This window comes from Medicago sativa, chromosome 6 (genome assembly GCF_051527215.1).
Source record: "Medicago sativa cultivar Bolivia chromosome 6, Bolivia_mono, whole genome shotgun sequence".
Classification (NCBI taxonomy): Eukaryota; Viridiplantae; Streptophyta; class Magnoliopsida; order Fabales; family Fabaceae; genus Medicago; species Medicago sativa.
The window spans coordinates 32,971,283-33,043,371 of NC_140754.1; the positions used below are offsets into that span (position 1 = coordinate 32,971,283).

Genomic DNA, 72,089 nt, shown 5'->3' on the forward strand with positions numbered 1-72,089 from the left:
TAGAAGCACCAAGTTTTCTTTATTCAAACAAGAAACTAGAAATATATATAAAGCACACAAAGACATAAACATTGATGCTCAAATTGGAATTCGATCCACCATCACATCTTTAATGTATGTTTTCATCAGTCCTTCAGCATGAGTATAGTTATCTTTATCTGTGTAAAACACATCGATAAAACGCGTAAAATTGAGAGCGCGAGTTAGAAAATCCATTGGAACTTCGGTTGGCCTAAGACAATCATTGTTTATATCTTTCCAAGCGATTGAAACTCTCTTTTGGCATTCTTGAATAGCAGCTTCTCTAGACATACCATATTGTTTTATATAGCAATCCAACAGTGAGCAAACATGTCCTCTTTTTTGTTCAAACTATACAACGAAAAATAATCCATGCAAGTATTTATACCATGTCAAATAAAAAAAGGAATATTAAGGAGGAAATAACTAATGTAAATACCTCGCTGGACACAATTTCATCCATTAGCCTACAGATATTTGCAGCAGCATTAACAATTTTTGGCTCATTTGTTACCCAATTGAAAATGTTCTCAGTGACTTTGTCTCCCATGCCAATGTAAGAAGTTAATATTAGCAAAGTGTAACCACATGATATTGTTGCTACACTCATGTACTCTTCTGTCGTTGGTATATAGTTTTCGTTCAACCATCTGGCCTCGGTCATGTAAGCTTGGACTACCTTTTTAAACTACAGTTAATAAGAGTGTTTTAGTAAATGACAGTAATTTTATCATTAAAATGAAATTAACTAATCATTTCCTTAAAAACAACACACAACTATAAAATGACTATTAAAATGAGACGGATGGAGTAATTATTAATGTGTTTAACAAAGAGCAAGTAAGGATGGTAATACATATGTAAGTAATTAACTTTCATGGTCATTAATTACTATAAACTGAGTTTAAACAAACTTAAATGTTTTTTTTTTGAAGAAAAACAAACTTAAATGGTAAATTTCTTAACTTCACAATGTTAAATTGGTACCTCTTTTGTGTTGATTTTTAGTTTTCTCTATTATCAATCCTATTTGCCTATAAAAAATACTTCAATTTAAGAATAGAAAAGGCACAAACTCATACTTCTTTTTTGTAGTAGTTGAGGATATACTCCCTTCCTTCTTCGATCATTTCTTGCTCTATTTCTTCGTAAACTTTCCAGAATGATTTATAAAGTAATTTCATATAATCTGGAAGATCATCCATGACAATAACATCCCACCTGTAAATCAAATTCGTTACATCCACTTTCATTTTTTCATAAAAAAGTAGACGGAAAATTAAATGTGATGGATATATATATATATATATATATGTCAATAAACCTTTCAATTGCCTCGGTAAAACGTTCAAGTTCATCAATGGTTCCATATGAATCATATGTATCATCAATGACTGATACTATGGCGATTACTTTCGGCAACATTTTCCTTGCTCGAGAATATTGCGGCTCAAAATATGCGGTCAAAGTCCAAAAGCAACATTCCACAATTCTGTCTCGTGTGTAAGGTAGTCTTTGAGAAAAGTCCAATTCCTTCCACCATCTTTAAAGAAAAAAAACAATTTTGTTATTACAAGGATTATTCTTTAAAATATTCTTTTTAATATGGTTTTGTTACAAAAAGATTGGAGTGTGTGATCAAAGTACTTACTACTTACTTGGAAATGTTTCCAAATTCTTTTTGATGTAAGCTTTGGAGCAAATTGAAATCTAATTTCGAGAAAGTGAGTAGAATTTCATTATGGGCAGGATCTTGCTCATAGATAGAAATGTATCGTCGTGCCTCTAGCCTAGGCAAATTCTTGTGGATAGGATGCTTTAAAGCATATTTGACCTGTTCTGCAAGAGAATGGCTCAATTGAGTAGCAATGGATTGAAGGTGTGTGGAAGTAAAACCTAATGCCTCTTCCAAAATGTCTTCTCCATGAACAATCATATGTGAGGCTTCATACAAGCTTAACATCCCTTCAACGTCCGTGATAAGTGTTTCTTTAAAGTTTCCTTGTTCATCCTTGAACTTGGTGAACGCATCTATAGGAGTTTATAAAAAACAACCATATTAGAGTCACATTAAAATTGACTACTCTCCCACTACAAGAAAATCATTGCATGTCCACAAAAAAAAAAAAAAAAATGACTATTATCTCTGGTGTCAAATACTCCATTTGTGTCAAAATGTAAGCAAAAATGGGTCAACGTAAGTTGATTTATTTGGTACAAATTTTGAACCACTACATCGTTGACCAATTTTTGCTTACATTTTGGGACGGAGAGAGTATAAGCATATATTTATTGAGTAATTCATTTATCTTAGGATTAAATAAGTAAACGACTCTTCTAAATATACCAACATTTGATTTTAGTCCCCCCAAAATATTTCTTAGGTTTTTGGTCCCTTCAAAATTTTCCATCAATGAAATCAGTCTCTACTTTTTAGTCAACCCATGTCCAACCTTCATATTCTTTACCTAATCACAAAATTTATTCTCTGACGCTATGTGTTTGAGACAAAAAAAAGATATTTGAGTCATGCATACTTTTTGTGGACCAAGTGTTTTTCACATTTCTCCTCATTAATTAGAGTTAAGAGGGTTCCCAACAATTGACTAAAGAGAAATCAACAAATGTAAATAAGTATGAGTTATATGCATTTATACTTGGTGAAACGTAAAATCCTTGTTGCCTCAAAACCCTAAATAGCACAGCAAGAGAGCAAAGGTTGTCTTCAAGAATTATTTCTCCATTTTCAACACAGCTCTTGTGGATATGTTGCAAAACTTCATCAATCTCTTTTTGAAAATGATAACTCACACCCAAACGGCATATTGAATCAATCAGTTTAACTTTCTCAAAAGGTTTCTCTGATTTTGCAACAAGCATATTTCTTACATCACTTTTAAGTGTATCAATCTGTGTTACAATATTCTGATCAAGTTCCTGCATGTGTTTGAAAATAAATTTTTCAATTAATTAGAGAATTTTGCAGATTATAAAATTATGAGTCTAATCGTTGTTCGAATGGATGACCTGTACAAATGAATAAAACATATATAGTATAAAAACTAAAAAGAAGTTAATGTCATTGTATATGTACCATAGATTCCGAAGCATAATGAATGAAATATTCCCCCCAAATGTTAGGGTGATAATCTGCCAGATTTCTTTGCTTGATTTCAGGATTGGAGTTAGTTAGAGTAGACATCCCTAATGAAATGAAATGAAAGGATAGTTTAACTTATTAATAGCTCTACTTCTTCAACTCTAAGGTTTTGGGATGGGAAATAAGGTGTCTTACTACATAGATATTTATAGTAAAAATCCTAGCCGTCACCCCTTTCTTCTTCTTGTCAGAGTTGTGATTTAGGGCCAATTTTGACCTAAAAATCACCTCTCCGAGTTGTTTTCCCTCCTATCCTAATTGAACAAGTTATTTCACATCTTTTCAGTTTTCTTTCGTTTGCTTTTTCGATTCGCCGTCACTGCACGACTCTGTTTGTTTTGATTTCCCGTCTTAGTGCAGTGTTTATTTGATTCAGGTTAAAAATTAGCTTTGAGCAAGTGCAGATTTGATCAATGACTTTGGCGTCGTCAACGTTATAGATTCGAAGGCAGGAGTATTCCGGAAACTTAAATATATTCATATTTGTAGGCATAGGTATTTTGCCGTTTTATACTATTAACATGGATGTTGTGAGTTTGTTCACAAATTTATTCTTTTTGTTTTTAGCGAATTTGAATTTGTATTGTATCAATGTATTCTATCAATTTGAATGAATGAATATCGTTTATTTTTGTAAAAAAAGAAAAGATATTTATAGTAAAATTTAATGAATGAAATTAACTTTTTTAAAATAAAATAAAATAAAATGGCAATATTATAAAATCTTTATAAATGGTCATTTTGTACACTTTGTGTAGAGAATGACCTTTTATGAAATCTTTTCGTATAGGAAAATAAAATAAAAATATTATAAGAGTAAACCATGTGGACTTAATTGCTTGTCTTTTTTTTTTAACATAAATTCTCTGCCTTATTTTTTTTTGTTTTTGGTCATGTAGTATGTGGTTAGAATTCATCTTATATCGTGAATAAGTGGGGTGTCCGGGGTTTGAACCACAACCTCTGTATATAATAATGCATTGTATTGTCCTACCAACTGAGCTAGGCTCATACCTTATTTTAACTCGACGGCTAAATCTAGATTTATTTTTACACTTATTTATTAATTTATTCAAGAAGGGTGTTTAAGAGATTTATAATTTAGGGCCTTAGAGAGAATAACAAAGGAGTCGGTCAGGTTAGAGGATAATATAATATATAGTAATACATAATAGACCATACTATCTTTGAAACAAAGATCCGATAGCATGAGCCGGTAACCTACTTAATATCTAAAACTCCATTCTGAAGGTGAGAAAAACATAAAAAGTGGGGTTGAATTGTGTTTTGAAAAATTCTTCGTTTCTCCTAAAAACTGAGCACACAGGTCAGAAGCTAAGTGAGACAGCTTCTGAAGTGGTAATCAGAATCTAAATGCAGCGGAATAAAACAGAGAGAGAGAAGAAGAACGACACAAAGCAACTATACTGGTTCCTTCCACAATCCGGAAGTAGTCCAGTCCCCCTTGCACTTCCAAGGAGATTTCACTAAGAGTAATATCTGATTACAATTGCTCAAGCACACAAGCAAGAGACTTCCTTTGCTCAAGCACACAAGCAAGAGATTTCCTTTGCTCAAGAACACAATCAAGAGACTTCCTGCTCAAGCACAACTGCAAGAGACTTCTAACTAAACAAAATTACACAGAAAATTGTTTAAGGTTGAACACTTGATATACAATCAGAGGTGCTCACAATACAAATCAGATACAGACTCAATGACTTAGGAATTTCTAAAAATGAAACTTTGAGACACAGAAATTCTAAGTGAATGCAGAACAATTTCAGCAGAGGTTTGGCACTTGTAATAATGTTGTGAGTCTTTTGTTCAGCATTACCAAAACTCTAAGTTTTCACTCCTTTATATAGAGGTCTGAAAGAGACGTTGTGAAATTGCCAGCACATCAAAGAGTCGTTGTTGAAGCTTGATCTTTCACCAATGATCTTTTGCCTGATTTGGTTGTTGTCCTATGAAGAACCAATTTGAAATCCATTCCTTATCCAAAGGAACATCTATGCAGGCGAAGCCGTATTCTGGAGCTGTTTTCTTGTCTTGTAGTGTGGACACAAAACAGAGTAGTGGAGAAGGTGGTTGTACAGTTCGTACAATAGTACAATGTCAACGCTTTCGTCCAAATTGCAAGCACATGCCTTCAAACACCTTTGAAATGACCGTTGCAATGTTCCACTAATTTTCTGCTATGTTTTCGAATCCAATAGACAGCTTTTGCAGTGTTGATTCTTCAATCTTTGAATCTTTTGCAAATCCAGTTGATCTTCAGCTTCTGGTGAAATGACTTCTGATGAGGCAGCTTCTGATGATGCAGCTTCTGATAACGCAGCTTCTGATAACGCAGCTTCTGATGATGTGGCTTCTGGCCCTCTTGTCTTCAGAACCAGTAATCTTCAGGAGCACCATTTCTTCAGCAGCGCTTTACTCTCTTCAGGAGCAGCTTAACTTCAGGAGCGCTTTACTCTCTTCAGGAGCAGCTTGACTTCAGGAGCGCTTTACTCTCTTCAGGAGCGCTTTCCGTCTTTAGGAGCGTATTGTCTTCAGAAGTGTCTAAGGTTCATTTTCTTTTGCTCTTTATTTGCTCATTCAGAACCAATTAATGATGTAACTTTTTAACTGTGGTCCTGTACACTTGAACAAATATTAGCTAGTCCAATTTACAATTTTTAATACCTTGTTATCATCAAAACTCTTTAAGGTTCATTGTTAAACACATTCTGTTCCAACAATCTCCCCCTTTTTGATGATGACAAACAATAGTATTTAAAATTGGTCAATTGTTGTTAATCTAATTAACGAGTTGACTCTGGGGTTTCTGAGGTTTGTAAGCTCAGAGTCTGAGGTTTGTAAGCTCTAACTCCCCCTGAGTCTGATAGTCTTTAAGGTGAGGTTTGTAAGCTCCCCCTAAGTTCTATCCAGGTTAATTAAATTCATTTTTCGCACAATAATATCAGAGCTTAAAAAAATTGAAAGAATTGACTTATAGATAAGAAGAATGGTTCAATTAATTTTATTTGAAATTTGATACTCCCCCTTTTTGATACACCGTTTTAAGGTAAAAACAAAAGGATAGAAATTTTCAAAATTTTCAAATAATATTAATGGGGCTCAGAGCCTTTAAATACTATCACATATACTCCCCCTTTTGTCATTAGCAAAAAGACATAAACAAAAAGAAGAGATGAGAAAAACGTAAGATTAAAGGTTCAGAGTATAATTCAAATTATTTTAAAGCATATTAACCATCTTCAAAAATTAAATAAACAGGGCATAGCAAGCATTATTATCAGAGCAAATAACAACACATATGATATAAACAGTTAATGATATTCAGAAGCAAGAAGAATTCAGAAGCATATAATATTAGAAGCGAAAAGAACTGAATCAGAAGCAGAGATGATCATATAATATTAAAAGCCTAAAGAGACAAAAAATAAGCTAAAAGTGTGCAACTATGGGTTTGGCTTATTTCTCTAAAATCTTCTTCAGAAGCTCTTGAACATCAGCATACTTCTTGTCCATCTCTTTTCTGTAGTTGTCTTCTCTGATCTTGGCTTCTTGCATATCAGCTTCCAATTTTGATATCTTCCGCTTCTGCTCTAGTAGCTCTGTTTCAAGCCTTTCATTTTCTTCTTTGAGCTCCTTGTTTTCCTGAGCTAGAGCCAGGTCAGGTGCATCATTCTTCTCCAAATCTCAGAAGGGATAATCAGATGCAAATCCTTAGGCAGGAATTCACCAGGTTCTATGCCTCTGATACTGAGTGGGTTCTTCACACAAGTACCAAGAATTTCTACATCTCCAGTATTCTCTTTCATTCCATTCAACCAATCTTCCAGCTTCTGCTTGGCTTGTTCTTGAGCCTCAATGCAGGAATCATGCAGTGCTGAAATCAGGTTGATGACCCTTTGCTTGATCGTTCTCCATTGCTTCTGATAGGTAACTTGATGACCCAAGTCATTTCTTCCTGCTATCAGTCTGAGAACTTCAGAAGCAATATCTTCCCACACATCTTGTAGCACTTGAGAATCCAGGAAAATGGTGGGAGGTGAAGGTTGTTTAGAGGGTTTTGGAGGGGCTAAGTGTACAATGGGTAGGTTTGATGATGATTGGTCATTTGTAGTTAAGGATTGGCTAGTTGATGGTTGGTCAGGAGTGGGGTCAACTACCATATCAGAGGCATGATCATCTTGATCATCCTCAGAGTCTGTGTCCATATCACATACACCAGTATGGTGGGTGATCTTGATCACTTGTACTGGTGAAGGAGTTATGGAAGCAGGAGTTGGCTCAGGAACAATGTGTTCAGGAGCAGCAGTTTTAGATGCAGGTTCAGGTATAGATTCAGGTTCAGGAATGAGTTTAGTAACTGGTTGTTCAGGAACAATATGTTCAGGATCAGAAGACTTATGGGTTTATCATCATCAGAATCAGAAGATGATGATGAGGATTTTGAAGAGGGTGAATAAGAGTCACTGGATATCTCATGTACTACTGGTTCTGAGTGTGTGAAGATATTACCTGTTGTAGAAGGTTCTGAACAATCAGCTGACTTCATTTGATCATCTTCAGCAGTGCCAGGAATTTTAAGAAGTTGTGATGCTTCTGTCATTACCCTCTCTTGAAGTTCAGAAGCAATCTCCATAGCTTTTCCAATAGCTTCTGACACATTAGTAGCAGCTTCAGCCTTCTTGGTAATAAGAGGAAAATCCTTGGTCCTCCTTATTGCTTGCTTCCTTTATTGATGCCCTCATTTATAGCCCAACAAAGATGATCCATGACGTATCTTGGGAAATTGATCTTATCAAAAGTAGCCATGAAGTAGATTGCCAGCTTCTGTTGATTATTGGGTTGATCAGACCCACCTCCTCTCTGAAAGAAGCAGTCTGTGCAGAACTTCAGCAACATTCTGTTGTGAATTTCCATTTCAGAAGTTTTGGCTTTTGGATTCCCACCCAGAAGCAAGTTACAGAAGCTTTTTAATAGGATATCCTTGGTCTTCACAATCTCTTGGAATCTTCCTGCAGCATCCACTCTGCATGCTTTTGCTATAACCTCCTCAGTGATGGTTACAGGAATACCCATCACTTCATACCTGATTTCCAAGCTACTGAAACACGTAGGATTCATCTCCAACTTTGACTTACCCTTCTTCGATGCAGCTTGCAAGTTTACCTTTGTACCTTCCCCTTCGTAGACTTCAGCCCTAACCCAGAAGTCTTTAACCATGTTCACATACGACGGCCTATTTAACATCTTGAAGTACTCAGACAGCTTCTGAGCATCAACCAAAGCCTTCATGTCCACATCATACTTCTTGAGTGAAGTAAAATCTACTGGCGATTCTATTTGAACGATTAGAGATTTTGAAGGGATGGACATAGTTCTTGGTTTGCTTATTAGACCAGATCCGGGTACTCTTTGTTGCAAACTTGAAGATGATTCTGGAATGCTTGAACTTGAGGTTGCCATTGATGAAGATTGAAGAAGATTTAGAGAATTTAGGGTTCTAAGGTTTTTGCGCTTACTTCGCAAAAAGGTTTGAGAGCAAATGTGTTTGTTGTGAGTGAGTAGTGTGTGAATTGACAAAGTGTTAAAAGTAAAACGATTGCAATTCAAAAGAGACAAACAAACATAACATTAATGACAAAATTGGGGGCGCGTGAAAAGTACTTTCAAAGCTATTAAATCATCATTGCCCTTTTTAGTTATACACCAATACATACAGGCCACGTCAGAAGTTCTCAGCGTAACTACCAAGTTAGTGGGCCAGAAGTTACCACAAAAAGTAACTCCCAACGTTTCCACTAACTCTACTATTCAGAAGCATAAAATCCAGCTTATGGACTTCAGATGCTGACGTCATCATCAGAAGCGAGTTTTCCTCAGAACCTCAATAAAGAGCTTCTGATGGACTACTGCTTCTAAACTAACTTCAGAACCTAAAATCCTATTCAGGAGCAAGCAAACAATTAATCAGACACAAAGTGCATGTTCAAATTTTTCTTTATAAAATCAAATCTTTCAACAGTTAAAGGCTTAGTAAATATATCAGCCCATTGATTCTCAGTATCAATGAATTGTATATCTAAAATTCCTTTTTGAACATAGTCTCTGATAAAATGGTGTTTGATTTCAATATGCTTAGCTCTTGAATGCAAAATTGGATTTTTAGACAAACAAATAGCAGCAGTATTATCACAATAAATGGGAATACTGTTAGCAGTTATCTGATAGTCTTCCAACTGATGTTTCATCCAAAGTAGTTGTGCACAACAACTTGCAGCTGTAATGTATTCTGCTTCTCACTACTAGAAAAATGTCATTTAGAGACCGATTTAGACACTAAAATAAATCAGTCACAGTAGTGACCGATATAACCACCAATTATTATAAACAATTAACCAAAACAAAAAGTGTCTCTAAATCGGTCACTGAATTTATTTAGTGACCAATTTAAAAACCGATTGTTTGACAACCAAAATATCACCCTATATCCTTTCCCTTATTTTTTCGAATTTTAAAATAAAAATTGATTATAATAATCAGCCACCGAATTATTAGTCACAAAAAAGTATAATTTTTATTTTATTAATATTATTCTCATTAAAGCTACTGAAGATTGAGGAACAACTTCATTTGAGCGGGATTGTCAAAAAATTTCCCCCTTTGATATTTTCATCAAAACTCTCCCTCCTATATGAATTTCCTTCTTCATCTTTTCATTAAAAATTAAACCTTAATATTACCCTCTTTCTTCTTTCTCTCTCTTTTCACTTAAACCCAAAAGAACAAACCCTAAACACAACAAGAAATTTTCCCTTTTCATAATTTTTCCTTGAAATCAAAATAATTATCATGAAATTGAAATTCAACATCAAAATCGAACCCCATTAGTGAAGTTCCAGATTTTCCATTACTTGTTCTCACCATACTCTTCATATTCTTGTTGTACTGTTCACGTCCTGTTCCCATCTTAATCGTATCTTGTTGTTGTTCAAATTCTTGTCATCGACATCTGAATCACCAGGTTTGTTCCTTTTCTCCGTTTGTTCATGTATTATATGAATATGGGTCATTCAATATTGGTCATTTATGTATTATGTGAATCTGAATCACCGTACTGTTTGTTTCATTGAATCACTATATTTTTTGTTCTAGTTTCTGTTCTCATACCTACTAGAACTCAAATGGGGTCCTTTGTGTATTATTTGAATATGGTTCATTTTTTTTTTTGTTCTTGTTCATGTTTTTAATCTTGTTCCTATTTTGTTTTTCAGTTTCCTTGAATCCAAAATCGAACCCAGCAGTGAAGGTAGGCAAACGACGAGACGAAGAATTGGCGGCGGCTTTGTTGTCTTATAATAACTTAAAGGTACTCATCTTGTAGATAGTAGTTTTTTGTGTAAAGAAACCTATATTAGACAATAGCTTATTAAAAAAGGTACTAATCTTACAATTGAAGTCTTTTAGACTAATTTGGAAGTTGGCAATTATTGATTTTGTAATCGTTGTTGAGCATATATGAAATATTTAAGATTTTTTCTTACTATTATTATGATGTTTTAGTTGGAGCTTCTCACATCATGTACTTTTTATGGAAATTACAATCAGATATGTTGGCAAACTTTACTTCCATATAAGAGGCAACTAGATATCGCAACAATAAAATAATTACAGGACCAGAACATTCAAAATGTTTGTGTCTATTTTCAAGAATATTTAAAATCCTCACATAGCTCCATGAAGTAGTGAAATTAGAATTTGCAACTACTTTTTTAATCGAACGATGGTTACAAATTTATTTTTTAACAAAAATGATGCCTATAGTTAAATGATAAGGCTTTCGTGGCATTGGTTCCTTGGTCGAGGAGTTTCGTTTCCATGTATGTATAACAAATGGGTGTTGTATCCTCAGAGGTGTATGGTCAACTAATTTATATCACTTATCGGTGTGGCGAGGGGTTGAGTTTTTTGGGATGATGCAATTTGTTTTGAGTTTGTTTATGTCATGGTCTAATTCCTTAATTGGTTCTCGGTGGTAGTTCTATGTGCTTTTAGCGTTGTTTCAGAATTATGAGGCGCGGAGGCTGCTGCTTGGTTGTTCCCGGGAGTGTCTTTTGAGGTAACGCTGCTGCTGTCCCCTGCTGTTTCAGCGTACTCCGGTTGTGGGGAGGTCTGACTTACGGTTTTGGTGCTGCTGTCATGACAGAACAGCAGCTGTTGGTGATGTTCTTTGTCTGTTGCACAGTTGTTTTGGCCTCGATAGGTGCTGTCCATTTGGGTTGGTAGAGGCATAGCAATGAGATTGAATTTTGGTGTTTATTATTAGATTTCAAAGCCATAGCTTATGTCATGCTATTTGGTTTTTTTAATCCTTATGAGCTTGTTCGCCATTTTTGCTTTGGTTACGGTGGATTAGTGTTTGAGGGGTGGATGTTACATCTATATGCGGCATCATTGTTTTGTTTCTGTCACCGCCTTTTTACGTCTTGCGAGAGTTTTTGTTATAATAAATTTCGCCGATTCAAAAAAAAAGTGGGGGGTGGTGTATCTGTCATATGGCTTTGGGACAATTACTTTTGTTCTGTTTTAATGGAATGATGGTTACAGATTTATTTTTTTTAACAAAAATGATACCTATAGATAAATGAGATATTCATGTGTAACATACTCCATTGCTTAATTATTTCAAAGAGAGATGCATGTTTCATAATTAGTTCAAAGAGAAATTCATATTTTTGTTGACACATACATTGTCCTGTGCATCATGCATGTAGAAGTACAAGTTAGATGACTTAGAAAATATAGATTGCATGGTCCATATCATCAATTATCTCATTGACAATTTTTTATTTATTTTTTGTTCAGGAACAACTAAGAAAAGGAAAAATCTATTTGTAAAAGGTGAGTTTCTTGTTCTTCAACTTTTATGTGGTTCTGATTCTAACTTATGAGATGCTAAGTTATTTTGCTTTATATTATGGGTTTAATTGCAACTTATTATGACTATTTTACTAGTTCATGCTCAACTTTGGCTTATGGACTTTTTTGTTATTAGATGTGATGTTTGCTTTATCTGTTTTGTCGTGGCTGTTTTTTAGTCGTGTGCATTTGATTTGGAATGTTAGTATGATAGTGGATTTTTTCCCTTTGAATTGATTGAAATAAATAAATTTGGGATTGATTGATTTAGTCCTGTTAGTTTGGCGAATACTAGTCATTGTTATGATTTTCTCCCTCTGAAATCTGGGGACCTCTGGCTTAAGTTGTCAATAGCGTCAATGTCTGCTTTTTAGTACACAATATGTTGTTAAATAGTATTTGTAATGACAATATAGCTCTATAGCATAGCGGAATATATAAAAATCACTATTTTTATGCTAGCCGCTGTTGTTAACACTGAAGTAAGCATAAGTCATATTCTCAGTTGCTTCCAGAAAAAAAGAAACACGATACAATCAGTAATATATAAAATAATACTATGACATGCATAATTTTCGAAGCCATTTATTGTGATTTGATAAACTTGTATGTGTTGTTCTTGATTGTTGATTGTAATCTATAAGGTTTGCTTCATTATATGGCAGAATATGGATATTCGTGTAAGTCGTAGTTGGATGTATAATAGATTAATGCTTGGACGGAAAGATTATACTCGTGAATTTGAGGTAGGGTTAGGTGAGTTTGTATCTTACGCAATCCAACAACCAGGAACTTCAAATGGAAAGATTAGGTGTCCTTGTTCTCAAAATCTCAATCAGTTATATCCAGATGAAGTTATAGTTCATCTTCACAAGAAGGGGTTTAAACCTGGTTATTGGTATTGGACTTGCCATGGAGAAATAGATCCAAACTTGTGTAAAATCTAACACTCATCATAGGACCACTGCTAGTACACAAGAGCTACAAGGCGAACATAGTAGATTTGAGAGTATTGTTTATGATGTTGTTTGTCCAGGGCGTAGAATGAACGATGACCAAGAAATGGTTCTCTCCTAATAGTGACGATCAAAAGTTTTATGATTTATTACAAGCAGCTCAAAAGCCATTGTGGCCGGGATGTACTAATCGCACTGAGTTATCTTTTGCTGTAAGATTGTTAAGACTACCAAGTGCAAAAGCTTTTGTGTATTTTGTTAATACACAAATCTATTTTGGTTAGTAATATGTATTTTGTTAAGACTACCATGTGCAAAGGCTTTTGTGAATACACAAATCTCCTCTGTTTGTTACTATTATGTATTTTGACTAGTTTATGTATGTAGCATTGAATGGTTAATGTTATTTCTTTAATCACGTGACATTGAATTATTTTCATCTTTTGTATGGAATTTGATAAAACATTGTATGTAGCAATTAATTAAAAAATCCATATAAGTCACTGACATTGTATGTAGCAAAATCCATATAAGTGCAAAACAATGATCAGGTACAGTATGTAGCAATTAATTAAAAAAAAATCCATATAGAGACCGAAATAGCGACCAAAACATAAAACATTGTAAAATAATATCCGTCTCGAATTCGGTCTCTAACTTTGGTGGCTAATTAAGTGGCAAACTTGGTCACAAGATAAGTCACTAAGTCAGCTGATTTCTGCCAAGAAGAAGGTGTCTAAATCGGCGACTAGATTCCAGCCCAAAATTCAGTGACAAAATCAGTTTCTACTTGTGGTCACAATGGCAGTCGCAAAAAATCAGTCGCTAGACTGGTGACTAAGGATTAGCGACCAGCGTTTTAGCCACTGTTATTTTTGGTCACTAATTCAGTCACTAAATCTATCAGAGACCGATTTTGCTGATGTAGCAACTGAATATTCGGTCTCTAAAAGGCAGTTTTCTTGTAGCTGTAGACATAGCAATAGTTGTTTGTCTTTTGCTAGCCCAGGATATAAGATTATCACCCAGAAATTGACAATTGCCACTGGTTGACTTTCTTTTAATCCTATCACCAGCATAATCAGCATCACAGAATCCAATTAGCTTATAATCTAAGGATTTCCTATAAAGGAGAACAAGATTAGTTGTTCCTTTCAAATACCTGAAGATTCTCTTGACAGCAGTCATATGAGATTCTCTAGGATCTGATTGGAATCTTGCACACAAGCATACACTGAATAAAATATCTGGCCTAGATACAGTGAGGTATAACAAAGAACCAATCATACCTCTGTACAGCTTCTGATCAACTTTAGCTCCTTCATCTTCTTTGCTTAAGGTGCACGTAGGATGCATTGGAGTGTTTATCACTTTACAATCTTCAAGCTTGAACTTCTTCAGAAGCTCCTTTGTATACTTTGGTTGATGAACATAGACTCCATCTTTGCATTGATTAATTTGAATGCCCAGGAAGAACTTCAGCTCTCCCATCATGCTCATTTCCAATTCATCCTGCATTAACTTAGAAAATTCCTTGCAAAGAGATGCATGAGTAGAACCAAATATTATATCATCAACATATATTTGCACAACAAGAATATCTTTCCCAACGGTCCTTCTGAAGAGTGTTGTATCAACCTGTCCTCTTTTAAATTCATTTTTGATTAAGAAATTACTTAGTCTATCATACTAAGCTCTGGGAGCTTGTTTCAAGCCATATAGTGATTTCTTCAGTTTAAAAACATGGTCAGGATATTTAATATCCTCAAATCCAGGAGGTTGCTTGACATACACTTCTTCTTCTATGACTCCATTAAGAAATGCACTCTTGACATCCATTTGATATAATATTATGCCATGATTAACTGCATAGGAAAGAAGTAACCTGATTGCTTCCAATCTTGCAACTGGAGCAAATGTTTCAGTGTAATCAATGCCTTCTTGTTGACTATACCCTTGTGCAACAAGTCTGGCTTTGTTTCTTGTTACTTCACCTTGCTCATTCAGCTTGTTTCTGAATACCCATTTTGTTCCAATAATGTTCTTGTGCTGAGGTTTGGGTACCAGATCCCACACATCATTTCTTTGAAATTGATTCAACTCTTCTTGCATAGCTAAGATCCATCCATCATCTGAAAGTGCTTCATCAACTGTTGTAGGTTTAATCATTGAGATCAGTCCAATCATTGACTCTTCTTGTCTGAAGTATGATCTTGTTCTTCTTGGACTATCTTTGTTTCCAATGATTAGGTCTGATATAGATCCTGTTCTGGACATAGCACGCTGTATTCACTGCTTCTGCCCAAAAATGTTTTGGTAAATTGTTTTCATGGATCATGGTTCTGGCCATTTCTTGTAAAGTTCTATTCTTTCTCTCTACAACCCCGTTTTGTTGTGGAGTTCTAGGAGAAGAGAATTCATGGACAATTCCATATTTTTCACAAAAAGATTCAAATGGCTCATTTTGAAATTCTCCACCATGATCACTTCTGACTTTCAAAATCTTAGATTCTTTTTCAGATTGAATTTGAGTGCAGAAACTACTGAATACATCACAAGCAACATCTTTACTCTTTATGAATTTCACCCAAGTCCATCTGCTATAATCATCAACAATGACTAATCCATATCTACTTGCATATAAGGATGCAGTACTAACTGGTCCAAATAGATCAATATGAAGTAGTTCCAAGGGTCTGGAGGTTGAAACATTGTCTTTGGTTTTAAAAGATGATTTCACAATTTTTCCTCTCTGACATGCACCACAGAGTGCATCTGAATGATAGTCAATGTCTGGTAGCCCTTTGACAAGTTGTAACTTACTAAGTTTAGAGATTAATCTCCAGTTAGCATATCCCAATTTTCTGTGCCACATCCATTTCTTATCATTCACTGAGAGAAGGCAAATCACCTTCTGATCAGCCAGTTCAGAAAAATTGATTTTGTAGACATTATCAACTCTCTTTCCCTTGAACACAATGGATTTGTCTTCCTTGTTGATTACAGTACAGTTGGTTTTCTCAAAAAGCACATCATAACCATTATCACAAAATTGACTAATGCTCAAAAGGTTATGTTCAAGACCATCTACCAACCATACATTATTAATTGACGTAGATGAATTACCAATAGTTCCTGTACCTATGATCTTGACTGACTGGTTGCCTCCAAATTTCACACTTCCTCCTTCTTTCATTGTTAAGCTGAGGAAGCTGGACCTCTCTACTGTCATGTGTCTTGAGCAACCGCTGTCTAGGTACCATGATCTTTGCTTTGGTGCTGCTCTTAGACATACCTGCATCATTGACATTTTCAGATTTGGGTACCCATTGTCCTATGGGTCCTGCAAGGTTAGTACTTAAGGCTTTACTCTTCACTCCTTGTACCTTGTGCTGTGAGTTGGGTTGCTTCTGGTTAACCATTACCTTTGGTTTTGGTACTTCAGAAGCATTAACTGTCTTCTTTTGAAACTTAGACTTCAGAACCTCAGATTTTGGTTTCACCAGACTCTGAGGTACATGTTCTGATCTTTTCAGGATCCTGATCTTTGAAGTCTTGGAATCAGATTTGATCATTGTCTTTGGCTTAGAGTTCTTTGGCTTTGAAGTAATCTTAGCCTTAGAACTAGAAGCTTCAGGTTCTGATTTAACAACAGTTTCCAACTCAGCACCTTCAGGTACAAAAACTGTTTTCAGACCTTCCTTGATGCATTCACAACATGCTTTGAGACTGATTTCATTTGGTTTCCCTCCTGAAAAACCAATCCCTTTGCCATTGTTTCTGTAAATGCTATAAATCATAGAAGCCACTCTGCTTCTGTCAATGCCAGATATGATAAAATCTTCAAGAGCAATTTCATGGTTGCTTAAAGGTTTCTCATTACACTTTTCTTGTAGCTTCTGACATAAGAACCTGAGCTTGTCTTCATATGTTTTACAAATGAAGTCAAAGCCCCTAAGTCCTTCTTCAGAAGCTTTCAGATCCAATAGAGTTGATTTTTGTTGTTTCATCAACTCAACATATTTTTCTTTTAAATCCTTCAACTCATTGGTTCTTACTTCAAAATGTGTAAGAAGTTCTTTAAGTGACTCAACAAGTTCATTTCTGGGAATTTTGGAATATACCTCGTTTTCATCTTCTGAGTCTGAATCTGATCCAGCTTCTGAAGTTGTTGTTGCTACCAACCCAACAGCTATCTTTGCATCTTCATCAGCTTCCTCTTTATCAGATCCAGATTCACTTCCCAAATCATCCCAGGTTGCCATTAAACTCTGCTTAATCTGCTTCTTGAATTTTCTTGGTTTGAATGTAGACCTCTTTGACTTGTCCTTTGTCTTTTCTTTTTGAAGATCAGGGCATTCAGCAATGAAATGTCCAGGCTTCTTACAGTTGAAGCATCTCTTCTGATCTTCTTTCCTTGAGCTTCTGGAGTTGCTCCTCTTGGTTAGAAATTTTCTGTTCTTCTTGGCCAGATACTGAAGTCTGTTTGAGAGCATGGCCATTTCAGCAGCATATGGTTCAGAATCTGAACTTGATTGTTCTTCCTCTTCAGATTCAACCACTTTGAGAGCTTTTGATGGCTTGCCTTTGGATGGAAGAGCTATTGATTTACTCTTCTTAGTAGACTCATGTTCATTAAGACTTAACTCATGAACTTTGAGAGAACTAACAAGATCTTCGACAGTTAAAGTGTTTAAATCTTTAGCTTCCTCAATGGCAGTCACCTTTCGTCTCCATCTTGCAGGCAAGCTTCTGAGTATCTTGCTCACATGGTCAGAAGCAACATAGCTCTTCTTTAGAATTTGTAGCCCAGAGACTAAGGTTTGAAACCTTGAGTACATCTCCTCAATATTGATGCATCCTTTTCCACTTCTCTTAATAGGGTTGGTTAGGGCATACTGTGTCTTAGGGATGATGATGGTGTTTTTGTTCTTGCAAGAACATAATGGTTTGCCCCTCTTTGTGATATAGATGTGGGGGAGGCTGTTGGATTGCACGCAACTTTGGATTGGCTCTCTAACCAACAATTTGATAATGTAAATTTTGTTCTTGATTGTAAAAGGATTGTTGATTGTGTCAATTCTAGTTTAGATGATAGTAGTGAGTTTGGATATATTATCCCTTCTTGTAAACAGTTGTTAGTCGATAGATTTCAGAACTATATTGTTAGGAGGCAAGCAAATAGAGTAGCTCACGAGTTAGCTCAGGCAGCCATGTCTAATCCTAGCCCCCAAGTTATTGATGATGTACCTACGTGTATTTGGCATATTTTAGCTAATGAAATGCAATGATTTCCTTCCTTCAAAAAAAATCTAATATTGTAACATTGTCCCTCAAGTTACAACTTATTCAACTTCAACTTTGTTACAAAAATTAACCCTAAAATTAAATCAAACCAACTAATATCATAATGATGAGACCTAATTTATAGTGTTTTTAGTCCTAGAATTAAATAAAATTTGTGGGATTTTAGTTTTAATTTAGTGCTATTTTAGGATCAAATAATGAAGAAAAGGAAGAATTTTTTTAAGTCAAAAATTCTGGCTCGACCCATGCGCCCTATCACATGACCCATGCATGAATTGCAAGATTTTCCTCGGCAAACCAGAAAGTTAGGATCAAATAATGAAGAAAAGGAAGAATTTTTTGAAGTCAATTAGGATTTGGGGAAACAGAATCATATGATCATGGAGGACTTGAATCATAGCACATGATTCTTGTGCGGTGGAGAAGCGACTCTTGGTGGTTCTCTTGCTAGTTCCGGCCATTACTTCAGTGGATGGATTAGTAATTGTCAACCATTGCGGTGGAGGAACGTGTAACTGAAAACGGTTACGGTGGATGATCGTTAGACTGTGGCAGTTAGCGAACGATCCCCTCCTTCTAGCGCCAAATGATTTGTCCGGGAGGATGGATTAGAGGCAACATTGACATAATGTACTCTGGTACAGTGACAATGAGCGGTGGAATGAATGGTGCCTTCCGGCACGTTAGCACTTCGAGGCTCAAGTTAGTAATGGAACTAAGAAAGAGTGTGTCGAAAGTGTTGTGAAAAGTGAATCATACCTTGAGGGTGAAGCTAAGTCACCCTTATATAGGCACGCGCGAAGATAAATGTCTCCGAGTTTTACGGCGTGTGATTAGGGAGCGGTTAGAGGACACAAGTAAGGTGGTCCTCACGCGCGAGGCGTGCTTGGATGCGATGTGGTGCACTAAAGTTGGCGTGTTCCTTTACGTGTGGATCTTTAAGGCGGTGCAGTTTTAGGCCACGTTTCAAAGTGAGATTGGTCTTCTGACCGGTCCATAACATATATGTTTAACTTAGTTAGTATAGTCCATGTTGCTCATTTTAATTGGTCCACATCAACATGACAGCTCACCCACACATTTATAAAAGGTAATCTAGAACGAACCGATTTTAAGGGATTATTTGAGTGTATTGAATACTTAATGTTAATCTGACATATACAATTACTATTACGGTCCCAATTGGATTCATATAGTATAATTAAAGGTTAAAGAAATTGAGATAAGACTCTTTGTACGCTTATCCTTTTGTAGATTATGCCCGGTTTGGATTCGTGTCCTTATTTATTAATTTTATTAGATCTGCAGCAACTTAACCTAATAATTTCCCACTAAAATGCTGCATTAGGTTAGCATCAATTTAACCTAACAAATTCCATCTAAAACTAGATTGTGGACCCACGCGTCGCACGGGTTTATTGCTAAGGGATTGACATACGAATAATAAAATGCAATATATAATATGTAACGGTGAAAAAAAGAGCATGTGATAACCCATAGTAGAAAAAATAAAACACTTCATAAAATGTATAAAATTTGAAAATATTATAAAAGAAAATTTGGTAATCCTATCAATAATTCGGTAAAAGAAATATGAAAATTTTAGTACATTGGCATGTAGTTTCAGCACACATTGCGAAATACTTCCTCATATACGACATTAGACATCACATTGGTATCTTCACCATCTTCATCAGTGATCAATATCTTTTGTCCTTCTCTGGATGCAACTCTTGAAACAACAACATACAACTGTCCGTGAGAAAATACAGGTGTTGGTAGATATACACCAACATGTTTAAGTGACTTCCCTTGACTTTTGTTAATTGTCATTGCAAATGATACAGTCAAAGGAAACTGTCTTCGTTAAAACTTAATGGGAATACTGACATCTGAAGGCGATAGAGATAGCCTGGATACAAAAACCTGATCACCAACGTTACTTCCGGAAATGACCCTCCCCTCAATGACATATCTTCCCATCCTAGTGTTAACTAATCTGGTTCATTGCATAATCCATATCGTGTATCTATATTTCTCAACAACATAACTGGCACACCAACCTTTAACCTTATTTTGTGATTAGGCAGTCCAGAAGTAGTGATGGTGTTGAGGAAATCGGGTGTATGAACATCGTCATTATGATCACTATTTAAGTTACGCTGAATAGGTGAATCATAACTCAAATAAACCTTCTCTATAATTATTTATACAATTAAATTGATGATGATATTATTAGTTAAAAACAATAACCACATAAAATAAATGACTACTTATTTAACAAAACAAAAATCCATCAAGTACTGTTGCAGAATCACTTTCCCCTTCCTCTATATGCAATCCGATCCAAGGAAAGGTGATTCTCACCTCAAAATTTATTCACAGTTGCACAACTTTGCTTGCAAAGAAAGAAATAATAAAAGTATGCATAGGAAATAAAGGCTAACTGTAGAATATGGTTTTGAACGAAACAAAATTCAGATTAAGTTCAAAAAACTTGATATTACACGACACAGTCTGAATCCTTAGATAATAGACCAAGAAATTGCGACAAAACTAAATAGGAAGTCTGCCAAAATTGGTGTAAACATCTCAAACTAAAAACAAAAAACGCAAAAAGGATATTCCAATTCTCAAAAAAATATGCATATCGATAAAATGCATGTTAAATTAGAATACCAGTTAAGCAGTGGTATGAAAGGAAGGTTGTAAGGCCACGTCCTTCGATTTGCAAAAATCAAAATATCAAAATGTATGATTCTTGTGTTGTCTGTGTAATTTACCACGATTTAGGGTTTTTTTTAGAGAAACACGGTTTAGAGTTTACTATATATAGCCGAGTTTGCACGAAAATTAGGGTATTCTGTTTGTAAACGTATTAAATAAGTGTACAACAACTTGTCAAAAAATAGTTTACAGAAACAATAGATATATACAAACGATGACACAACATGATATGAATTAAAAACTCATCAGTGAAGAGAAATATTGGGGATTGCTGCATTTTAGAAGGAATTTGTTAGGTTAAATTAGTGCCCTGAATTTTAGATGGAATTTGTTAGGTTCAATTGCTGCTAACCTAATGCTTCATTTTAGAGGGAAATTATTAGGTTAAGTTGCTGCAGACCTAATAAAACTAAGACAAAAACAATAGATACTAGATTTTTGACCCGTGCTACGCACAAGTTTATTGTAAAGGGATTGACATACGAATAATAAAATGCAATATATAATTGGTAACGGTGAAAAAAAATAACACGTGATAATCTGTAGTAGACAAAATAAAACACTTCATAAAATGTAAGAAATCTGAAAATATTATAAAAGAAAATTCGGTAATCCTATCAATAATTCGGTAAATAAGAACGATGCATTTTATGAAATTTTAAGAAGTGTACAAAATATTGTAAAAAAAAAAAGGCAAGATGATAGGAACGATACATTTTTTTAGTTTTAAATAAGTGTACAATATATTGTCAAAAAAAAAAAAAAAGGCAAGAGGATAGGAACGATGCATTTTTTTAGTTTTAAATAAGTGTACAAAATATTGTAAAAAAAAAAAAGGCAAGAGGATAGGAACGATGCATTTTTTTAGTTATAAATAAATGTACAAAATATTGTCAAAAAAAAAGGCAAGAGGATAGGAATGAAATTGGTGCGATGCATTTTTTTAGATGGAATTTGTTAGGTTAAATAATTTCAAACCTAATTTGCAAATGAGTGGGAAAAAATTAGTTTAAGTTGCTGCTAACCTAATGCAACATTTTAGAGGGAAATTATTAGGTTAAGTTGTTGTAGACCTAATAAAATTAATAAATAAGGATGCAGCGCACCAATTTAACCTAACAAATTTTCTCTAAAATGTAGCAATCCCTAATATTTCTCCACTGATGAGTTTTTCATTCCTATCCTGTTGTGTCATCGTTTGTATATATCTATTGTTTCTCTAGATTTTTTTTTGACAAGTTGTTGTACACTTATTTAATACGATTACAAACAGAATATGCTAATTTCCATGCAAACTCGGCTACCCTAATTTTTGCAACAACTAAAGCTAGACAATTCCCTCCAAATGATCCACATTAATTGCTAAGTGCTAACGTACTATTTTTTTCCAACATTTCTTCAATTTGAAATTCAAAATTTTTTGTTAGGAACCATGAATTACATTAAATTACATCTATTGCTATACTCCTTGGAAAATACATAGTTCTTCAACCAAGCAGACTTCTTCAAAATAATTAATTCATTGTATAAGATCTCTTCTATTTGGTTGGATATGATATGTATTTGGTTGGAAAAATATATTATTACTTTTAGTAAATATCAATGTGTAATTATTCTTTTTGGAGTTGTACGTGTATAATTTATAAATTTTATTAATTGAAGTGACTTTGTTTTTCATGTTAGTAGAAATTTATAACAATTATTACACGTCAGTTTTTGATGTTTAACTATAAAAGTAATAAATAAAATTGACTCGTGCAACAATATAATATTGTATTCTTTTTATCTTTTTCTTTATAATTTAAAAATAAAATAGAGAGAAGATGCCCCATTAATATATTGTGATAAATAAAATAACATTCTTTAATTGATTAGTTTTTCAAAACTATTATGTCAAATTTGTAAGACAAATTTGATCGTAATATTGTATCTATAATATTCTAATTTGCGTTTATTGATCGATCCATGATCTTACGGGATAAAGAATATTCATTGGTCTTTATTATAGTCGACAAGACCCGTGCATCGCACGGCTTAAAAGTCTAGTATAATTAAAGGTTGTAAAGAAATCGAGATAAGACTTTTTGTACATTTATGTTTTGGTTGATTATTCATAGGTTGCCTGACCTAGTACCGGGACCTGCTTGGGCCATGGTTCTCCCCACACCCCGAGTTTGTGCATTTAACACGTTTTGATAGAAATAACAAACTCATGGACCACTTTTTAGATTATGAAAATTTGGTGTTGTTAATTAGTTAATCAAACTGTAGTTTAGAATAAGTGTTAATTAGTTAAAAACTAATCAGTTAGTTAGTTTTGTATGAGATAACATGAGTAACAATTTTTATTTTACACCGTTCTAAACTCTCTCGTTTCTCTCGTCATTGAGATAAGCATCAAGCTAACATTAACAAACTAGTATCCAAAACCCTTTATGTTTTTGTATATGTGGTAGTTACAAATTTCAGGGTTAGAATCCTCATCTGGTGCAATGATGAAACAATGTCTCCTACGGTACATTACTAGCCTGTGTGTTTTTAGTTAAAACAATCTTGATCGTTCAATTGTGATTAGACAACAGTAGTTGATTACAACACCCTGCTGTATCAGCATAGAATCCTGTTCCTTGCAAAAGCCAAATATGTCCTTAGCTTGTATACATAAGAGAATGAATCTAATATTTTCTTCATCATTTTTTACTTCAACTTTTTAGAACATATATTTGATTTTTAGAAATTTTGAAAAGGATAAAACTTATACATAGTTCTATCCTATATACCGCCAAACTCAGAAAAACGTTATTAAAAAAGATAAAAAGATATATACAAGAGGAGGGGACCAAACTGAAACCCTCGGAAAAAACACAGAAAAATAAACAAAGCCCATCGAAGGGAATCTAATGTTTGGCAAAACCAAAATGTTTTCACAAAGTAACCGAGCATAAATAGTTCAAATGCAACATATAAAGCTTGATCACAAGTCAAACATGAGTATAATGACAGCATCAAGGGGTAAACATGATTTACTCAAACATCTCATGTCCTCTTTCCAAAAAGTGTATGAAGAACATGAGTCAATGCAGTAGAGAGAAATTCAAACCAACATGCACATCCAACCCTCTGTTCATTCTCTGGCATAGCAGGCCATGGAATAGGTTGAGCACATCTGCAGAGGATAATGAAATGTAAAATTCAAAAGTCAATTAAGCAGCCTTCTGTTGAAACACACAACAGATGTATTCACTAAACATAACCATCCACCATGTAAATGTTTCGTTCCAATTTCGGAGAAGTTAAATGTGACATGTTAACCCAAGCCTGGATCCATGAAAACGGGGTTTTACTCTACCTTTTGCGGGTATCCATCAGGCCTGGGTCTAATTGTCATCCCTATAAATATACTTAGAAATTTATAGTTGAAATTTAAATTTAATACCACAGATATTTTATATCAGCATGCATATCAAAAGTAAATCTTACATGTCCTGGTCACGCTCATTGGCTAAAGCAGTTTTGGCAATACAAAGGAATGCATCATCAACATTGAAGTCCTCTTTTGCAGAAGTCTCATAGTAGGGAATATTCCCTTTTGAGGCGCACCATTTCTTTGCTTTCTTCTCAGGAACCTGCATAGAATATAATTAGACTCTTGGGCAAGAGATGAATAATTACATATCTGCAATAGCATTTGCATACCACTCGACTTTTCCCGCCATCAATATCAACTTTGTTTCCAAGCAAAATAAATGGAGAATTCCCATGATTAGAAGCATTTCCCTATGTCACAAAACATTAATCATAACCATGCCTATCTCAAATGGAAATGAGAAACCAAAAGTGAAAAGAAACATGAATGTCCATAATGAAATGAAAGAATAAAAATAACAAAACTTCAACCATAAGACAAGAAAAGTCCATAAAAATTCCATGCTCCATAAAACTCAAAGAAGACAAGAAAAAGACATTCAGACTTCCTAAATAACAAAAAAGACACAGAATGAATCTTTGATTATTGGAATGTGGGTCTTTTGGTTGTGTAGACAACATTTAACAATTCCTCTTCGATTGCTAGCATTTTGCTGGGTTATTCCCTTATTTCTTAATTAGTTCCAATCAGAGATCAAATAAATGTAAGCATTCTGCAAGTCCTTTTCAAACGATAACCACACAAAAACATTCTCCAATCTTAGAACATGTTCGAAAATCAAATGAAAATAAGCAAGAAATGCATAAATTACATTATGTCATATGCTCATGAGTCATGAATCTCCCTCGTAGATGGTAATACATATCCAAACATAATAAAGCTATATGAAAAAATCAAAATCAATTACTTCTGCAATTCTTAATACCATTAAGTTTAAAGTTGCAATTCTGATACACATGTCACATTTCATCAGGCCTGAAGTTAAATGTGACATGTTAACCCAATTCCTAATGTGACATGTCACATTTTTTCATATAACTTAATACCATTAGGAATTGGGTTAACATGTATCAGAAATTAGAAATTAGGAATTAGGAATTAGGAACGGGGTTTTACTCTACCTTTTACTCTACCTTTAAAGCTATATGTTGCAATTCTGATACACATAATGAAATGAGGTTCTATTTTTCCATCATAGTTTCAAAGCAACATATATTCAGATTGTTTCCCATAAATCTCAAATGCAGTCAAAGGAATCAACTTCTTGAAACATATAGCTTAAAAACAAATTATAAGATGGCTTAGTAACAAGGAACAAAATCATAAACATAGAGACAGCATAGTTAACCTTTTTGAGAAAGTCATCGTGCCAGGAATCAAGAATATCAAATGACTCCATACAATTGACATCATAGACAAGAACGCAACAATCAGCTCCTCTATAAAAGTCAGCACAAACACTTTGAAATGTCTCTCTTCCTTCAGTGTCCCATAACTACAATCCCGACACATAAAGCATTAAAATATACACAAACTACATAACACCACTTGATAAAAATAAGAACACTGAAATGCCAATGAACTAGAAAACCTACCTGTAATGTAACGAGTTTGTTATCGATCTGTAATTCTTTAGTAACAAAATCAGCACCTATTGTACCCTTACATTTCAGACTAAACTTCTTCAGTGCATATCTATACAAGTAGTTAATGGCCAAAATATACCGATTGCAAGAAAGGAATGTCCTTGAATAAACATAACTTCATCTAAATCAAATAATCCTAAGTTTTAAATAAACATCAAATTTAAAGAAACTCAACAACACAAAATGTGTATCAACCTAATTGTGTTCCCAAACTCATTAAATGAAAGAGAGCATAAAGAATACCTTTTAGAGTAGTGTTAAATGGCCATAATTTACGAATGATTAAGGATGGTAGTAGTTAGAATAAGAGGAAAATGTAAGGATCACTCCTAGCTGCCTACCAACAATATTCATCGAGTATAACAAGTAGCGTTTTCCATATATTATTTCAAATTATAATAGAAAATAATCGATTCAACTTTTCTGAGGTGAGACAGAGTTTTAAATAAAGTATTAAACTCCGGTTTGAGCTGCAGAATTAGGGTTTTTGATATTTTTGTGCCTGTGATTGAGATCTCCTTTTCCTACAATTTTCAGCAATATCAAGGATAGTGATGAACTGTTACCACAATTTGGCTGCTTTTAAGTGAGACACATAGTTTTAAATAAAGGTCTAAAGACTCCACCATAGCTATGATATTAAGGTTTTAAATTTCTGTGATCAAAATCGAAGCCTCATTTAACTACAATTCTCATTAATATCAATGATCATGATGATCCATTACAGCAATTAGGCTGATTTGAAGTAAGACATAATGTTTAAAATATTGCAGTTGAAGTATATGACTACAATCTAAGCTGCGAAATTAGGGTTTTTGATTTATGTGTGATTGTAGTTGAGACTGCATTTGATCAAAATCCTCCATAATATCAAAGATTGCAACAAAACCACGACAGATTTAGCGCAATATAAAACCTATTCAAGTGGTACACTCTATAATTCCACATTCTACTCAATACGATGAATCCCAAATGAAATAAAAAACACTAATACAAAAATCTTGCAAATGAAGCAATTAATAAAAATTTAATCGGCTACCAAATGAGAAATTTTAAAGGATACTGATTCATCAAAGATGTTTTTCCAACCCTAAGAAAAATTAAAAAATAGAGTTAGACAAAAGGGAAAGGGAGAAAAGTATCCGTAAAATGAAGTTTATGCACGTACCCACTGTCTCCTAGAACGATAACTTTGAGCAATGTTCTTCTACGTAGTGCCATCGATTAACTTTGGATTAGAAAGGAAAATACTTGTTGGGGGGTTTTGTATATAGTTGCAGAAATGAATTGTGGATCGAGGTTTGAGAGTTTTAATAGGCGAGAGAGAAAGTTGACAGTGGATAAAAATAAGGGAAAAGGGGCACCAAATTCGATTAATATGTCTTTTGTCACCTGCACTGTTTAACTAGAGCAGACACTTCTATCACATTCGACACCCTCTTATTCTCCCTTTTTTTCACTGTAGTGAAAAAGTTGTGGATTTTAAAATTTACACATTAGGTACATATTTCTTGCTATCATAGTTATCTCGATCATGTCAATAATATATTAAGCTACTATTGAATCCTAAGTACATAGTAGTCAATAAAAAATTAACAAAGATCAGAATATGGTATACTTAGATTACCCAAGTTTTTGATTTAAGAGCAAGAACTGTCAAATGGTGTTAGCGACTCTTGTTGAGGAGAATGTCTCCAAAAGAAGGTAGTTGTTTGCTATCTTTTATCATTGTTGATGCGACTATTCTAAATTTTGTTTGGTCTGAAAGTGGGTCTAATTGTATAGGTAAACACTGACGAGGAACATAAATTATCGAGTGAAAATTTGAGGAGGAGGGTTTTGGAAACCTTAGAATCGATCATCATACCCTCGGAAGTTGTATGCATTGTAATTTCTGGCCAACAAACACAACAAGAAGGCGATGCACAAGTTCATGTCTTTATTAACATATTCCTAAGCTCCTCTTTGTTCTCCTGAATAGTCTTAATATGATCAAAACCATGATTAACTTAATCATATTGGTCCTTGAATCCCAAGTATCCCCTTGAAAGGTCACTTATAGGCAAGATGCTTGAAGACTTCTTTCTATTTGAGAAGCACAAATTAGAAGAACCCAAACAATATGATATATTTGTGAGGCTTCCAATTTCATCTACATTCATTTGGATGTCACATTGTAGTACCGCTTCAATATGATTCAGATCTTCCCTAATCGCTGAAGAAGCTGGGGAGCGAGGTCCATCATCACCAAAGTATCAATCCAATATCTCAAGAGTCATAGCAAGGAAAGGGGAACCTTTCTGTATAAGGTCCAATGACGAATCTTCTTTATGAATAGATGAATTAACAACCCTAAGAGTCAAGTTGAAAGAGAGACATTGAATCCCTCCTAAAATCATATCCATCCTGACTTTGGTGTTGGTGCATCAAGCTCAGAATGTTACACATCACTTCATAAGAGGCAACCCACGTTGGTTGATTATTATTAATTAGCATCCCTTATTTTGTTAAATGTTTTAGTTTAATAATACTTTTGCTTGAATGATGGGATTCTCATACTTGCGGTTAGTACGTGAGGTTTGGAGTGGGGAGGAGGAGGTGGTGTTCCAAAATCTTTGGAAGAGTAAGGCACCGTCAAAGGTTTTGGCATTCTCGTGGACCTTAATTCTTGATCGCATTCCAACCAAGGTTAATCTTTTGAGAAGACATCTTTTGGCAGTTGAAGACTCTAAGAGGTGTGTGTTTTGTGGGCTTTGATAAGTCGTAGTTTTTCGTGTTTTTAGCATTCAAATTCAATAAAGTTTTGTTAGTTTTAATCCTAGTTTAGAGCTATTTTACTACAAACACTTTGGTTTTATTTCAGGTTGAAGTACAAGCAAGAAAGGATAAAAAAAAAGGCATGAAGAAGGTGGTAAACAGAAAAAAAAAAACAGGGTCCGTGCGTTTTAGCGTGTCCTAGGATCCAGACCGTGCGTTTTATTGTGCCCTGTGTGATAGAAGCTGAAAAGTGCACGGTCTGAAGCCTAGACCGTCCGTTTTCTGTCCTCTTAAAGACTTTGTCTTCCATGCTCTTCACGCTTTGTCTTTCTTCCTTATCAAGTTTTATTGAGTTCCAACCTTAAGCATTATTCAGCCCACTTTTATTACAACAAAAGAACTGCAAACAAAGAAACTTGGAGGCAGCGTATAGGTAACGAGCATCTCGCATTTCTAAAAAACACTCATAAACATAACATAAACTTATGTCTTGGGACTAATTAAAACAAATTTTTCCCACATTTTTTACTACAACTTAAATAAAACAAAGTCAAACAACAAAATGTGCAGTGTTTCAAGCTCATAAATCTCCTTTATTCTTGAAACTAAAATTTAACTCTTGAAGATTGAGTCTAAAATCTCATTCTAGGTTCCCATCATACTATCAAGCACTCGAATTATATGTATCTCAAGGTTGATGGAACCTGGCCTTGCCCTTTCACAAGGTTGCATCTCTAACCCTGAGATTTCTGAGATTTCAACCGAGTATTGACACAAAATAATTTGGTACAAAAACTCACTTTTCTGAAGTGTAATCATTTGGTACAAAAACTCACTTTTCTGAGATTTCCTTTATATCCATTTCCAACCTATCTTTTTAAGCTTCCTGAGATTTCAACCGAGTATTGACACAAAATAATTTGGTACAAAAACTCACTTTTCTGAAGTGTAATCATTTGTTGATTATTGAGCAAACTTTTCTTTTCATCCACAGTCGCAAATTAAGCAATCTTGGCAGGTGATACAATGTGGATTATGGCACTCTGCCTAAGTATGGTTGAATCGACTATTGAGTTTCACAACAAACAATAGATCTCTGGCCAGAATTTTCCTTAATAATTGCCTGAGAACAAGGACATAAGTCTCTCGTTCTGGCATCAAATATCAATGATGGACCAAATTTCTTCAGTAGAATATGAGTCCATTCGAATGATATCCGGATCATGGTGGAAAGATCTTAGGACTTGGTGTAAGTTGAGGCCTTCAAGACAAGACCAGTGTGTGCTACTTTTGAAATGTCTTTGAAAGTCTCCAACCTACATGGTTGCTGGTCTCATGAGTTGGTCTTTGTCGTGTGTTATTTTTTAATGGGATTTATATTTATTTTTACAAAATTTCTCTGTTCTTTAACTATCTTGATTTTATGTGTATATTTTTTTCCTCTTATGTTTAGAAGAACATTAATAAAGCTCTTCTAACCACATGCTTTATACTCAATTCATGAAAACTTATAGGAGTATGATATTTTACCTTCAATACTCTACCAACACGTCTGATTGAATGTGTTTCCAATGTCCGACTTTGAATCTTCCGGTTGAAGGTATTTTCAGCTTTTCATACCAACACAGTAGTGACATATGTGATTATATCCAATTTAATTAATTTTTTACATTTCATTTGATGAGTATTTGTTTTGCTGTTATTTTGTCACTAAGCATCTTTTCATTACTTACCTTATTTCCATTATCACACTCTTGCATGTCACCTAGCCTCATCAAGACATCAAACTCAACATCATCTAGACATTGTTCGACTTTCAACATTTAACATACCAAAATGATTTTAAAACTATTTTTTTTCTTTACTTTTGGAGGCTTACAAGAAAGTAATTGGTGTCGTTGGATGTGACCAATATATTCTATGTACCCTCTGATTGAATCAACTCCAATACCATATTTAGTTCTAAGTAGTACGTCTGATAAGGGAATTTATTTTTTGTCTAAAACCTTTAATAATTCAGATGTATACCACATGATTCATCATCATAATGTTATTAAAACTATTTTATCAAATTCTTCAATCAAAATTCTTAGCACTTTACTTCCTTTTGGCCATTGGATGATTGTGTGTGGGTGCACAATAACTAGACAGAATTCTAACACTGAATCATATGCATGTCTTAGGAGATGGCTTGGGAAAAAAGTAAATGAATACTGGGAAAAAAATATCGATTCACTTCGTTTGATAAAACTTTTATTTCGAAAGTATCATCATTTATTAAATATCATTAAATTCTAGTAATTCATTTATTATATATTATATTAGGTTGTTTCAAAAAATTGAATTGTATATAACAATAACTTAATTAGTAATGGGAATGGTTCATGACCTCTTACTCTTCATTTACCTAATAATTTTGCTGAACTTTACTTTTAATTCTTCGTTAAGACAAGGAGGAGAGTTGTGTCTACAAACCAGATTGTGACTAGGTGCAATGTGACAAATTAAGAAAGCAGAGAATTTTACTTCCCACCTTTGACAGCTGAGAATTGCCTTTGCAATGATGAACTAATACGCATTCCACATTCACATCTATGTTTGAGTAAATTGTTACTGATTATTCGTTGTTCCTCTCTCTCTCTCTCTCTCTCTCTCTCTCTCTCTCTCTCTCTCTCTCTCTCTGAGTCTTTCAGAGAGAGAGATCAGTAAGTGGAATGTGGAATGAATAATCGGTCACAATTTATTCAAACAAATATGAGAATGTGGAATGTGTATAGCATATACCATTGCAATTCTAAGCTATCAAAGGTGGGAGGTAAAATTCTCCACTTTCCGCATTGATCACATTGCACCCACTCACAGTTTGGTTTGTAGACACATCTATCCTCCTTTTCCTAAGAAAGAAATAAAAGTAAAGTTCAACAAAATTCGTAGGTCAATGAAGAATAAGAGGACAAGAACCACTTACGGTACCAATAAAGTTACTGTTATCAATTTCAATTATTTTAAGAAACCTAATTGATAATTCGGAAAGAAAACTCACATTCAATCCTAAATATATTACAAGAATTTGTCGATTTTTAATAAATAAATTATGATACAATTGAAAGAATAGTTTTACCAAACAAAGTGAATCAAAATTTTATCCCATTATTCATCTACTTATTTCTCAAGAAACCACACAAGACATGCATATGCTTCATAGTCTTGGAATCCCTACTTGTTATTGTGAACCCACACACAACTATCTTGATCATCCTATGCCAAAAAGGAAGTAAAGTTCTAAGCATTTTGATTGAAGATTTTGATAAAATAATTTTAATATCAAGATGATGAATCATGGAGAGTCCCCTATCAACAATCCAGAAACATAAAGCATTGTAAAATACACAATCTACATTGTTTGCAACCACAAAGGATCGTTGTTTGTGGACATCGGAATATCTTATCAGGAGATGACCATAGATCAATTCCTGGGTCTAATATACTATTATTTGCAAGGCAAATGTTAACTTCTTGTGCCCTCAAGGGCACATGTTAAGGAATTCATTATAGAAATATACACATCAAAAGTCGTGTAGTAAACTTCTAAAAAGTTAAAATATCATGTTTTCCAATACAAAGTTGTTTTTTTTGGATTCTTTAACATGTGCCCTTAGGGCACAAGTTAACATGACCCTATTTGCAATATATAAAGCAACTAATACTAGTTTGGAGAGTGGCAGCAAGACACACAACTAAGGACAAAAAGAAAGATAATATATATGCCTGTCAATAGAATTTTCGACTAAAAAAGAGATCACCTGGAATCAACAGCGAGCATTCTTTCCGGGAGATCCCTTATCTGTCCAGGATTAGATCTGTGATAGGAAAAAACCTATGACAATGCATCACAAAAAATGAGAAAGCTTAATGGGGATATAAAGCTAAATTGTTTTCCAAAAAAATGTAAAAACATGTAGTTCATAATTTGTAATAATAGTTAATATACTATAATGATACACTTATAAACCAAACTGAAAATACAACAAAAATAATATGCAGTACCAATCATGATTTCATATTGACGAAACATAATGTCGTTAAATGGCAGTTATATACCGTTGGATCATAGCGGAATATGGACAAACCGTCATTGTAAAAAATCTGCTATGGTTGTGCTATAGATTGCATCGCGGACTTTTAACAATTCGCTATTTCCTGCTATCCGCGATTAACAATGCGCGATACAACAAAATCTTTGATGATACCAAAAACAGGCTTATCACAAAACAGTTTGAACATTCCCATCCTCATCAATCACCACAAAGATATCTCCTGAAATCATCACAAACAAATAACAGTAAAAACTACAAAACCAATTCAATTTAATTACAGTAACCATGTATTAATTGGGTTTAGGTTCCAAAATTCAGTAGAATGATGCAAACCTAACTCAATAAAAGTGGGAAAAGGGGGGATAGAGAAAAACCTTGCCGAAAACAACCTTGTTTGAGGAAGGAGGTTGCTCTGAATTTTTGGGAGACAACTGAATTAGGGTTGTTATGAGAGAAGTTGGGAGGGTTTGTAACAATAACAAGACGTATTCAGTTTATTTTGAGGGAACGGCGTATTCAGTTAATGAGGTGTATAATACTTTAAAAAAAATAGCCCAAATCATCATAGTAGTTATTGAAAGTTCCATAATGAAGGAGTCAAAGTTAAACCCCCCATCACGGTACATATGGTTCAACAATACTTGAGCAAGTATTTGTGGAGAAATTAGGCAATTTTCAGTGCATTTTTGTATTTATAACAAAAATTTGACAAGTTGTAATAGAGAAATCAGTTGGATAACAAGATTGGGAATAACTCCAAACTAACATAGCTTTAGGGAAATCACGAAGAGTATGCAAGTCATTTTCCACCATAGCTGCCCGACACCTATAACACATTGTATTACTTGTAATATGTCTTAATTCTCTAAAAGCATTTGTAGGAAGACTACCATGCATCACTAACCAACAAAAATGTTGAAGACTCTCCGATATGTGATCAAGCCAAAGCCATTTCCATCAAATAGTAGATTGAACATGTAGATTGGAAGAGTGATCAAGCAAACTGTAGGCATGGCTGGCCGAGTAAGTACCATATGGGGAACTCCTCCAAATGAGCTTGTCATCAATATCATTGTCAAGAATAATGTTGCGAAAACACTCTTCATAGAATGCAGGGAGTTGAGTATTGAGAATTTTGAAGTTCCACTCCCCATTTTCAACAAGATTTGTAAGGTGAAGCTCAGTGTTGCTGATATGAACATAGGGTACCACCTTGCAAAGATAAGTATTGTTTATCCATTTATCATACCAGATAGAGACATGGCCTCTACCAACCCGCTTTTACGATAGCATGCCAAATACAAGAATCTCCTTGTTTAAAGGAAGTGTGCAGAATATGTATATTGGACAAATATTTAACCTTTCAACATCTCGACCCAAACCTTTTGAGGTTTGTGCAAAATATCCCAAATATGTTTGTAGAGCAAGGATGTATTAGAGTGTCTAATGGTATGAACTCCTGAACCTCCATGATGTTTGGGTTTCAATAAAGTTTTCCAATTAACCCAATGACAATAATTTCTGCCCCAAATGATAGATCGAACAATAACATCCATATTATCACAAATACCAGAGGGAAGCCAACAATTCTACATAGAGTAAATAGGCATGGAAGTCACCACACTTTTAGCTAAAGTGGCACGACCAGGTCTTCTCAAGAGATTCATTTTCCAACCAGCCAGTCTACCATTAATCTTGTCTAACATAAAGTGAAAATCTGAGTTCATAACTCTTCCAGCAAGCATATGAATCCCAAGGTACTTACCCAACTGAGTAGCATGTATTGAGAAAGTAAAACTGTAACAGAAAAGAGAGAGAGAAGAAAGAAATATGGAAGAAAATAGAGAATATCATTGAATGAATTGGTGAAGACAATGCTTACAGTTATTTATAGTTCAACTATATGAGTACCATACTAAGCTAGCATGTACATCACACATGTGATTGTACCCTAAGCTCTAACTAACTTGTAGTTTGTTACAGCTATGAAAACTAGCCTAGGGTTTTAGTTAGCTTGCGCTGCAAGTAACTGTTGTGTAGTGTGTTCCTCTTCCTTATCTTTGATCATCTGAGTTTCTATACTTTCCATGTTATTCTTCAATATCCTCCCACAAGCTGAAGCATGATAGATATTGATCATGCCAAGCTTGGAAACAAAGGAGTGAAACTTTGGAGGTGGCAAAGGTTTGGTGAGGAAGTCTGCAAGTTGTTCTTCAGTAGGTATAGGAAGCAACCTGAGTATTCCTTTTTGCACCTTTTCTCTGACAAGATGGCAGTCTATTTCCAAATGTTTAGTCCTCTCATGAAACACTGGATTGGAGGCTATATGAATTGCACTCTGACTGTCACAATATAACACAGGTTGTTTTGTACATGTGATTTGTAAATCCTTCAAAAGATAGAGAAGCCACTGTAATTCACATGTCCCAGTGGAAAGTGCTCTATACTCTGCCTCTGAAGATGACCTGGAAACAGTTGCCTGTTTCTTTGCACGCCATGAAATCAAGGATGAACCTAAGAAGAAACAGAAGCCTGTTGTTGATCTTCTAGAGTCAATACACCCAGCCCAGTCAGCATCAACATAACCAAGGATTTGTAGGTCAGATTGTCTAGGAAAGAATAATCCAAGTCCAGGGTTTTGTTTTAAATATCTGATGACTCTACAAGCAGCTTTGTAGTGTGATCTGATGACTCTACAAGCAGCTTTGTAGTGTGAAATAGTGAGCTCTGATACCATATTAGAAATGGTGGTTGGGCCTAACACAACCCCACAAAACCGGCTTGTGAGGTGAGGATTGCCCCCACTTATAAACAAATTGTCAGGCCAACTCCTAACCGATGTGGGACTCTTAGCACACCCCCTCACGCTCAGGATTACACATCTGAAGCGTGAACATAATGACGGGTGGCCCGATAACGGAAACCTGATAACAGGTGGCCCAAAGAATCGTGAAGAGGCTCTGATACCATATTGAGAAAGTAAAACTGTAACAGAAAAGAGAGAGAGAAGAAAGAAATATGGAAGAAAATAGAGAATATCATTGAATGAATTGGTGAAGACAATGCTTACAGTTATTTATAGTTCAACTATATGAGTACCATACTAAGCTAGCATGTACATCACACATGTGATTGTACCCTAAGCTCTAACTAACTTGTAGTTTGTTACAGCTATGAAAACTAGCCTAGGGTTTTAGTTAGCTTGCGCTGCAAGTAACTGTTGTGTAGTGTGTTCCTCTTCCTTATCTTTGATCATCTGAGTTTCTATACTTTCCATGTTATTCTTCAATAGCATGACTAAAGTGAAGAAGCGATACTCAAAATTTTGTATCGTAGTTTGAGGCACATTGGCAAAAGTAATGAATTTAAACTTTGAATATTGATCTTCAAGCCAGATGCTGAACCGAATTGTTGAATCACATTGGCCGAATTAAATGAATTTAGACTTCATCGACTTAACTACAAGTTTCTTTTATGGAGTTCATCTTGAAACAATGATTTTGTTTAGTGCAGTTATGAATGCAATAGTTGTTCACATTTATTCACGAAGATTAATCTTTTAGTTATTTGTTAATTTATTTGCAAAATTGTGTCTTCACTAGTCGTAGCATTTATAATCAATATATAAATGATAATTTGACAAATTACATATACCATACATCGCGAGGGGGTGAAAACTTTACTAAACTACAAATATGTTTCAAATGATACGATCTAAAATCATTTTCAATTGTAATACTAATATCCATGGTTGTCAAGATCGCGCTTTAAATCTCAAGATCGTACGATCTTGCGATTCAACGTGCCTCTGACTCCAATAAAGAATGAGTTGATCAAAGTGAACACATTCATTTAAAGAATAATGAATAAAACTAATAAAGTCAATGTTGTTATTTACACTCCTATGACTTCATGGAGATAACACATGCTGCAGTAAATAGTGCCTCTTTTCCAATGGACAGTATCTCCATATTCCTACATTAAGACAGAAAACTAATTTGAACTTTTCCGGTAAACTAAACAAAATGTTTTCGATAGTTTATATATGAAAAGTCTGGATTTTCAGGATCCGTTCAAAATTCAAAGTTTTGACATAGATAATTCAAGCATTGAAGCAAGCAACATTGTTTAAGTAGAACCAAGGAAGCGACTTAAACGTTATAATTCTGAAAATGGTTTTCTTACCCATCTGTGCTTCTCAAACTCTCAAAAGCAGATATAAACGCCCGGCACAAATCTACAAGAGCACTGTTTGACAATATTGACAATTGAGCCTGAAAACCAAGAAAAATCCTTATAAAAGCACCTCATACAGATTTTGATCAGTAATAATAGAAAATAAACAAAACATAGAAATGGAAATAAAGGAATAACGACAGGTACATGAAAACCATGAGCCAAAAGCAATTGAACTACATCTGCACCAATTTTCTTTATTATGTTCTTAGTTCTAGTCTTATTTGAAAAGCATTTCAAAGCCCCATCAAATGTTGTATCTTCGGTAACTCCACTTGATCGACGAGTGCGAGCAGAAGGCTACAAATTTTGTACAAAACAAAGTCAAGAGATTATCAAAAGCCGATGTCATAGTAGTAGTACCAAATAGAGTCTCCCTTTAAGAACAAAGAAAATATGAAAGTTTTCAAAAAGTATTACCTTAGGTATGTATTTCCAAAGATATTGCACAACTATTTCCGTCTTCCATTTAGGCTCACTGAACGTCTACATCAGTTCTCATGGAATCAGATGAAACTGTTAATAACAAGATAACTTCTATGAAATATGACTTAACATGGGAATATTGGAAACATTGACTGACTAAAACATAAGTCAAATGTATCGAAGGATTCGGGAGTCACCTTAAAGAAACGAGGGATATTATCTTTGTTGTAAGCCAGTTCATCCAGAATTATGTCCACCAAAGGTGTTCTGCACAAAGCATGCATTTAAGGAAACATGAAAATTAAACTGAAAGGAGTGACATTGTAAATCAAATTGAAGAAACAAACTACCTTGGACCGTCTGATCTTGAAGTATTGCCTTCAATATCTGCTTTCTTTTTAGACATATCAAGGGCCATAATCTAAAATCATCCACAATGTCAGCAGACGTATAAGAGTTAATTGAAGTTTTCTTATATAAAACAACAAACAAAATTAGTCACGAACTTACCATCACCAAAAGTTTCTCTATAGAGACACGCGAGTTCTTCAATACTTCAGCTAAAGCAAGAGATAATGCAGTATTGCTTTTATGAAAATTATCATTTTCAAGAGGTTGAGATAGTAGACAGGTAACTTCAATGCAATTTTTCATCAAGCTTTTGTAGTTCATTTTCCGAGATCCCTGTAAAAAACTATATGAGATATGGCAGAGTAATCAAGGTGCATAAGATCTCATCAAAGTCTTGCGGTGAACCCATTACCAGTAACATGTTGAGCAAAGACTTCTTCTGAAAGTTCCAGTTCATGGTGGCTGCAACAGAACAGTTACTTAGAACTTACTAGTTTAAGGAATGGCAAAAACAAAAATTTCATTCAACTTCATACACACCATTACGAGGTAGAAAATCGCTTTCAAGCACAATGATGAGATATTGAAAGAGTAACAAGCTCTGCAGAAGCTGCAAAATTACACAGAAATCAAGCATATTTTGTTACAAACAGCACTTAACCACATGTAGATTGAAAATATAGCTAAAAAGTATATGGCATCAATATATTATGACTTCTATTAGTTTTATTCCATATCTGTTGCAGAATCACTGGTGCGTCTTAATTCTTACAAAACTCTAGAAAAAATGTACAGAAATGGTTGATTGGTGGACAAACCTGCATGCCTTTTGCTTGAAAGTTGGAGTCAGTTAAAGTTTCAGCGAGCTCTTGAATCAGGAGATGAAAGCTCTAACGTAAATAAAGAGAGCCGAATATCAAATTGCAATTTGAAAGAAAAACAGTTAAGAAAACCGTGCAGCAACTGAATATTATAAACAAGGGCATTACTCAGAGCTGGCATGAATACAACATGTGAAACAATGGCATATGCGATTTGCGGTATCACTAGTACATTAATTTCACCATCTGCAATTTCATTGAACTGGTATTTTGAAGGAAAAAAAATCGGAATTTTAAAAGCAAGGAAACAAGTTCTTTTTCATAAAACTAATGAAAGATATGTTGTTCAGTTAAACCAATTAACTAAACTAAGGACGGTAAAAAGTGAACGTGACCGCGAATAGAGAAACTAACTCACAGAGGGATCGAGAGGTCCACCAGACTGATTGTCACTTGCTCCACTAACAACAGCGGCATTATCTAAACCAAGAATAAGCGGAGACCACGCCTAGCAGAAAATATTTTACATTTCAAAACATGTTCAACCAGTATCCCATATTGCCGATTGATACACGAGTGTAGAACAAAAAAACAACATATTGAGATTATTTGTAGTCATTCATACCTCTTCCGCCACAACCAATTTCGGTGGAGAGTTAGATGATGATAGAGAATCATCCTCCTCTGATAAATACGCTCGAGGGAAGTGCTAAACCAGGAAGGAAAAAAATACACATTTGAGTAACGACATTAGTTACATTTAAGACGCGTGATTATAAAGGGGAAAGGAAAACCTTGGAAATCACGTACCTTTTCCAAATCAACCAGAAGCTTATGACATGCCATTATCAACTGTAATGACTTCACAGTCCTCAGCATATGGAAGACTACCCCAAATATTTTTCTACACAATTTTAAATATATTCATATACTCAATGCATAACGCAAAAATGATGACAAAATTCAATATTTCTGACAAACACAACTTGCTTATAGAGGAGAATTAACCACGTATATTCAAAAATAAAATTTTCCTTAAAAAGTGTAAGCATGTGTGTAATCTTTGAACCTCTGATAGAGTGACACAAACACCAAACACAACACTAGATAATAACGATAATTTATAAAAAAAAAAAAAAATAAAAAAAAAGGAAATACAGTGATTAAATGTAACCTCGTATGTTTGTGTAGTTAAAGATAACCTTCAATCTAAAGTATCAGTGCTACATAGTGCATGAAAGAAACTTACAAAAATGGTGGACCTTCAAGCCCAATCAAAGAAGCACGAACAGCATCCAAGAAAGCAAGCCCTACATATACGAATTCACATATAAATAAAAGAATTAAAAAGCCTAAACCCTAAACAAATTCCCCACAAGTTTTTATTCAAAAAAATAAAAAATACATAGGAATGAAATGCATACGATCATCAATGTCATCTTGAGTAGTATCCTTAGCAGCATCGGAGGCATCAAACATGGTGAGAAGCATCTTATCTTCGATGCTTTCTCTGTTAGGGTTCACCATTTTCGTAAAGGAAGATAAAAAAGGCTGGGCCAAACAAATGAAGAGTTATTTTTTATTGGGTTAATTTTCCTTATAGTTACAGATTATAGCACATCTACATTGTAATACATACATCAAGAATATAGCGATTAGTGTGTACCTTTAGATTCTATGACAATTGACAGAGATGAATACGTTCCAGCACACCATGAAAGAATCTTGTGCCTTGACAGTGTGTTGAATAATTCAATCCTAACCTAATGGGATAAGTATATACAAGCAGACCTTCCAATCACAACCCATTAATGAATATCATTTCATTTAGTGTAGTACTACAAGTGCAATGATTAGAATTAATAGTTGATATAATATTTAATTATTTTAATTTTTAATTAAGGTTAAAACATAAAATTCAACAATTCGCCCACTCAGATAACCTTAATCAATTACTAAAATATAAACGTCAAAAAAAAATAGGTTAAAGTGCAACTTTGACCCCTTATCTTTCAAAAAGTTGCGATTTTGGCCCCCTAACTTTGAAAACTACAATTTTGGCCCCCTAACTTTGAAAACTGCTGAGAAGGCGACACGTGTCCAAAAAAAGGGGCCATTTTGAAAAGATAAGGGGTCATAATCGCAACATTTTGAAAAGATAAGGGGTCAAAAGACATATTTCCCTTATGTTAGGGGGTTAAAAGAGCATATTTCCCTAAACATGGGGGGTCAAAATTGTAGTTTTCAAAGTTAGGGGGCCAAAATCGCAACTTTTTGAAAGATAGGGGGTCAAAGTTGCACTTTAGCCAAAAAAATAATCAATTACTAAAATATTGCTTAATAGCAGTTTTAACCCCCCTAACTTTCCTAAAGTTGCGATTTTGGTCCCCTAAGAAAAAAAACTACAGAACTGCCCCCTAAGTTTTGCAACTGTAGCAGTTTTGGCCCCCCAAGGCAAAAAAAAATTAAAAAATGACATGTGGCACCTCATTTAGGGTGCCACGTCAGCGTACACCGAGTCAAAATTTGTCTTGGGGGCCAAAACTGCTACAATTGCAAAACTTAGGGGACAGTTTTGTAGTTTTTTTTTAGGGGGTCAAAATCAAAACTTTGGGAAAGTTAGGGGGCTAAAACTGCTATTAAGCCAAATATCAACTATTTATTAGGGCACTTGTTATTGTAATAGCATAAGAAAAATGAATATTGATTAACGTTATATGTCATTCAAGAATGGTCCAAGCATCTGATATGATGTAACAATAGACACTTGGTTTAAAGAAAAATGAGATATGGATTAATGAGGCCACAAGAATTAATATCAATAATAACAAAAATTTATGATTGTACAATTTATAAGTACTTAATGCGTATTGTTTATGACCTCATACAATGTGAAATGTTAGTAAAAGTGAAGCATAATATATTTGCATGCTAATGGATTATTGTGCATTTTCCAACAAAATTGCCTTAAACATTTGATTATGATGCGTAGTAAGATTAAAAGAATTTTAATATATATCTCAGTATAATCGAATGAGACCAAACTTTAAAGTCTCTTAGACTATGTCATACATGATATAGTGCGCACAAGAGTATATGACAATAATTAAAAAAATTAAATTCTATTTTTATAATATTGTGTATACATTTCTATTGATCTCACTTATATATAAACAAGAGTGAAGTTTCTCATTTCAGCTCACAGTATATAATATTATGGGAAAAGATATTTATCCCGAAAAAAATTTCCACGAATCTTTCCCGAGCTATTATTCCCTTGAAATATTGATTAAACCATACCCCACCCACCTCCTTGTTTGCCGGCCATGATGAGGTTTAATTGGTTAACCATGTCTCGGGATGATTTCGGGACAATATCTCTCCCGATAAATAGCACAGCTCTAATATTATTTACATACTCCTACGGATCCCACATGTACATAAATAAGAGTGAGTAAGATTATTATTAATGATCAGTGCTATATAAATACTATAATAATTTAATATTCAACATTTGCATACGTAATTATTAGGGCTGAGTTATCAACATAATTGGTTATATAATATTAACTTATAGAGTTTCATGAACTCAAGGACATCTTACTCATGAATATAGTAGAATAATTTTAATAACAATGTTGAATCTTGTGATATACTCCCTCCGGTCACTATTATAAGCAAATTTCTACTTTTTAGATTCATTCAATAAATGATGTATGTGGTCTACAATATAGACCACATACATCATTTATTGAATGAATCTAAAAAGTCAAAATTTGCTTATAATAGTGATCGGAGGGAGTACATAAAGAATTATTAAAGGTTTTATGCAAAAAATAATTTCCCTTATCACAACTAAAAACAATATAGTATTGGAGTCAATGAATTCGAGGGTATGTACCATTGTATTAGTCACATCCATGACACCAATTGCTTCCCTACCAATTATCCCATCTACATTGGAATGGTGGGTAATGCTAGCAACACTTTCTTTTGAACACTTTATCTAATACTCACTTTCTTATTGATTTAAATCATTGTGGGTTTACACTTTGAAAATTGAACCCCCACAAAGTGGTGGGACATACACTGATTTTATCCAATAAATGAGTGAGTATCAAAAAGAGTGTTGAAAAGTGAGTGTTGCTAGCATTCCTCTTTGAATGGTTATTAATCAACCGTGGGATCTTGAGTTTAATGTCTTGATTAGGTGACATGTGTAACAATGGATTGCAAGCCCTTTGATCAAACATACATCACCGGACTAAATCCATACCTCAATTAAGAAGGTTAACAAAGAAAAGATTCTAAATCTCTCAAAAAAAAAATCCAACTGGTCAAATAAAGGCACTAAATGGCTAAAATAATAGCAGAATAAATAATCTTCAAATAAAATCTAAAAATGAATTAAATCTATATTATATAAATTTGAGACCTTTTTATAATATTGTACAAACACAATTTGGAAACAGTATTAAATGAATGCGTTCTGACAATGGTAAAGAATATGTCAATCACAATTTTTCCACCTATACAAATAAACAAGGCATCATCCATGAATTCACATGTGTCAACCCCATAACAAAATGGTGTCGCAGAAAGAAAAAAAAATCGTCATTTACTTGAATTTGCCAAATGTCTGTCCCAAAATCACATCGCGGTGAAGCAGTTTTGGATGATGCATGTCTAATTAATCATGTGTCATCCCGTGTTATAGATAATATTAGTTAGTCTTGTGAATTTTTTGATCTCAAGATTCCTTTATGTTCCTATTTTGTACAAACTTGAATCTTATATGTTTGGTTGTGTCACTTCCGTTGTTTCATCAGGAACACTGAACTAAGTTAGATTCTTGTGCAATTAGATGTGTCCTTCTTGGCTACCCTCCTAACAAAATAGGATACAAATGTTATCATCCTCTTAGTCGTAGGTATTTTGTCTCAAAGGATGTCACTTTTCATGAAAATATGTCTTCACTCATCCTCAACCTCAGGGGAGAATATAAATGAAAATGACTATGAGTTTGAGTTTTTGATCATGTGTCACAACTTCCATGAAACACCAACCTTAGTTCCTATCCATGAGTTTACTCATAGTCCTACTTTTGAGTCTACTCACAGTCCTAGTCTTGAGTCTACTCATAATCCTAATCCTTATCTGGTCTCGATTTTCATTCCGAAATTGTGTTGTATTTTGCAAAAATCATAACCTTCAACATCAATTCAAATGTATCAGAGAAGAAATAAACCTGGCCAGCTCCAAAAACTACTGTAATTTCTTGAACTGGATGTAAGTATTGAAAATGATTTCTATATTGGTGATCTTGATATTTGTGATATTGTTCCACATTATTTACCCATTGCTTTGAGAAATAATAAAATATCTTGTCCCGCCATATATAGACACCTTATTTTTTAATATTTCTCCACTAAACATCTTTCCATACAGTAGCATATTTTTATTGTAGCTATTGATTCTGTGACAATCCAATCATATGTTGAAAAAGCATTGAAAAACAGAAATTGGGTTGGAGCTATTAATCAGGAAATGAATCAACTTGAACAAAATGGTACGTGGGAGATTGTTGAGAGGGAACGGGACTAGAAACCAGTTGGATACAAATGGATCTATACTATAAAGCACAAATCAGATGAAAATCTGGATTGTTACAAATGGGAGGATGAATATTGTTCGGATCTTATTATCTCTTGTTCCTTCACTTGCGTGGGAATTTCGACATTTAATGTTAAAGATGTGTTCATGCGGGGAGACTTAGAATAGGAGGAGTTTTTTGGGATTCCACCTTGGTTTAGTCTCACAAATGAAGAAAAACATGTATGGATTAAAGAAGTCCCCTCAAGCAAGGTTTGGAAGATTCACAAAGGCAATGGTGTTCTTAGGCTTCAAGAAAAGCGAATGAGATCACACTGTGTTTTTCAAACACTCACAAGGAAGAAAACTGATTGTACTTCTTGTTTATGTTCATATTATTGTTACATTAGGTGATTTAACTAAGAGACATCTTCCTAAAGAGAAACTATCAACAAAATTTGAGATAAAAAAACCTTGGGCAACTCAAGTACTTCTTGGAAATTGAGGTGGCCTACTCAAAACAAGGCATTAATATCTCTCAAAGAAATTATGTACGTGACCTGATGCAGGAAACATGAAAACTTGGATGCAAACCTTCAAGTGTTCCCATTGAGCAAAATCTCAGGATAAGCTTTGAGGAGGAAAGAGCCAAAGTTGACAAGGTTCAATATCATAGATTATTTGGAGAGTTGATTTATTTGGCACACACTAGGCCAAATTTTGCATACACAGTAAGTGTAGTTAGCCAATTCATGCATGATCTGAGAGTGAGACACATACAAGTTGTAGACCGTGTTCTACAATATATCAAAGCCACCACAAGGAGATGACTCTTGTTTAAAAAGGTGGAAATCTAACTATGGAGGCTTACAACGATGTTAATTATGAGGATTTATTAAGTGATAGGAGATCTACTTCATTGTAATTTCTTGTGTGGAAACCTTGTTGCTTAGAGGAGTAAGAAGTAAAGTGTGGTTGCTTGATCAAGCGTTGAAGCAGAATTCAAGGCTATGGCATTAGAAATTTGTGAACTAATGTCGATGAAACAAGTCACAGAAGATTTGAAGATACAATGTAAAGGCGCAATGAAGTTGGGTTGTGACAATAAATCGACCATTAGTATTGCACATAATCTTGTTAAGCATGATAGGACAAACACAATGAGATTGACCGACATTACATCAAAGAGAAGATTCATGGTGGATTTATAAATACATCCTACAATCCTTTTGGACATCATCAAGAAGATGTGTTAAAAAAATTATTACCAACCGAAAAATTTAATTAACCAAGCTGGGAATGATAGATATCTTTTCACCAGCTTGATGGGGAGTGTTGTAAATAATAGTGTAAATAGCAATATGTTTAGTTATTTTTATTTTTAATATTGTGGCCCATTAAGTATGCCCGTTAAGTTTAGTTATTATATATTTAAACCCGGCCCTTGCATCATTTTGATCATCATTGAAATAACAAATTATTAAATAAAAATTAAAATGTAAAAATAACATTTAATCTTAAATAAAAAATTAATAAAGACTTAAAATGTAATAATATATAATTCTAAATGACTAGATTTCTTTCATATAATTCATTTAAGAGTAACAACATTGATCCATACATAGAACTTGGTTTTGTAACATAAATTTAATTCCAATATTTTGTAACAGCCCTTCCTTTATATGTCTTGAATGTGGGATTAATATTGCTTTTTCTTAACTATTTTATTTTAAGTTGAGTCAATGCATAACGTTCCATCATTATTTCATGTTAAGTTTTGCTTGCTTGGTCAAATTCATGTGTGCTATTTTTATGCATATTCACTTGACCGTACAAGACACTTGTTGGTTAATATTAGAGACCACGCCATGTTACATACTGATTTTTCTCCTTTTAACAAACAGTGATATAACAGTCTTTTTCCTCCCAAAATTATAGTTTTCTCACCTCTCAAATGTTAATTTTCTGGGTAACATTTCCTGTGTTTATCAAATTCAAGCTGTTCTGTCACCTTTGACATGATTCATGTCAGAGAAGAACCTGTTGTATCCTGGGAGGATATGCGCTTATGAGGCGGATAAATCCTTAAGGACAGTGACTTCGTCACACCTCAGGTTATCTATCGGTTTACTCTTGTGTAGGTATCCTATGAAGTATTGGTGGAGGATGTTGATAGAACTATGTCAGCAGCCAAATTACACCGCAAATTCAAGAAAGATAAGTTTACTTGTTATCCCTCTTGTTTATTCTCTTTAATATTTAATTGATGCTTTTGTTTATATGATATTATTATTTATAGAGATAATTTATTCCTAATTTTACAACATTAGAAGCATGCCAAACCTTTAATGTATCTATAAACAAAAGATACAAGACCGTAGTTATCTGTACACTATACCATGCCAAATATTAGAAAAATAAGCATTCTAGAAACATAATATTACATAAATGGTATCGTTCTATAAAAAATAAAAAAAAACAACATAGCAATTTTAATCTTTACCTTTCTACTTTCTATAGACTAACAACAAACATGTCATTACTTAAAAATCTGTCACTGATGCACAATCTCTGAGCTACATATACATTTTTGCTATTTTTGCACAATTAAATGCAACCAATCAAGGGATTTAAAAACATTAGCCATGACCTTTAGTGGTATTTGTAATTCATTCAGTCTAACCTAATATAATGAAGGGTTGATATATGTTTACCCCCTTTAATATTAGCGATGTTTGATTTATCCATTGTAAAACAAATTGTTTAGATTTCAACCTTGTAATTTGAAGAATTTTTTATTTTGGACCTTCATTGCATCAAATTACAAACTTTAAGGTACTTTCGCCCCCTGTAATTTTAGAGAATTTCAGTTTACCCCCTGTCATATCATCGATATTTCAGTTTTTGATACCAACGCATTGACTCCTTCGGTTGAAGGTGTTTTCAGTTTTTAATACCAACGCATCAGTGACATGTGATTAATTATATCTAGTTTAATTCATTTTTTACATTTCATACTAAGAGCAATAATTTTGCTTTTATTTTAGAAATAACTAGAAGAGTTTAAAGTTGCTACATGTTTCTAGATTGTTCTATTAATGTCTACGACCTACATTATTCTAGTTCTAGAAATATCTATAAACACCTATAAACAAACTTATATGGGTGCAATTGTATTCAAACCTTTTAGAAGTAATGTCAATAACATGAAGGCTTCACCATATCATATTCTCTCCTCCTACAATGATTTAATTCCCAATGTGTGTGTTTGCCCTCTTGTCCCATATTACTAAAACACTCCACTCTCTTCGCAACTATATATTTTCCAACATATAACATGATTCATAGTGAAATTGGTGTAATTGAATGTAATTGGTGTCGTTGGGGTTCTAATTGGTCTAAAGAACAATACAAAATGGGAGTTCTACTTAAAGTTTCAACTACGTACTAGGATAATAGTGTACACTGGTGAAATAGATGAAAGGAAAAAAATGTCCTAATAAAGAAATGAATTAATAATATGGCCAACAACAAAAATACATTATTCATTTTATTTATGCTGCTTTTCTTCTTCTTCAGAATAGCTGAAAAATTCAGAGACATGTGATTGAAAAGTGAACAACATAGTGGGGGATAAATAAATTTCACTCACAATAAATAATAAATAAATTACATTATATTAGATCTAGAAATGATGAAATTTTAAAGTCAATACACTTGTGAAGATATGTCAGAAATTGCACATATTCAAGACATCAATGGTCGGTCGATTAAGATCAGATGGATTAAACGTGCTTCTTGAATTGTCTGATCTTGATTGAACATCTTTGATATACCAAACTTGTAAATGCAAGATTCCAGTGAATGCATGAATCCAACTCATATTGGGATATGATTTTTATGTACTAACTGACTTGGCAACATTCCATTTCAACTCAGAGTGACTAGAAGAACATTACCAACATAACCATAAGGACTAAAAATAATTACAGTCGATATTGCAACTCATCGAGTGTGAGTAAATTGTTGTAACTTCCCATAAACATAATGTTTGTAGCAATAATATAATTCAAACACAATCAACCAACATTTGTAGGAATGTACCCTCTAAAGTATATTGGTTAAAACAAAGTTTGAAAGAAAGTTCTAAAACCATATCAAAATTAAGTATTGTTGTTGTCACTTACAACAAAACAGCAACAATTAAAACACAATAACTTGATTATCGATAATAGCATTTTGTCAAAAAAAAAAAAACTACCATAAGTCTAACCGTAGTTTTCCCTCCACCATCAGCAGTCCACCTTTAAAAGAAATACATACCATAATATTATATATATAATTAACAAACTAAGTTTATGATATCTTTCGAGAAGGAAATTCCAATATTTGTTCAGCTTATAATCAATTGCCACAACTTCATCCCACTTACCGATACAAAATATAGCATATGCATCAGCCACATACCTAATTAAAAAATATAACCAATATTAATCAATGTAAAGAAAAGATCACAGTGTCACACAAATTAAAAAGAAGGCTTAGTTAGAGTTTTGGTAGTTGTAGCTTGAGCTAAATGCAATTTTGGCCCCTCGGGTTTTTTCCGTGTAACTTGGTCCCTATATTTTAAAAATTAAAGAAATATACTCCTACCATCGCTTGTATTTCACATAAATCTTTAAAATCTACTTTTTTTATAAAATATTTTAAAAAGGACTATCGTGTGTGGAATATGTTATGCAAGTTGGATAGTTTCGTTGCTAGAATGTTGAAGGTGAAATGGCGGATACTGGATGTATAAAGGTGAAGGTAATGCAGGAAAGGATTTATGTGAATTACAACCGATGGTAGGACCATATTTCTTTAATTTTTAAAATATAGGGACCAAATTACACGGGAAAAACCCGAGGGGCCAAAATTGCATTTAGCTCATGCTACAACAACCAAAACTCTAACTAAGCCTTTTTTTTAAATTTATGTGACATTGTATTTATCTTTTCTTTACATTGATTAATATTGGTTATCTCTTTTAATTAGGTATGTGGCGGATGCATATGCTATATTTTGTATAGGCAAGTGGGATGAAGTTGTTCCAATTGATTATAAGTTGAACGAGTATTGGAATTTCCTTCTTAAAAGATATCCATAAACTCAGATTGTTAATTATATATAATATTATGGTATGTATTTCTTTTAAATGTGGACTGTTGATGGTGGAGGGAAAACTATGGTTAGACATTGTAGTTTTTTTTTTTTTTGACAAAATGCTAATATGGATAATCAAGTTATTGTGTTATAATTGTTGCAGTTTTTTTTAAGTGACAACAACAATACTTAATTTTGATATGGTTTACTAAAACCTTTGAACTTTCTTTCAAACTTTGTTTTAACCAATATACTTTGGAAGATACAATCGAAGATACAATCCTACAAATGTTGGTTGATTGTGTTTGAATTATATTATTCCTACAAACATTGATTTATGGGAAGTTACAACAATTTACTCACACTTGATGAGATGCAATATCAACTGTAATTGTGCATTTTTAGTTCTTATGGTTATGTAGGTAATGTTCTGCTAGTCACTCTGAGTTGAGATGGAAGGTTTCCTAGATAGTTAGTACAAAAATATCAGATCCCAATCTGAGTTGGATTGATGCATTCATTGGAATCATGCATTTACACATTTGGTATATCGAAGATGTTCAACTAAGATCAGACAATTCAAGAAGCAATTTGAAACCATCTGATCTTAATCGAACGACCATTGATGTCATGATGCGTGCAATTTCTGACATATCATCACAAGCGTATTGGCTTTAAAATTTATTCATTTCTAGATGTAATGTAATATAATGTAATTTATTTATTATTTATTATGAGTGAAATTTATTTATCCCCCACTATATTGTTCGCTTTCCAATCACATGTCTCTGAATTTTTCAGCTATTTTTGGAGAAAAAGATAAAAAGCAGCATAAATAAAATGAATAATGTATTTTTTTTTTGTTGGCCATATTATTAATTCATTTCTTTATAAGGACACTTTTTTTTTCTTTCATCTATCTTACCAGTGTACAATATTATCCTTGTAGTTGAAACTTTAAGTAGAACTCCCCTGTAGTTGGGGTGTAACTGGTGTCGTTGGATGTGACCAGTACATGTACCCAATACTATATTTAGATGTAGGTTGTATGTCTGATAAGGGAAATGATTTTTTGCATAAAACTTTTTATAATTCCGATGTATATCACATGTTTCATCATCATATTATTATTAAAATTATGTTATCAAATTCTTCTATCAAAATGCTTAGCCCTTTACTTCCTTTTTTGCATAGGATGGGTGTGTGTGGGTGCACAATAACAAGACGGAATTCAACTTTGAATCATAATCATGTCTTGAGAGATGTCTTGGGAAAAAAGTAGATGAGTATTGGCACAAAAATTTTGATTCACTTCGTTGGGTAAGACTTTAATTTCAATTGTATCATCGTATATTATAGATCACCAAATTCCAGTAATTCCTTTAAGACTCAATGTGAGCCTTCTTTCATTATTTCAAATAATTGAATTTGATAACAGTAACTTAATTCGTAATGTAAATGGTTATGTCCTCTTACTCTTCATTTACCAACGAATTTTACTGAACTTTGCTTTTATTTCTTCATAAGACAAGGAGGACAGTTGTGTCTACAAACCAGATTGTGAGTAGGTGCAATGTGACCAACACATAAAGCGGAGAATGTTACCTATCAAAGGTGGGAGGTAACATTCTCCACTTTCCACATAGGTCATATTTAACCCACTTACAATATGGTTTGTAGACACACCTATCCTCCTTTTCCAAAGAAAGAAATAAAAGTAATGTTCAGGAAAATTCACAAGTAGATGAAGAATAAGAGAACAAGAACCATTTAAAGTACCAATTAAGTTATTGTTATGCAATCCAATTATTTGAAGAAACCTAATTGATAAATCGAAAAGACTGTCCACATTTAGTTCTAAATGGATTACAAGAATTTGACAATTTTTAATAAATCATGCTACAATTGAAAGAAATATTTTACCAAACACTATAAAAAAAAATCCCATTATTCAACATCTAATTCTTTCCCAAGTCACCGTTCAAGACATGCATATGCTTCACAGTCTTGGAACCCTTGCTTTTTATTGTGCACCCACATACGACTAAAGGAAGTAAAGCTCTAAGCATTTGATAAAATAATTTTAATAACAAGATGATGATGAATCATGGAGAGTCAAAAATATCTATAATAAATTAATAATCTTAAGCACTCCATGATCCCGTAACCACAAGGGATCGTTGTTTGTGGACATCGGAATATCTTGTCAACCCTATTACTTGTTTATTACCGGTCGAAGTAAGACTCCATGTTTCAAAGTCAAAGGGTTTCCCGGACATGGTTTTAGGGATAATATACCATTGCTAGACAAAATGTTGGAGATAAAGGGGAACAAATTCAGGGGATGACCATAAATCAATTTCTTGCTTGCAGAGTGGCAAAAAGACACACAGCTAAGGACAAAAAGAAGTGTAATATATGCCTTCCAATAAAATTTTCAACTAAAAACGATATCACCTGGAATCAACAGCCAGCATTCATCCTGGGAGATCCTTGTGTTATAGGTAAAAACCTATGACAATGCATAACAAAAAATGAGAAAGCATAATAACGATACACTAATGAACCAAACTGTAAATACACCCAAAATAATATGCATACCAATCCAACGAAAAATAGGAAAGACAGTGAAAGAAGTGGACCGTTCATTTCATTGCAAAATGTGAGTAATGACAGCTTTCCGTAATCTGAAAACACGAAGCATAAGATCAACACACAAATTTAAGTTGTATAATTATCGTGCAAAATGTCTTATTTTTCTTTCTTTGCTTTTTTTTTTGTGTTCATTACTCCGTTCATTGTAGGATTGATGTCCTTATGTTAACTCCTCCACCTCTAACAGAAATATAACTTATATTGATCCTATCTATATTCTTATTAAAATAAAAGTCTTTTGCTAATTAATCATCAACCATAAATTCTAGAATTTCACATTTTTTTAATAACGGTTTGAGACTGGGATTTGGGCTGCAATATCACGATTTCATATTGACGAAACACAATCTTGTTAAATGGCAGCTATATACCTATGTATCATAGTGGAATATGAACAAACCATGGTTGTTCCGCCATACGCTATTTGATACAAAATGTTGTCAAATAGTTGCTATGCTGGCGCCATAGCACTATTGCATGGCGGACTTTTAACAATTTTTTTTTTTTTACTATCTGCAATTGACAACATTGGCGAAACAGCAGATATGACCAAAGAAATTAAAAATCAATTAAATTTACTAATTGCCATCACACACACCTGTGGACGACGAGCTGGAAATTTATCATTCCATGGCAATACAGCAAGATGTAATGATTCCAACTCAATAGATGTCTCCTGAAATCATCGCAAACCAATAAAAGTAAACATTACAAAACCAATTCAATTAAATTACACTAACTATATATTAATAGGGTTTAGGTTCCAAAATTCAGTGGAACGATACAAACCTAACTCAAGAAACGTTTCCGAAAACGACGTAGTTTGAGGAAGGAGAACTTAGGTGAGCATAGTCTGCATAGAAGACCTGGAGAACGGCGCTTGCACTGACAGAAGTTGGGAGGGTTTTGGTAAATACCAAAATCATCATAGTAGTTAGTGAAAGTTCACACGTATAATTAAAGGAGTCAAAGTTGAACCCCCAATTACGGCATATGATTTGCCGGTTGAACAAGTATTTGTGGAGAGATGGGGTAATTTTCAGTGCATTTTTTATTGCCAACAACAAAAAGAAAAATACGTTCCTTAAAAAAAAAAAAAATACGTCACAAAGGGATTTTAAAAATAACTAGCAATAGCCTTCAAAAAAAATATAACTAACAATAAACTCTTGCTAGGCACGGCCCGTGCCCCGATTAATGAGAAAAACAATAAAATAGATGTTATTAAATATTATAAAGTGCTAAATAAGAAATAAGTCAAAAAAATTAAAAATATTAAAGATCTCACTAATGATAAAGATGACGTTAATGAGTCCCGTGTTTTTCACAGGTCAATTGCAAATATTTATATTTTTTATATACATTTATAAATAGGCTTAAGTGTACTTTTGACCTCCTAATTTTTTTTATGACAAACCCCTTAACTTTTTAAATGTAGTGATTTTGACCCTCTTAAAAATATTACAAATTTAGTCCTCTATAAATTCTCTTTGCAATATTCGTCCATTTAGCCAATTTTGACTTATTGAACGTTGGAGTGGCATCTCATTAAACAATTTGGCATGACACGTGGGTATTTTCAATTTTAAAATAATTAAAAAGGCAATGTATGTATTTCTTTAATTACATTACAAAAAAAAGTAGGTTTAATTGCACTTTTCCCCCCTATCTTTTGCTAATTATGCGATTTTGCACCTCCTCTTTTTTTTTGAGCGATTTTGCACCTCATCTTTTGCCAATTGTGTTTTGTTCAAAATCATCATTAAAAGAGGGGAAAATGGGCAAAAGATGGGGTGCAAAATCGCTCAAAAAAAAAAGACGAGGTGAAAAATCACACAATTAGCAAAAAGATAGGGGGCAAAAGTGCAATTGAACACAAAGATGGGGTGCAAAATCAGAAAATGGGCAAAAAGATGGGGTGCAAAATCGATCAAAAAAAAGAGGGGGTGCAAAATTGAACAATTAACAAAAGAGAGGGGGAAAAAGTGCAATTAAGCCAAAAAAAGTAATGGAAAAAGAAGGAACCCATGAATCTTCTTCCATGTTTCCAGGTTTTTCATCACCCACCATATCTTTTCAAATTTATTAGTCACCATTCATCTTCATCATAGCCATTCAACTTTTTCTTAAAACTCTACCAAGCTCACATTCGTTCTCACATTCGTTCTCACATTCGCTCTTTTCTCTCACCTTCATCATCTTCCTCCTCCACCATTCATAACTGTAACACCCATGTCGTGGCTTTCGATATCCCGCTAGTTGGATACGAAAGATTCCCGCCAGTTGGAACGGGCACTATCCGTAAGGATGACCCCACGATAATAGGAGGAATCGAATCACATCGGAATGAGAGGGATCCGGAGGCCGTGTAGGTATGGGACTACATGGTTGAAGGAAGGCTTATAAGAATTGTTAGGTACTACACATATCAACAAGATGCATCTTCTTTTTGGTAGCCCATTCCATAAGAACTCCATAGTTAAGCGTGCTTGGCTTGGAGTAGTACTAGGATGGGTGACCTACCGGGAAATTTCCTGGTAAGCGTGCGAGTGAGGACAAAACACGCTGAAAAGACTCGTGTTGGTTTGTGGGGTTAGTCGGCAATCCTAAAAGCAGTCTGGGATGTTACAATAACCCTGTCCCCCTCACCAACACTTCAAAGCCCTTGTTGATCGGTACATGAAAGATGGTGCTCTAGATATCTGGAATAACCTCGACGGCCCAGAAACCATCAAGCCCAATCCCAAGCTCATGCCCAATCCTCGCTTTAATTTGACTCGTTCTGTTCACTTGTGTCTTGTTTCTAGATATGAATCCCATGTTTATGGGTTTGAAACCCAAACATTCAAAAAAAAAGAAGAAGTATATGTGTTGCGTATCTAATGTTGAGGAAGCTAGAAAAACTTGTGCAGAAGTTAGTGACGATGTATTGCACACCAAGCTGATTCTCGAAGAGACATCTCTATTCAGTATTAAAGCTTGGAAAACAGAAAGGGTCAAAACCTATGTATCATCCTTCATTACAATAAAAGTAACTAAAAAAGTGGTTTCAACTTTCTTCCTTATTATTTGGGTGTGTGACAAAAGAGGAGGTGCAAAATCACACCAATAAAATACTTGATGTGTGGAGCAAAGTAATCAAGCAACCAATATCAACGTCGGAAGGCCCCGAATTCGGGCCTCAAATTTCTCCATTCGGCACCGATTTTTGTCATACCAAAAGGCAGAAAAATAGCACTCAAATTCGGTCCCCGGACAGCACCATTCGGCCACCGAATTTGACAGATTCAAAACTCCAATTTGGAGTCACTTTCACAACACTCTGCCTTAGAGTTTTCAAAATAAGTAACACAATTTCTCCGACATTCCTCCACTATTGCAGCAAATTCCGATATATCATTACTACCTTTGTTAAAATAATCTATAACCTTCTTTGTATCGATCTCAAAATCCACATTTGTAAGTTGTAGTTCAAGCACCCAACGGATTGTGTGTGAAAGTCCCAAGGCTTCTCCAACTTCAGATGAACAAACGAGGTTTGACCACATTGTTTTTGCTCTTATAAAATTTCCAACATCGTCCAGAATGCAAAGATCAAATCCTATACAGTTTAAAACATCCGAAAATGACGCATCCACATTACATTAAAGCCTTCCAAGATCGGGTTTCTTCCACCGAATCTGTCAATGTTGCCCCGCTCCATTCACACTTGTTGCCATCTATTATGCTGTGTTCGGAACAACTTCCAGCCCGTTCTGCAACTTCCTACCATTCTCAACTCTCCAGTTAGCCAACAACTACCAAGCTCGCTCAAAAATAGCTTGGGCTGGCTCTGTAACATTATGTCATAACCTTAGATTGCGACTTTTCCACAAACATTACACTACTGTTGCAAACAACTCAGCTTGACCATGTGACAGTTATTGTAGCATTTCAAAAGTGATTTCAGCCCTTGTGTTATTTCTTAACCGAAGTAGCAATAAACGTCGCAAGAAAGGAGGGTTTGAATTGTGATACTTTTTAAATTATTCCTAAAATTTAAATTAAGTTTATATACTCAAGAAAATTCTTGGTTAATATTAGTCCAACAAATAAATAACAATTAATATATATGTAGGACCAAAATGTTCTGGAGAATGATTATATAAGCAAAATGAGAAAAATAATAATAAACTGAAATGTAAAGTTATATTAAACAAGGACCAGAATGTTCTGGAGGAATATAAATGCAGAATGATAAAACAATATTATAAACTGAATTTAAACTTTAGTTAAATATTTAGATAGTTGTTTTATCTTGGACCAGAATGTTCTGGAGTCAGTTAATAAAATAAATATTAAATTAGGATCAAAGAACTCTGGATTAATATGGTTGTGATTAATTAGGACCAGAATATTCTGGAGTCAATTAAATAAATAAAGATTAAGTTAGGACTAGAAAACTCTGGATTAATATGGTTGTGATTAATTTGGACCAGAATATTCTGAAGATAAATAAATATTAATGTGTGTGATCGTGTGTGTATGTCGTGTAAAAAAATAAAAGAGAGAGAGAGAGAGAGAGAGAGAGAGAGAGAGAGAGAGAGAGAGAGAGAAGAATAACACAAGAGAGTTATCCTGGTTCACCAAACCCAGCTACTTCTAGTCCCCACACTTCTTGTGAGATTATCCATTATAGTATTTAGCTAGTAGAAACTTCTAACTAGCACTATAAGGTCTTGATCACACCAGATTAGTCCGGAGCACCTGTATTATCAACCTCAACAGGCTTCTACAATTCTTTTCTTTCACACAAGAAAGGTTGAAATTTTTCTATCTCAAACTATTTAGCCCAATAGACTTGAGACCTAGATTACACTTTGTAGGATGATGGATTTTGGTAGAAATTGATATCTCAAACAAAAGAGATTTACAAACACAAACTCAAAAAATTATGAGACACAAAATATAGTGAGAGATTATGGAGTTTGCTTATGTTTGTTGAAGAGGATGATTGAGAGAATGTTTTAGCTTTGAGAGGGAGTGGTATCAAAGCTTTTGTATTTCAAACTCTTGCATTTAACCTTCAATGTTGCCTTCTATTTATAGAACCAGAAGACCTTGGAGGACAAGCCAAAGTTTTTTTGTTGAACTCCATTTTTGAATTTGAATTTGCGCTTCATTGAGGCTTGGAAAGAAAGTATCCAAACTGTTCACCAAGAACGTTCTCCAGAACGTTCTTTCTGTGTAAATCATTCTCAAATATGTTTGATAGGTTCCAACCAGTCTTGTGCAAAAGATTCCGACATGTTTTGACAGTTGGTGTGAGCTGTAACCTTGCTATAGAAACTTGTTGGCCACTTGATGTCACCTTGATGTCATACGATGATGTCACTCAAGGATGTCACTTGTTTTACTTCCAAGGAACACTTGTTCAATTCTTTGAAGATATTTTCCACTTTATTCCTTAATGGATCAAAAAATGCATAGGGATTCTGCTGATTTTATTCCATAAGAAGTTCTAAGGCCCATGTTCAAACACACTCTAGATTTGCTATGCTTTTTAATGCCATTTTAAGGAATCTTGATCTTTTATTATTTTGATCCTTCTTTTGGTGGGACAAAGAGAATAACCCTTATTCTTGATCTTTAATTCTTCACACTATTGTTCATTAATCAAAAGATCATATTTTTCTTTATCATTGATGGAGATGCTCGTTTTACTTTGTGAACTCAGAACGTTCTCATGGATATTCTCATGAAACAATCTCACAAAATAAATTAGTAGATAACAAGATAATCAAAAGTAAATAAGTTTGTTGTCTTTAAAACATCAATAAAATATTTTGCTGTCAACAATAACATCTCCAAACTCACCTTGCTCAAGAGTAAACTATCCTGCTAAACCTTCCTTGCTCACGGACAATCAAACAACACATAACTCACATCTTTGTAACTTTCTTCAAACATAACACACAAGGAAGAACAATTCACCCCATTATCTAATAACCTCGCTCGTGTAGGTAAAGATCCCCTACAAACTCTCCATAACATATTTTTTTACCTTTGAAGGGACTTTAAGCTTTCAAATACTATCTGCTATACTTTCCATACACAATTTATACCTTCCATACACAATATATACGCACTTCTAACAGAGTAATGCCCATTTTATCAACTCTCCAAACCAATTTGTCCTCTTCAACTTGACGAAAAAGAGAAGTCCTAAGAATTTCCTGAACAATGTCTTAATCAAAATAATAATTAATTATATGATCGTTCCAACAATTATTATTATGATCAATGTGAGAATGCACTCTTATTTACTGAATTACCTCACTTGGTTTTCCTACACCCGAGATGTTTCCTCCATTTTTTAGCCAAGGTGCTTCGAAGATTGAAATATTTATGCCATTCCCAATTTTCCATCGAACACTTTCACGGACCACTCGTCTTGCACTAAAAATACTACGCCACACAAAGCTCGGATTATATTCTATCTTTGCATCAAGATAATAATTATGAGGGAAGTAACGAGCTTCAAATAATTTTGTTTCCAAATACTCCGGTTAAAGTTTTTGAAGCTTAAAAATTCATATTTGGTTAAAAAATCTAAATTTTGTGTGAGATGTTCTTATAATATTCTAAACATAAACTCATTTGGGTTAGACTGACGGTGTTGCCTTGAGACGTTGGAGTGTGTTGCTCTAAAGATCTCATGTTTGATTCCCTTATCATTTCGGTGGGTCAGTCCATACATAACATTGTTCTGTCTTTAAAGAGGGCACCCACAAATGGAGTGTGGGATCAGACCCCTGAAACTAGGCATGGCAAGGGGGCGGGGGTGGGGATGGGTTTTACATTCTCTGTCCCCATACCCGATTCTCATATACTTACCTGTTACCCTACCCATACCCAACGAGGATGAGAAATTAAATCTCATCCCCTTCCCCAACGGGTTCGAGTATCCCCGCCATATCCCCGTCCCTGCATTGAATAATTTTTTTTTTATTAAAAAATAGAAGTTTTTTTGCAACCCCTTGGGAAATGTTGTAATGTATTATTCAGCAATATGCTTACTTTAATATTTGTTAGACCAATTGATTTAGTTGCTCCTTTAAATATCAATGGTAGTTTTTATAACACAACAATTATCAAACAAAATAACATGGCATATCAACATAAAGTAATTTTCTGCATTCAGGACGGGTTTGAGTATGAGTTCGAGGTGAGTACCTATATACCCGTTACCCGTCCCATACCCGTGTTTTGAAAACGGGGAAAACTCAAACTCATACCCAAATCCAGTCAAAATGGGAAACCCATCAAATTGGATTTGGTTCGGACGGGCCGGTATGGGTTTTGTTGTCATGCCTACCTCAAACAAACCAGAATTCGAGTATTAAAAAAAAAATCAAGCATACTTGAAAATATTTAATAAAAAATGTTTATAGAAAATATTTAATGAACCATTATTTTATTTTATTTTTTTAAAGAGATTAAAAACGAAATATAAAATGTTTATATTGATCAAAAACTTAATTTTTAATTATAAATAACTCTCTAAGTGCTTTCTAAGATTAAAACATTCTCGGCTGTAGACCGATGTTTGATGTCTCATATCTTTAGCATAAATTTTATTGCTTAAAAAATATCCATAAATTTCCCCTAGCTACAATAAAAAATAGAGTTAACCATTAAATCGATGTTCGATAGTGGAAAACACTTCCAAATATGAGATTATAAATATTTCAAATCAAACTCTGTCATGTTTTACTCATATTATATTCTTTCGAAAATGTGATAGACTAAATTGATAGTATGTGATTAAAGATAAAAACCAAAGTGATTGTAAGTTGTTAAAATATAGAGTCATAATTGATAGATAATGATAAATTTCGAGAATCAATTTGACAATTAAATAGAGTTGGTTATCATTTTGAAATATTTATAGTCTCAAGGATCTCTTTAAAAGTGTTTTGTTTTTTTTTTTTAATCATTTGATTCTCAAAGAAAAAATACTCAGATAATGTAAAATTTGATCGGAAGGTAATTAAAGCATGTATGAGAATTGTTTTCACTCAAAAATGGAATTATAGTTCTATTTTTTTTGGTGGAGCTAATGAATATTTGAGTTAATCACTATTTCACATTGTTTTATAAAGTAAAAGATTACTTTATTGGTGTATTTGTAAAGAATAATTAATTAGTATGCATTGTAAATGCACAATTTATTTTAGACATGCATCTAATGAAGTTTTACCACGTAAATTAATGAATATGAACACATGTCGATTTTTATATTTATTAATTAACGTGACAATACGTCATTGAACAAATGTGTATAATAATTTAGGGTAATGTTAACTGGTGCCCTCGGGGCACTGGTTAAGAAAGCAAATGTAGTAAGTATTGCACTGGAATATGTGTTGTCAACTCCTCAAAAGCATAAAAAGTGTTATTTTCATTTTAAAATTTCCATTTTTAGGTTCCTTAACCAGTGCTGCGGGGGCATTGGTTAACATGACCCGATAATTTAACACTGACAATTAATACTAATTAATTAAAGGACAAAACTTATATGCAATATTTATGTGTTGTTTTTTTTTTTGCTGTTCCATTCAAAAAAAATCATATTTTTTAATTTTTAGAAGAAAGTTTTTTTTTTACACTTTTATAAAATAAATAAAAAAATGGTTTTTTTTAGTGAAACAACAAAAAGAGTATGCATATAAGTTTTGTCTTTAATTAAACTCTTATGAACCAAACAATTAAGATCAAATGAATTTCATCAAAGACGAATCATTTAAAAAAATCTTGAGTTCGATTATCAGGTGGTACAATTTCGATGAGAATCGGAGGTTAAAAAAATGGGAGGTTTACTTAACTTCAACGAAACTCCAAATTATTATAATCCATTTTCGGTGAGAATCGGAGGTTAAAAAAACACTTATAAACGAATGAAAGGGTGTTGAAAGTAATGCAAGTGTCTAGTCTAGATTAGAGCTGTCAAAACGGGCGGCTCGGCCCATTTAGGGCCGGCCCTAATGGGCTTCGGGCTTTATCAGACCGGGCCAAAATGCCCGGTTGGAAAACGGGCTTGAAATATACTACCCGAACTCGGCCCTACACGGGCCGCGGGCTAAACGGGCCGGCCCATATTAAAAATTACATTTTTTTATTATAAAAAAAGTACTATAAAATACTCCTATAATTTTTTTTTATAAATAATATTTTTAATATGTTTAAATAATGTCTAGCACAAAAATAAATTGTAAACAATTTCGTACACATGTCGTAAACTAAAACGGCGAAGAAAACAATTTTAAATAAATTAGATACGTTATGGTTATAGATATTTATATATTTGATCTTTAAAATTATAAATAAGGAAACGAGTAAATATAATTTTATATTACATTTATATTTGTGTTAATTCGTTGAATTTTCACTTTTATTTTTTACTTTGATAATCAACTAAGTGAATAATTATTTGAAAAATATATATAATTTATAGGATTTTTTTTGTTATGCGGGCTAACGGGTTACCCGCAGCCCGTTCGGGTTAAAAAGCCCTATTAAAATTCGGGCTCAATATTTAAGGCCCAAGCCCTATAATTAACCGGGCTAAATGGGCCGGCCCGTACGGCCCGCCCCTTTTTAACAGCTCTAGTCTAGATAAATAGTGGAGGTGGCTTGTCATTTTAGTCCCCGGATGTGTTACAAGTAGTTACAATAGTCAAAATAGTCTCCGATTATGAACTCCGATAGTCGAAATAGTCCTTCACGTTAAAAAAAGTCCCTAATTGTGGACAATAACTTTTTTTAATAAGGATCAATATGACAATATGTAAATACTTAATGAAATTGATATTATCGTAAGTAAGTGTATTGAGAGACAGATATACAAGTATTAACAAAACATTTTAACATCAATGACTATTTTGATCAACAAAATGCATAATCAAAAACTATTTTGATATTTCGACACGTTAAAGGATTATTATGATTAACTAGGATCAAAATGACTATTATGAAAAAACTTTTATTACAAAAAAAAATGGTGTTGAAAGCGATGCAAGTGTCTAGTCTAGATAAACAGTGCAGGTAACAAAAACAAATAGATCGAAGTTGGCGCTCCTTTTTCCTTTTCTAACATTCATCTCTCTCTGTCTACTTTCTCTCGATCCATCCACGAACCATTTCCCCAACTATATAAATCAAAACCTCTCACAAAACAACACAATCATAATCATAATCCCTAAATCTCGAAATCGCTTAATAATAATCCACAAATTAATCGATTATCACACCCAAACATGGCCTTACGCAGAAGAACTTTACTCAAAGTTATCGTTCTTGGAGACAGTGGGTACGTTCCTAATCCTCAAACTTCATTTTCAGTTTTTTTTTTTTTTTTTTTTTACTTTTCTCTAACGTGATTTTGTTTTCATTTTTGTTAGGGTTGGAAAAACTTCGTTGATGAATCAGTATCCTTTGCAATTTTATGATTTGGTATTTGATTAATTTTTTTTATTTTTTTATTATTATTACTCATTTGATTTTAGTTTATTGCTTCATTTGCATGATTTTGGGTCATAGTGGTGTTTATGTCAATTGGGATGCATTGTTGGAGAGTGGAATTTATGATTGTGGTTGAGAATTTGTGTTTAATTTAATTTTTACTATATCCGAATGTACATCACGCCGAGATTTTGAATTGCGGTAATCATATCGTGGTTTTATCGGTATTTTGAATATCTCGGAGTGTTGTGGTTGTAATGTAGATTTTATCGCAATTTTCAATATCGTGTAGGGATGTATTTTTGGAGATTCGAATTAATAATTGTGGTTGAGAATTTTAGTTGAATTTAATTTTTACTATTTTCGAATGCATCTCTTGACGAGATTTTGAATCGCGGTAATCATATCGTGATTTTATCGCGATTTTCAATATCGCGGAGAGTTGTGGTTGTATTGTAGATTTTATCGCAATTTTCAATATTGGGTTGAATGGTGGTTTTTATCGCGATTTTTGATACCGTGGAGATTTGTGGCCTCGATTGCAATCGCTGGGAAATCAAAAACCCTATTGTCGTAGCTTAGGGTGTAGTCTCAAAACTTTATTTATCGTGATCTTTGATATTGATGAGAATTGGGATAAAATACTGCCTCGATCAGGATAGCGGAGAATTTGAGAACTCTAATGTTGTAGTTTAGATCGTAGTTGTGCACCGTTGTTTGAAACTCTGTCTTATTTCAGAGTGGCCGAATTGTGGTAATGGTTTGTCACAGTCATCGATAATATGGAGAACTGTGTTTAAATCGCGGAGAAATAAAAAACCCTAATGTTGTAGTCGCAGACCTTTATGTAAAACTCTGTATGTCACTTCAAAGAAGCTGGATCATTGTAATGGTTAGTCACAATCTTTGATATTGCTGAGAATTGTAGTGAAACTGAACCTCAATTGCAGTTGTTTAGAAATCATAAGCCATAATGTTGCAGATCAGACTGTAGTGTAGACTTCTATTCGAAACCGTGTCTCATTTCAAAGCAGCTGAATTGCGGTAATGGTTCATCGTAATCTTTGATATTGCTGACAATTGTAGTTTAATGCATGGAGTTTAATGGCGGTTTCAATCAATGTTGTGGAGAAATAAAAAAAACCCTATTGTTGCATCTTAGACTGTAGTCCCAGATCTTTATTTAAAACTGTATCACTTCAGAGCAGCTAAATACATTAATGAGCCATTGAAATTTTAAATAATAGAGGGCAAATACTATTTGGCATACTCAATGAATTAGCATGCTTAATGAATATTGGAAATTGGTAGGTAGAAGTGGTCCTTATGATTTTCTCTGAAATTATGGCTTTTTAGCACTACTCTAAAATGTATTGTTGTTTTTCTCTAGCATTGAATGTGGTTCGGCACAAAATTAGGGTGATACACATTTAATGTTGCTGAGTTTCTTTAAATATCATGCTTCTGTAAAACTTATGATTATTTGATTTAGATCGATTTAAGGTTATTCAAGGACTATTTTATTTTTCAAATATCGGCATATGTGGGCCATTAACTACTTGTATAGATATGTGCACAAGAAGTTCAGTCAGCAATATAAAGCTACAATTGGTGCTGACTTTGTAACCAAAGAATTGCAGATCGATGACCGACTAGTTACTCTACAAGTGGGTTTTCTAGTTCATTGTTATTTCAGTATTATTTTTTTTATTGTGTTTAAGATTATTATAATTATAATGTAAATTATGTATATTTTAATGATTTATGTGTTTGTGTTGTAGATATGGGACACTGCAGGGCAGGAGAGATTTCAAAGTCTTGGTGTTGCATTTTATAGAGGGGCCGATTGCTGTGTTCTCGTTTACGATGTTAATGTGATGAAGTCATTTGATACACTTGATAACTGGCACGAGGAGTTTCTGAAACAGGTTTACTATGTCTCCTCTATTTTTCTAATTTTGTTACTCGGTGATTTGCATACTAACACTCTTTCAAATGTTGAGTCCAAATAAATTATAGGCTATACATATAAAAAAAATAGATTCCTTTGAGTGCGTTTGAGGTTTGTGAGACAAATTCTGAATATAAGCTGCTTTGAAATTATGATGACAATGGAGAACCTCATTTCTTCATGTGTAGAGGATTAGTGTGATTACGGATTTTAAACTTGGCATTATACTTACTTATTGCAGCAGAAATTGATTATGATTATTTCATATAGCTTTCATATGTTAATTATATATGTCATAACTCATGACCATGGTTTTGCTTTATAGCAACTTCTCCAATAGTTTGTTGAGACAATTGTTGCATCTGAATGTTTCTTGTGACGTTAAACAATAACATAAACATAGCTTAATTCTCCAGTATTTAGTTCTTACTTGTCTTGGACCTGTATTACCATCCAAGAGGAGGATTGGTTCTACATTTCCTCTTACAATGGTTATGAATGAATCAACGGAGAAAACAGTGAAGGAAACCAAATTGGATGAATAACCTAACAAACGAAATGGAAAACAGTGATGAACCACAGAGAAGGGTCAACTCCTTACTCTATAGAACCCAGAAACCCACTCAGGAATTGCATAACTCCCCAATTCGTTGCCCCCCTCTAAATAAGTGTTACTGTTACTTCCCCCACATTACGTTTTATCCTCCCCCCACATTATTAATGTGCCTATAAATACTTCCCCCAACAAGTTTCACCTTGTCCTCAATGTTAATGATGACTAAATCCAATAAGCTAGCATGGTCCCACTGTTTGATTTGGACTCTGCCCATTATTATTTCACCAAAGAATGCCTTTTGCTTATGGGCTGGACCAAAATCTTCCTGTCCAGCAGCATAATACAGAGAAACATCTGCCTTTCCAGCATCCTGACTCTATGCTAAACTGTACATAGCCCATTAATACTATAACTTCATTTCATGGACAGCTTGGGCTTCCTCTACGTACAATTTGGTTGGACTAGTAATCAGACTCATTGCACTCTTAGAGACCAAGTTTTCTCATTGTTGGTGGTTTTGGCCCATTTGCTTTGGAACAGGGTCCAGTTGGTACCCATCAGATTTCACCGTTGTATCTTTTTTCCATCATTCACTGGTTGCCTTAGTTAGCTTCCCTTTTTCCATTCTCTGCATGACAGCTTCTACCCGGCAGTTTTGCTAGTGGCTGAAGGGCCAGATTCTATATAAACCAAGGCCCTTGCTCTCTGCACAAGCTCTCAAGTGAAAATTAATGGCCTGTGAAAATCCTCGTAAATTTGACCTAGAGCTCTATGGCTATATTAAAGATAAGAAAATGATAGGGAATTTTCATATATTTATTGGTTCTCAAGATTGACCTTGATAGTTCAGATTAGCTGTTTGTACATTGGCTTATCCTTCACTTAGATTGATACTAACCTGCACTCACTTTAACTAACTCTGAACAATTTAAAACCGTCAGAAACTAACCAGTGCCGTGTAACACATTACATACTGTCAAGGCTTTACTGACTGGTGCCTATATCACCGAACAGGGTTTCAGTGCTTTGAGACAGCAGTACCTTAGTTTGCTGCTAGTTTTTGGCTTTTTACTAAGATTCTGTCCTTTTGTTGTTATTTAGCAAGTCTGGATGTCCTTTTCTCTTCTTCCTTGAATTTCTACGAAGTAAATTATATAAGCTGCATCATGGATATTTTTGGTGTGAATGAAGCATTCAAATTCTTATTGAATCAAACATACCACAGTATGATTTGTTATGTAATTGAACTGCTATGGGTAGTAATTTTTCTGTTTGAAGTCATTTGAGCCCACCTGATGTTGAAGTTTGTGGAGCTGACAAATTTTATAATTTGTTTAGTGTGGATGCATAATTTTCCGGTTCATTAATTACCATTTTAATGTTGTGTCACAGGCAAACCCTTCTAATCCAAGCACTTTTCCATTTATATTGCTTGGAAACAAAGTTGATATTGATGGCGGGAATAGTCGAGTGGTATGCAAATGTTATTGCAGTTATATAATTATTCATCTCCTGCTCAAGGATCTAATTATGTTCTATACAGGTTTCTGATAAGAAAGCAAAGGAGTGGTGTGCCTCAAAAGGGAACATTCCTTACTTTGAGACATCTGCAAAGGAAGACTTGAATGTTGATGCTGCATTCCTACGTATTGCCAAGACCGCATTAGCCAATGAACGTGAGCAAGACATGTAAGATTTTAATTGTTTTAAATTTAAATTTTGATTATTTTTGTCCAAATATGTTTAGTTCCTAGACATTTTTCTTTAGTGTCTATGATAGGACATTATGGTGGCGTTTGATCCATGTAGCTTGTAGCCGACTCCACTTAGTGGGAGAAGGCTTGGTTGTTGTTGTAGACGAATACTGAAATGTTGAATCATTATATGCATCGCACACCAGTTAGTAGTGTTGTGTAGTAGATAGAGTATAGGACCTCCAGCTGGCTATCTTTTTATCTGTAATGTTTTTTATTTTTTTATTTTCCCTGAATACGCATAGCTATAAATCACATGGCTTCTTTGGCTCTTTGCCTGAGTCTTCTTGCCCAAAGGAAAAAATTGTAATTACAGATAATCATTGTTTCTGCTATTTTTGTGATAGACACAAAGTACTTATGTAGTTTTGCATTATTTTTAGGTTTTAGTTTTGGGAAAATGTGATTGTGCCTCTTAACATTTAGTCTGAACTTCTGTTGTTACTAACCAATTGTTTGCATAAACTATCTCTCGGCAAGAAGTGTTGTCTATCGAATTGTAACTTGTAACGAAGCTGCCAGTTAACATAGGGGACTCCCGCTTGGGACAGCAGTATTTAACATAGGGGGCTGCCAGTTATGGCTTTATGTAGCTGCCCATTTCTCACTACTTGTGAAAAAGTTGATTGGTGAAGCTGGTAGTTAACATAGGGGACTCCCACTTGGGACAGTAGGAAGAAGCACTTCAGAGTGAATGGCGCAGCTTCCACAGTTTGATTTTAAACTTTTCCCCAATAAATCTTATAAATTTGATCGTATGGTTTGATCTAATTCAATGATGTGGCATTTATTCATGTACTTACTCGATTTTCTTCCTTCTTTTGGGGCCTAGTCTCATTGACTTTTCGTTAGTAACCAACTCCAAATATCCGCTTTCAGTTAGGTTAGTTGGTCAGACATAGTTAGAAGAAATAAGACATGTCACCGAAAAATAAGAGTAGGGTTTTAGAATGAAAGGAAGAGGTGCCTAAGGATTTATGGGATGGTGCAGACACTAAGAAATCTCGGTAGTTGATTGCTGTGTTTTGTGCTGCGATTGAGCCGTTATGGGATTGCGGCACAGATCAGTTACTGGCCACCATGGCGAGGCAAGGACGTCATGCATGAAGGTGCAGGCGTGCAGTGAATAGCAAAATAATAATAGAAACTTATAGTAAAATATTTACTTGTATGTATGTAGTATAACATTATGTAGATATATAGTGAAATTATTTAGAATTAGATATAATTTATAAATCATTTATTGAAAGAGAGGCCATCCTGCTACATGTCATCCCGGCTGTTGTCCGGGTTGTCTGGGATTGACAACTATGTTGAATATTTGTTGTGTTTCATTCCATAATTAGGGTAGAGATTCACTTTATTATTTCTAATAAAATACCATGTTATACTGTCACCTTTCTTTGTATCAGATATGAGATTTTAACAGATGCTTGCTTAACTGACTTCTGAATTCAATATTTCATTATGCCTTGCAGATATTTTCAACCTATTCCGGAGCCTGTTGTTCCAGAGAATGAGCAGAGGGGTGGTTGTGCATGTTGACCGGAATTTCTCTCCAATACCCATCAAATTCTTCAATTCTTTTTGGTCGCATTAAATTACTCCCTCCCCACTTTGTACACTCCACATGAGCTGCTTGAGTAAATCATGTTTGCCCTTGATGTTGCTGTTGTAGTTCTGTTTACTTGCGGTTCAACTTTAGAATGTTGCATTCGTAGGAATGAATATTAAATTGGTTTTGTTAGACAAATATTTTAATTTTTGAATTTTACATCAGGATACTGTTTTGGTGAAACTAGAGATCGTTATAGTTTGCAGTGATAGCAAAATTAGGTGTATTGAGTCCTTGATGAAAAACCAAACCTTACAATGGATGACATTTTTCTCCTAATTGAACAGAAATTTGGTTTTTCTCCTGTTTGAAAGACAGGTGGGTAACCATTTTTTCCCTACAAACACATACCTCAAGACTATGATATTTTGACTCCTTTCACCCTATTGATTTCTCGCGCGTCTTATATAGTTTGAATTATAGAATTGAAACGGCATAAACACCCTATAAAAACTCTCAAAAACGCATTCAAACATTTCAGAGTTTCACTACCAAAAAAAAAAACACTTCAGAGTTTAGAATCTGAATAGGACGCACGTGAAACTAGAGTGCGAAAAATTATAGCTTAATATTTTATGATCTGGCGTTCAAATCGACGGCATGTCAACAAATGATATTCCTTAAAAAAAAATGTCAGCAAATGATATGGATGGATAGATAGGTAGATTTTTTTTCTATGATAAAATAATTAGAATAAATTTGAACATAAAATAATACAAAATACAAAAGTAATATCATTTTGTCGAGTATTCAATTAAACAAGGAAAACTCTCTCTCTCTCTCTCTCTCTCTCTCTCTCTCTCTCTCTCTCTCTCTCTCTCTCTCTCTCTCTCTCTCTCTCTCTTTCTCTCTCTCTCTCTCTCTCTCCCCGCCGGCTAAAACCCTAATTTCTTCTCCCCAAACCACCCCTCTACATTGTTTTTCTCCTTCCTTTTTATTTAAATAAGTGATTTTCACATCGAATTACCTTTTTGTCGTCGTAGTGTGACGCTGTTTGTTTGTCGTCTTTGTACGACGTTGTTTGTTTTTTCCCTCTTGTTCACGTGTTTGCTCAGATCGATTGTCAGATCAGCTTCGATCCAGTGCAGATCCAACCTATGACTTTGGCGTCATCAACGTTGCAGATCCGGAGGCATGACTATTCCGAAGATTTTAATATAGTCATATTTGTAGGCTTATGTACTTTGCCGTTTGTTCACAGATTCATCCTTTTTGTTTTTAGCGAATTTGTATTGCATCGATGTACTCTATCAATATGAATGAATGAACGTCCTTTGTTTTGTGTCAAAAAAAATGATAATAATAATAATATATATTATTATTTTAGCATGGAAAATATATAATAAATTTTTTACGTAACAATTAGAAGAAAATAAAAATTAGGAAGATTATATATATAATGAGAAATTATAATAAAACTCGTTTTTTCTTTAAAATTTACTTCAGTTTGTGAATGCAATATGTACTTTTTCTTACTGATTCTTAAGTACTCAAACAACAGCAGAGACCTAATATATATTTCTTTTATACTCAGGCTATGTGATGAAGGGAGTAGTTAACAAACTAATAATATGTAATCCTCCTATAAAATATTAAAAGTATTTTGTACCAAAAAAATAAATAAAAGATTAGAAGTATATAATTAATGTAAATATTATGGAATACTTTTTTTTGTTTGATAGAATATTTTGGAAAATATTGACCAAGTAACAAATGTAATAATTGATTAGCTCATCAATAATGAAGAGCTACTTTTATATATAAATATATCAAGTTGAATGTCTTATATATGTCACTAAACACATTATTAAAACTAGAAAAGACGTGCACGTGCTCGTATTTTCGCTCATTTTATTGCATATCTACTTCCATGTTTTTTAATGAATTTTTGTTTGAAACTATTTTTCAAATACAGTTTATTGTTAATTAAGTCATAAAAAACACATTTTATATTTTTGTTTGACATACTTTTTGACAATATTTTTGTTTGTTACATAGTATGTTATTATTATTTGAATGATTTTCGATAAAGTCCAAAAGAAACATTCAAATTATTTAAAACATAATACTTCATCCGGTCCTATTTATAAGAAAAATTTGGTCAACAAATGTTAATGTATTTGAACTGTATTTTTAACCAAATATATTAACTTTTGTTGACCCAAATTTCTCGTTTAAATAGGACCGGAGGAAGTACTATGAATCAGAGGAGGATGCCGAGTATCAAAGAAAAATACAAAGAGTATCCAAAATAGAATGCATCCTGATCTCTAGGATTCATTACAAAGAAAAAATTGAATAAAAGATGAATGAGATGGTATAAGAGTGTGTTCCCGTATATAGATTAGTTGGAGTAAATAACTCTAACTAACTCTTAACCAATTTAGTAACTCTAGTTAACTTATCAACTAACTATAATTGATTAACTATGTTGTAATACTTAATCTCCACCTTTCAAACTAATCATCGCTTATAGGCATTATATTCTCCTCATCACACATTTCAATCTCTTACCATTCCATAAGCCTATCAAACATAGCTATTTTTTTTTTCATTGACAAATTCTTTTCACTCTCCCATGTATTGTGTTGCACCATATGATTTCCATGATTTAGGCTTGGTTGCATTTTGTATTGTTCTATATAGCACTACTCCTTCCAATTTCCATGCTGCATTAAATGTATCATTCAACTCATCTTCCTTCTTAATTGATTGTGCTTGCACTTGTCACGAATGGTTCCATGGAAATTGGAAGGTAAGACTTTATCTTCCGATTTCCATGGAACCATTGGTGACAAGCATAAGCTACCTTCCTCTTCAATATCTTGTTCATAGCTGGGTCTTTTCAGGTACGAGGTTGTGCCTGCGCACCATTATTTTTAAAATTTGCACAAGTTATTCTTTTTTTATTACTACAGGAGTATTGATATTTGCACATGAAAAATTGGACAATCAACCAGACAACTTATAAAAAAACACACAAAAAATTTATAATAGCTCTCTCTCTCAACCAAATTAACATTTGTTTTTAGTGTGATTTTATAAGTTGTCTCGTAAGTCGTTCAGCTTATTGTTAAAATATCCATAGTTTTTTCAATGTACATCCAAGACCCCAAGTGAATCTCTTTCACCTCATAGGGCTCCATTTTTTTCTATGCCATGGACTGAACAATTATGCATGGACTAACTAGCTTTTTAATAATTTTTATCGTTTCCTTTTATTTTTCTTACGTTTTGCTTACTTTTAATTTTTTCCACAAGAGAAGTGCTAATATAAATGATCGTTCTGAATTTGTTTTAAAGAGAAGTGCTACTAAGCAAAAATACAGATTAGTTACATAATAGAGTGAAGTGATCAAAAGCTAACTTATTTGAACTTCAAAGAACATTAAGTGAGTGAAGTGATCAAAAGCTAACTTGTCTAAATGATTCAAATAGCGTTAATGAGTATT

General features: G+C 33.9%; 5 protein-coding genes and 3 long non-coding RNA genes across 10 annotated transcripts in view; 3 read left to right on the forward strand and 5 right to left on the reverse strand.

Moving 5' to 3' along the window:
• LOC146914619 (putative terpene synthase 2) overlaps nucleotides 1-3,287 on the reverse strand; it is a 3,347-nt gene extending 60 nt beyond the window's left edge. Inside the window, exons 1-7 of the mRNA XM_085717430.1 lie at nucleotides 3,116-3,287; nucleotides 2,679-2,958; nucleotides 1,680-2,052; nucleotides 1,346-1,564; nucleotides 1,104-1,242; nucleotides 461-709; nucleotides 1-372 (exon numbers count right to left, since the gene is read on the reverse strand). The exon at nucleotides 1-372 is cut by the window's left edge and continues 60 nt beyond it. Of these exons, the coding sequence (XP_085573556.1) occupies nucleotides 79-372; nucleotides 461-709; nucleotides 1,104-1,242; nucleotides 1,346-1,564; nucleotides 1,680-2,052; nucleotides 2,679-2,958; nucleotides 3,116-3,223 (1,662 nt within the window). The 5' untranslated portion in view covers nucleotides 3,224-3,287 and the 3' untranslated portion in view covers nucleotides 1-78. The remainder of the gene's footprint in view (nucleotides 373-460; nucleotides 710-1,103; nucleotides 1,243-1,345; nucleotides 1,565-1,679; nucleotides 2,053-2,678; nucleotides 2,959-3,115) is intronic.
• A 4,625-nt stretch (nucleotides 3,288-7,912) lies between these two features.
• Nucleotides 7,913-8,662, reverse strand: LOC146914620 (uncharacterized). Its single transcript, XM_085721096.1, has one exon. It carries the CDS (start codon nucleotides 8,660-8,662, stop codon nucleotides 7,913-7,915), a length of 750 nt encoding a protein of 249 aa, XP_085577222.1.
• A 1,165-nt stretch (nucleotides 8,663-9,827) lies between these two features.
• LOC146914621 (uncharacterized) lies at nucleotides 9,828-13,489 on the forward strand. Of its 2 annotated transcripts, XR_015014322.1 has the most exons (5): nucleotides 9,828-10,220; nucleotides 10,471-10,565; nucleotides 11,252-11,315; nucleotides 12,062-12,097; nucleotides 12,781-13,489. It is a non-coding gene; the product is annotated as an uncharacterized LOC146914621 (long non-coding RNA). The 2 variants fall into 2 exon arrangements; XR_015014321.1 differs by lacking the exon at nucleotides 11,252-11,315.
• Nucleotides 13,490-24,141: 10,652 nt separating this feature from the next.
• Nucleotides 24,142-27,399, reverse strand: LOC146914622 (ras-related protein Rab7-like). Its single transcript, XM_085721098.1, has 7 exons — nucleotides 27,347-27,399; nucleotides 27,242-27,268; nucleotides 26,128-26,227; nucleotides 25,881-26,027; nucleotides 24,802-24,882; nucleotides 24,586-24,731; nucleotides 24,142-24,271 (listed from the first exon to the last, which is right to left on the reverse strand). Exons 1-7 carry the CDS (start codon nucleotides 27,397-27,399, stop codon nucleotides 24,142-24,144), a joined length of 684 nt encoding a protein of 227 aa, XP_085577224.1.
• Nucleotides 27,400-36,683: 9,284 nt separating this feature from the next.
• LOC146914623 (negative regulator of systemic acquired resistance SNI1-like) lies at nucleotides 36,684-39,784 on the reverse strand (the record flags this gene model as incomplete). Its single annotated transcript, XM_085721099.1, has 13 exons — nucleotides 36,684-37,007; nucleotides 37,218-37,306; nucleotides 37,416-37,568; nucleotides 37,689-37,754; nucleotides 37,892-37,961; nucleotides 38,045-38,115; nucleotides 38,205-38,378; nucleotides 38,458-38,507; nucleotides 38,586-38,655; nucleotides 38,864-38,935; nucleotides 39,285-39,374; nucleotides 39,492-39,575; nucleotides 39,677-39,784. Coding segments are annotated over 13 exons (1,170 nt in total), but the record flags the coding sequence as incomplete, so codon positions are not given.
• A 331-nt stretch (nucleotides 39,785-40,115) lies between these two features.
• LOC146914624 (uncharacterized) lies at nucleotides 40,116-40,424 on the reverse strand. Its single transcript, XR_015016846.1, has 2 exons — nucleotides 40,291-40,424; nucleotides 40,116-40,176 (listed from the first exon to the last, which is right to left on the reverse strand). It is a non-coding gene; the product is annotated as an uncharacterized LOC146914624 (long non-coding RNA).
• A 21,878-nt stretch (nucleotides 40,425-62,302) lies between these two features.
• Nucleotides 62,303-68,916, forward strand: LOC146914625 (ras-related protein Rab7-like). 2 transcript variants are annotated; one of them, XM_085717433.1, is made up of 7 exons: nucleotides 62,303-62,609; nucleotides 62,701-62,727; nucleotides 64,329-64,428; nucleotides 64,543-64,689; nucleotides 66,661-66,741; nucleotides 66,812-66,957; nucleotides 68,501-68,916. In XM_085717433.1, exons 1-7 carry the CDS (start codon nucleotides 62,557-62,559, stop codon nucleotides 68,565-68,567), a joined length of 621 nt encoding a protein of 206 aa, XP_085573559.1. In that variant the 5' UTR covers nucleotides 62,303-62,556; the 3' UTR covers nucleotides 68,568-68,916. The 2 variants fall into 2 exon arrangements, with proteins under 2 accessions (XP_085573559.1, XP_085573560.1); XM_085717434.1 differs by having other exon boundaries at nucleotides 62,334-62,609; nucleotides 66,812-66,944; nucleotides 68,501-68,820.
• A 2,416-nt stretch (nucleotides 68,917-71,332) lies between these two features.
• LOC146914626 (uncharacterized) overlaps nucleotides 71,333-72,089 on the forward strand; it is a 2,352-nt gene continuing 1,595 nt past the window's right edge. The window contains exon 1 of the long non-coding RNA XR_015016847.1: nucleotides 71,333-71,486. This is a non-coding gene — a long non-coding RNA (uncharacterized LOC146914626). The remainder of the gene's footprint in view (nucleotides 71,487-72,089) is intronic.

Coding starts and splice junctions, on each gene's coding strand:
- LOC146914620 (XM_085721096.1), bottom strand. CDS start 8,662: ATGGCAACCTCAAGTTCAAGCATTCCAGAATCATCTTCAAGTTTGCAA.
- LOC146914625 (XM_085717434.1), top strand. CDS start 62,557: ATGGCCTTACGCAGAAGAACTTTACTCAAAGTTATCGTTCTTGGAGAC. Junction 64,690..66,660: donor ACGAGGAGTTTCTGAAACAG/GTTTACTATGTC, acceptor GTTGTGTCACAG/GCAAACCCTTCTAATCCAAG. Junction 66,742..66,811: donor ATGGCGGGAATAGTCGAGTG/GTATGCAAATGT, acceptor TGTTCTATACAG/GTTTCTGATAAGAAAGCAAA.
- LOC146914622 (XM_085721098.1), bottom strand. CDS start 27,399: ATGGCACTACGTAGAAGAACATTGCTCAAAGTTATCGTTCTAGGAGAC. Junction 26,228..27,241: donor AAAACATCTTTGATGAATCA/GTATCCTTTAAA, acceptor CTACTTGTATAG/ATATGCACTGAAGAAGTTTA. Junction 24,732..24,801: donor ATGGCGGGAAAAGTCGAGTG/GTATGCAAATGC, acceptor TATTCTATGCAG/GTTCCTGAGAAGAAAGCAAA.